The sequence below is a fragment of the Anopheles ziemanni genome, chromosome 3 (assembly GCF_943734765.1).
Source record: "Anopheles ziemanni chromosome 3, idAnoZiCoDA_A2_x.2, whole genome shotgun sequence".
NCBI lineage: Eukaryota > Metazoa > Arthropoda > Insecta > Diptera > Culicidae > Anopheles > Anopheles ziemanni.
Genome location: NC_080706.1, coordinates 91,728,026 through 91,784,869, shown reverse-complemented (window position 1 = coordinate 91,784,869; position 56,844 = coordinate 91,728,026). Strand labels below are relative to the sequence as shown.

At 45.4% G+C, this 56,844-nt stretch overlaps 6 protein-coding genes across 8 annotated transcripts; 3 read left to right on the top strand and 3 right to left on the bottom strand.

Moving 5' to 3' along the window:
* Positions 1-5,590: 5,590 nt before the first annotated feature.
* LOC131285820 (E3 ubiquitin-protein ligase RNF25) lies at positions 5,591-8,209 on the bottom strand. Its single transcript, XM_058314674.1, has 4 exons — positions 8,202-8,209; positions 8,013-8,147; positions 7,097-7,793; positions 5,591-7,036 (listed from the first exon to the last, which is right to left on the bottom strand). The coding sequence occupies exons 1-4, from the start codon at positions 8,207-8,209 to the stop codon at positions 6,524-6,526; spliced, it is 1,353 nt and encodes a 450-aa protein (XP_058170657.1). The 3' UTR covers positions 5,591-6,523.
* Positions 8,210-12,421: 4,212 nt separating this feature from the next.
* LOC131288881 (mobility group protein 1A-like) lies at positions 12,422-22,180 on the bottom strand. Of its 3 annotated transcripts, none has more exons than XM_058318061.1 (3): positions 21,985-22,180; positions 19,859-21,901; positions 12,422-12,913 (listed from the first exon to the last, which is right to left on the bottom strand). In XM_058318061.1, exons 1-3 carry the CDS (start codon positions 22,036-22,038, stop codon positions 12,824-12,826), a joined length of 2,187 nt encoding a protein of 728 aa, XP_058174044.1. In that variant the 5' UTR covers positions 22,039-22,180; the 3' UTR covers positions 12,422-12,823. The 3 variants fall into 3 exon arrangements, with proteins under 3 accessions (XP_058174044.1, XP_058174045.1, XP_058174043.1); XM_058318062.1 differs by lacking the exons at positions 19,859-21,901; positions 21,985-22,180 and adding exons at positions 13,160-13,355; positions 17,682-17,826 and having other exon boundaries at positions 12,442-13,009; XM_058318060.1 differs by lacking the exon at positions 12,422-12,913 and adding an exon at positions 19,461-19,789.
* Positions 22,181-22,821: 641 nt separating this feature from the next.
* Positions 22,822-25,235, top strand: LOC131285819 (uncharacterized). Its single transcript, XM_058314672.1, has 5 exons — positions 22,822-22,869; positions 22,925-23,042; positions 23,120-24,609; positions 24,670-24,936; positions 25,002-25,235. Exons 1-5 carry the CDS (start codon positions 22,822-22,824, stop codon positions 25,233-25,235), a joined length of 2,157 nt encoding a protein of 718 aa, XP_058170655.1.
* Positions 25,236-25,308: 73 nt separating this feature from the next.
* LOC131286417 (facilitated trehalose transporter Tret1-2 homolog) lies at positions 25,309-29,498 on the bottom strand. Its single transcript, XM_058315364.1, has 5 exons — positions 29,113-29,498; positions 28,361-28,673; positions 27,000-27,135; positions 26,723-26,931; positions 25,309-26,654 (listed from the first exon to the last, which is right to left on the bottom strand). Exons 1-5 carry the CDS (start codon positions 29,127-29,129, stop codon positions 25,575-25,577), a joined length of 1,755 nt encoding a protein of 584 aa, XP_058171347.1. The 5' UTR covers positions 29,130-29,498; the 3' UTR covers positions 25,309-25,574.
* Positions 29,499-30,357: 859 nt separating this feature from the next.
* Positions 30,358-33,331, top strand: LOC131289696 (sterol O-acyltransferase 1). The gene is made up of 5 exons (XM_058318995.1): positions 30,358-30,858; positions 31,371-31,438; positions 31,508-31,833; positions 31,933-32,078; positions 32,149-33,331. The coding sequence occupies exons 1-5, from the start codon at positions 30,783-30,785 to the stop codon at positions 33,231-33,233; spliced, it is 1,701 nt and encodes a 566-aa protein (XP_058174978.1). The 5' UTR covers positions 30,358-30,782; the 3' UTR covers positions 33,234-33,331.
* A 4,963-nt stretch (positions 33,332-38,294) lies between these two features.
* Positions 38,295-43,294, top strand: LOC131285818 (serine-rich adhesin for platelets-like). Its single transcript, XM_058314671.1, has 4 exons — positions 38,295-38,317; positions 38,389-38,585; positions 38,656-39,087; positions 39,155-43,294. Exons 1-4 carry the CDS (start codon positions 38,295-38,297, stop codon positions 43,117-43,119), a joined length of 4,617 nt encoding a protein of 1,538 aa, XP_058170654.1. The 3' UTR covers positions 43,120-43,294.
* Positions 43,295-56,844: the final 13,550 nt, after the last annotated feature.

The following is a 56,844-nucleotide window of genomic DNA, read 5'->3' as shown; positions in this document are numbered from 1 at the left end:
TAGACGACAAGCCAGGTCGCCCAAGTATCGAATCACGCGGACCAAGGCGCCCGGCGAATGACATGCACACGCAATACGCAGCCTTCCGATCCCCCCCCCCCTCCCCCCCCTCCCTTCCATCCTTTTCCCGTCCAAAAAATGTGTATGCACCACTGGAGTGGAGGAACTGCATAACGATCGTGATAGTTCGATTGATCATCGAGGAGACTCCGAGGGGAGAGAAGGAGCGGCGGCTGCGAAAAAAAAAATGCACTACAAGCTTCCTCCAAGACAACCCTTCCCCCGTTTCGTGTCTCGACGGACACAAACCTCTCGGGAGGTGCGAAATGAAAATGCATCCTTGAGCGACCGTCCACGGTTTCATTGCCCTCTCTAAGTGATGATCGAACCCCATCGAGACGGCCCAAAGGCGATCGCGATCGGAAACAGCCCTGAACTGTACGCCCCGAGCTTTTGCCACTAATTTGCGCCACAGGAATGTCTTGATGATGCAGCCGCATCCGAAGGAAACGGAACAGAACGAGCAAACGTGAGCTGTTTGATTCAAACGGTTTGATTCCAAGGAGGAACCATCGTCATCCAGTCGACAGAGAAGCGGAAGAAGTATTTCTTATCATCCGTACGTTCTGCAGAAGAGAAAACGATGATAACGCTTTGTTAGCATAGCGATCGCAAAGGCACATGAAGGAATAATATTGGCTTATTTGCCCGACCAGTCATACGCAAAGGCATTCCAAGAGCGAGGAAACAAACAAGCCCACGTGTACCGAGGAAAATTTGATCATAACTGTCGCACGATGGACGAAACCATTTTTTTATGTTCCTCTGGTACTGGAAGGGTACACTAATAGACACCTTTAATTGTGCGGGCGCAATAAAATCAATCATAGCTACAAACGAACTGGGGACGTCCGTTCGGAGAGTTCAAAAACAAGAGACTGATTTGGAACGCAAATAAAACCACGTAACAAACTGGAAGGCGTCGTCGAGTAGACTAAATTCTTCGACAACTCCCATGGGTGGCAAAAGACATTTGCATCGTTTGATAAGAACCTCCACGCAGCGGGCAATCATCACCGGTTTGTCGAGCAGCTGGACGAGATTAAAAAAAAACACACCCATCGACGACACAAGAACCATTCATAATACATCCCACGAAATGTTGTTCGGTTCATTCATTCGGTTCTTATCTTAATTTGATTCATAAGCAAAGTGCAATTTATGCGCACAATTTGCTCGTCGTACACGCGGCCGTGGGTGACACCGTGCGCACGGGCTTTTTTCTGTTCTGGAAGACTCTTGTGTTCCGTTTCGGTCGGTGATCATCGTACAGAACAAACGTTATTTGTAGGGACTACGAATACAACAACAAAAAGCCAACAGAGTTTAAAACAAAGTAAGCAAAATTAGATGATGACTTTAAACGAAATAAAACCGTTTTAATTGCAGTCAAGACCCAAGATGATTTCATTCCAAAACCTCGTAGCTTGTAACCAAGACTTTAAAAAAATCATAATTTCACTTAACCTAATTGTACAAAGAAACCGAAATGAAAAATCGAACTAAAATAAGAACATTGAGGACTAACAGTTCAAACTATTTTTAAAAAGCAATAATTCATCTAATAGAGAGTTAAAATCAAACACAGAACTGTCGACAATCGAATCGAAACTGAATCATAACCTTAAGTGGAAAACATTTAAATTAAATTGATGAATAATACATTTTAAAGTGCGGACAATAATATCTTAAATTTAATACAGCGAAAATACCGTCGTTAGCAAATGGATATGTCTTGTAAATAAACTGAACAGTTCAAGTCCTTCGAATGAGCTGTTTTATCTTAACACTTTCTAGTAAAACCATCTAAATTGGACTATCGCGCACAACTCTGTTAACTGATAGTTGATTGAATTTAGCTTGTTTAAAGCAGCCAGTTGATTAAACAATTTGATAACATCCGCTCGCGATTGAGCACATACACACACACACATCCAGGAGCACACGCTGTTCACCGCACAAATTTATCACGCCGGCCCGCCGCACGTAGTTTTTCCACAATTGATAAGATAAAACATCTCTCTGCCGGTCTCGCGGTGTCACAAAATCAATCATAAATCATGGCTGGCAGCAAGAAGACAAATCGTTTCACCGCAAAATTCCTGTTTTTCCCTTCCACTTTGATCACTTGCAGACTGATTCATGCGTTCGCGAAAATGGTGTGGCGCAAGGCCACCGGAAGAAGAGTCAAGACGTATTTGGTGGGATGCATTTCTTCCATGACGCATACGGTGCATAATTTATTTCACGATCCAAAACTGCCTCAATGTGCGATGGGAAACGAATTCGCCGAACGGAAAATTATCCATCACTGAGTCTCGGTTCCTGAGGTCACTTGAGGCCACGTTATTCACCAACCGCTCAAATCAAACTCAATCGGTTTCTCTGCACTTAATTTGATTAATCGCTAAACGATCGCATCGAAATAGAGCATTGGATGTGATACCGTTCCTAAAGGACACTGTTTGGGGAACAATGATTACATCCGCGATCACATAAGCACCAAATACGAACACTATAAAGATGGGGCCTCTGGCTAGAGGCTTTTTCAACGTACACAAGAACGTGAAACAAACAAACGAACTCAGCAAATTGGTACGTACCAGCAAAAACAATCAATACGCCAGATATGAAACTTCAGCGAAAACGTACAACCATTCCGTTGCGATCTCAGCTCAACACTGACTCGGTTCACGTTCCGTTTCGACGAAATGCGCCCCGCGGAACGACAAACCCGCGTCGCGGCGCTGTATTCGCCCCACCACAAACACAAACATAAGCGACCGAAGTGCGGTGTGGAGGGGACAGGGGGACAAGTTGTGCCTCCGACGCATGATTCATTCCGTATCGCGCACGACCGTCGTTCCGTCAAGTGTATATGCTGCTGGATCTCGATGGTACGATCGACCGTCGATCACACAATTTGTCGTCTGGCGCACGTTCCGAACCGGATGCGTCACCCGGGCCATCGCCGATTAGGGATGGCTTTTCCCATGTCTCCGATTCCCGATGGGATCGACTTATGGGATAATCCTAGTAAGAACTAGCCGGTCCATGAACAGAGAGAAGGTTGAAACCGGGGTTCGGGTGCGAGGGTACTTTAGATAACGGCCCATAACCCGCCAGCGGAAAAGCCACCGAAAGAGGCCGCAAGAAGCCGGTCAAAGCAAGTGCCCGATCCGGTCCGGTGCGATACTCCCACGAACCGAAGAAAACGCGTTCCATTAAACAGGTTCCAGTCGCTGTGGACCGCGGGTTCCGATGCGATTGGCACGTGGGCTTTAAAGGCATAGTGGACACCGACTTGGGTTCGTCGAAACATTTGGGTTGAAAAATTGGATGTACATTCCCCATTGGAAGTGTTTAAAGTGCACCAATTAATCTCACCTGATGACTCATGCATGGTCAATTCTTAATGGTTGACATACGGGGCATAAAGAAGTCGGTAGCGATTCTTAGGTTGGATATAGGCCAGATGAAACTATTCGCCAATCTTTATAAAACAAAACATTGGCATTACTCTTGCTCAAAATCAGGCGTGAAATTTGATTTAAAAATCAAGCTTAAATAGATTGAGAGGTTATAAGCTAATTAGGTTTAACCCAACTTGGTATGGAGTAGTTAATTGTACAAGAAAAGAAAAAGATTCACACTATAAGAAGTTAGAACTAACCTGCCGGTTTGTGGTCCTGTTTTGATCCAACGGACGATGTGTTTTGTTTTGTTCCAGCCTGCGATATCCATCCAGGGTACTTCGAAGATACAGTCGTCGCCACAGTTTCCACTACAATTGATATTGTCAAAAACAAGTTAATATTAAATGTTCCCTTAAATAAGTCAAATAGTACATAGATTGCTAACTTTTGTTAAAACTTCCAGCCAATCCATTCTTTCGCCACCGGAAAGGAAAGCGGACGCACATTTTCATGAACATTGTCTGCTTTATTTTGTTGGGATAAACACACCCTTTTTTACCCTTTTTCGGGGAATCCATGTACTGAGATAACACATACAATATCATATACTATCCAAGTCCAATAATCGACAGAACTGACTTTCGGGTTTCAATTTTCAAAGCAATTTCCCCCTAAACTGACACACTGATACACTGACTTAAAAAACGGCATTTCCGTGACCGTATGAATTATTTGCCAGAACTGCAGTTTTAGTAGCTGTTTGTCGGTGAAACGGGCAATCCAAATTAGTTTAGTTTGTCATGTGTATTAAAGTGTGTGTGTGTGCATTTCATTTGATCCTTTTAATCCTCACTTGTGGACTCTTCTTGATACATGACATTATTTATATTTCAATTTCGACTTGTTTAATATTTCAGTTCCAATCGTCCAATGTTCTATAAGTAGTAAGAAATGTGTTCCGTTAGTTCTGCATAAAAAGGTTTTCGACCTTCAGTCAGCCAATATCTGCCTCTACTCCCCTAGCCACTCTCCTGGGTGATATAGATTAGTTGCTTTTACTGCTTTTATGTTATTTTTGTGTAACTGGTATGCATATGTTTGGTATGTCTTATCGTCCACACATCTGTCGGTCAACGACTAATTATTAGTCTACATCGTACACAGCACCGCACAGTTTGCTTTCCTTCCTGTATTAAGTATGATTTGATTTGATCCTGGATTCGACGTTCCCGACTGGTTAGAGTAGTAAATTGTTTTAGATTATATTTAATTTTCATGTATTCCGTTTTTGGCACGCACAAACCGCGTTCTGGACTTCATTATTTTATCATTTCGTTAAGGATTCACGAATGGCTAGTGGATCGTGCAAAAGAACGCAAAGAATAAAATTATCTCTACTCAATTGAATGGAACCCGCTCCGACACCATCACAACTTGTTGCATTACCTTATTGCACTGCACTACTTCTGCATCGTTCGATTGGGCGCAAGAAAGTATCCTTTTTCTTCCTTATCGTGTGTGTAACTTCGCCAAACAAATATCAAGTGATCAGCTTACTCCGATATATTGCTATGAAAGAATACCACGTAACTAGCTGCTGTAGAGATTAAAAATAAATATCCCAGTTGTCTTTGTCTGCGTCGTGTTCTACCAAACTATATTATAATCATAATATACACAGGGCCATATTCCGTCTACTGACGGAATGGACCAACCGTTTCCTATATTCCCTCCTGCCTACCATCGCTACACTTTCCTTTCACGGATTTTATTGCGCTCCCTCGCAAGGTTTTGTACGTTCCAACTTAGGTTAATGCTTAACTAACGCGTTTTAAAGTAAGTACACTCCACTGGCACACAACTGGGCTCACGTCCCACATGCCCCTTTTCCCCCAACGGAACACGGTTGTCTGTAGGTAAATCGGTTTTAAAATTAAATAAATATAAAGCTATATCTAACTCCCTGACCTGCGTCAAGTGGTTCTGGACCAGCCACCAGTGTGCCGTTCGGAACACTTGACTGACCATTCGTTGTGCCCTTCGACACGGTAAACCTTACACCGAACTAATCGAAGAAACTAAAGTCACGACTTCGAAACAAGGGTTAGCCCAGAAGGTAGTCTCGCTAAAAGGGTCGCAATTTCGCCAAACGACCGAAGAAGAAGGAAAATAAATTGGAGCTGCAAGCATTCGATCGCGTGGAAGAAAGTGCATACCTGTTGTCAGAGTAATGAAAGTAAAGGTGCCACACCGATGCGAGCCCTAACAAGGTGCATGTTATTGGGCAAATATGAGGTGGATTCATGGAATTCGGTTTGTAACTGCAAAAACGACCTTAAAGTAACCACGACCATTCGTGATAGGAAGTGTGGCAGCACATTTTCGAAGCAGTATTTCGTCCTTCCTACCGCCTGAACCCATCGGTAGTTCTGTTCACAGTAGGCACTGTCTAACCTCCACCGCGAGCTTTTCCTGCTTTGCCTTTGCCTACTGTGATGGGTTTGTTTCAGTCGTCGTTTACAAACGACACTCAGTGCGTTCATGACAGGATAATTGACCATGAACGGCCTCCGTTCGTTTCGATGCCTTTGAATACTAGTAGCTGTACTACAACGATGGAAAAACAGAGGAATCCTATCGATCGATCGATCGGCTGTGCACAGGAAACCCAACACTAAGAGAAGGTGACATCGATCGGACTTTCTACGATGGCCGGCAGTTATGCCGACGCGGCTACGATGAGTATGCGTACGGTAGATTATTGTTTTACGAAGAGTTGTTACGAGTTTGACAAGAATCGGCTTACGTTTGCGATGGATTAAATGTTATATCAGTAGCAGTGGCCGCATGGCGTGGCTATCCTGGAGCTGCGTCAGAGGATGCTGATGATGCTGGAGAAGTAGGCCACGGTGCGACTGGTGATGCGGTGGCTGATGTGCGTGGTAATGTCTATCGTCATGCAGACACTCCGGTCCTACTGTTCGGTGGTGGCAGAGGAATATTGGACTGGACTGCATTAGACTGACGTGTTCCGGGGGCATCAATTGTCACCTGGCGTCGGAAGCACAAGGGCCAGTTAAATTTTTTGCTGCTCCTCCCGCCGACGAAGATGCACCACCGCTAGCGCCACTCCCACCACCAGCACCCGCTCCACCGGCCGCACCACCATTCGCACCACGACCCTGGTGGTGATGATGGTGATGATGATGCTGGTGCCGTTGATGGCGATGATTATGATGCTGATTATTGTGACGCCGATTGCGATGTCCACCGCTGCGATGGTGGTCGCTCTGCGCGCCAGTACAAGCCGGATCGGAGCATGCGTCCAGATCTTCCACTGACAGATCAGTTCCGTTAGGTAGAGCATTTTTCGATGCATTCCGATGGCGCCCATTTTGATGCGCCCCCTTCGAACCGGAAGGGCCTTTATTTTGTTGCTGAATTGGAGCGTGCTTTTTACCGTGGTGATTTGATGCGGTTTGTCCTGGCGCATTTCGCATGGGCGGATGCGCCTCTGTCACGGTAGTTGTGCTAGAAATCTCGTTCGTGCTTTTACCCACCTAAAAAGAGCAATTTTCATTATTTGTTGAGCTAATCCTCACGCAATTCAATTTACGTACCTCGCCATTCGGAGGTTCCGTTTCGATCGCAATCACATTGCTCTCCTCGGCATCCAAATCGATAATACCGCCGCGACGCTTCTGATGCATAAAAAGTCGATTCATTTGCGCCTGCAGCGACTTCAGCTCGTCCGTCAGCTGGAACCGGGGGGCATTTTCACGTTCCGCAGGCGGCCGGCAGCGCATCAACGGCTCCACATCCACTTCGATCGGCTCCCGGCACACCGGGCACTGGGCCTGAAATGCTTTCGTTTCCTTCTGCTTCCAGATGGGTAGCTTTGCCAGCTCCTCCTCGTAGTTCCGGCGCGACGCATTGATGTGGCACGCGAGGCAGTGACTGTGCAGGTAGTGATAGCAAACGGTCTTTGTGAACTCGTCCCCCTCGAGGAACCCGTACAGGCAGATCACGCACTGGCCGGACGGGAGATTACTCTCCGTCAGATGCTCCCGGATGATGTCGATCAGATCGAACACGACCGGTTGGCCGACGGCTTCCGAAAGCTTCTGCTGCACGGCGCGTTCTATCAGCCCGATGATGCGATCGTCCAGTCCCCGTGGGTTTTTCAGCTTAATGTTGGGCCGCACGTCCGGGTAACCGACCGGGGGTAGCACCTGCAGCGTAATGCAGACATACTGCGAGTCCAGCTCTTCCCCGACCGTCGGGAATACAGTCGTTTCGATCAGCTCCGGAAATCCACTGCACAAAACGATGGAAAGTTGTGTCCAGATGGTGATATCAGGAGCGTGAAAACAAAAAGAACGACAGAAGGATTCCATTGAAACGTCCTCGGGATTGTGCAACAATCACGCGCACGCACACACAACAGTGCACCACCCTTCGCCAGCATTCGCCGGAAGAGACGAACACAAATCGATAATTCTAGGGGTATCGCCGTTGTATGCAGTGCATCCTTACCTGGCGTTTTTTGTTATCTGCACATCGTCCATCAAAATCGCTTCCAGCGATTCCACCTCATCCAGTAGCCTGTGTAGGAAAAATGAAAATGCAATGAGGATCCCGATTACAATCTCTTCGAGAGACTTTGATTTCCTCACACCGAACCGGAAAACAATCCAATCTTTTGCCTTGTGAATCGGTACTTACACGTCCATACTTTGCTCAGTATTTGCTATCCTGTAACGAGTTTCTCAACTATTTATTCGTCACAGAGCCAATCCGATATCGCGACGGAGGTTTCACACAAAACAGCCGTGGAAAATCTTCCCAAACTGCACTCTTCTATGCACTTCGCATACACAAACACACCCAATGAAGGTGGAAAAAAAATGCAAGGATCGTAACAGTTTTCCCCGACCTTAGGTAGGCTCGAGGAGCAGAGCACTATGCACACGAACGACGGGACATGGACTAAACTTTTCAACTTCCCAAATGCCTGCTCGTGGTGTCCTGTTGCCGAATATTCCGATTCTTTGCCCAGAGAGAGCAACTAATACCTAGCCCGAGAGCGAAAAAATCAATTTTTATCCCTTCGTTCTTCCACGCGCCCGTTTTCTAACAGCCACCCGCACTCGAGGAGTATCCTTGCCTAGAAAATGTATAGTAGCAGACAAGTTGCGCTAATTTAGCTGCAGCAAGTTTACGCGAAGGAAAAGATGGAACTGTTTGTGAAGCACTGGCCTGTAGTGTTGGCAGAATCGGGACTAGATCTTTTGACGGATTCTAAAGGATTGAGTCACATTTGACAGATTCGGATCAGGTTTGATTAGTTAGAATTTAAATCATTCGAAATCATAGATTGAGTGTTTTGCGCGATTTAACACTTTTTAACGAGGCCGTTTATTACGCACCCATAGGGCTCAAGGCAGGAAGAATTGATTTTGGTCAATTTCGCGAGTCGATTTTGCTCTGGCAGTGAAAGTCAAGGACCAATTCAACATTTGATCGTCTAATTATTACTTTAACAAATTATATGAAAAATCGGCAAGTTAGGTGAACACGCAGGATATGACGGATTGGGATTCGGGTTCAAAGATTCAAGTCCTTACAGGGATATAATTTACCCACCACCAGAACGAACCATTTCTAAAATAAATCGTCAACATGACGTACCGACAGGGCTGCCTATCGCAACCGCCTATACACCAATCACTTTAAAATGACCGTTTCGGATGTGAACTCTCTGATATTCACTCTTACTTACTTACAAAAGATTTGGAAAATTCCTTTCCTCTCTTCTTAAGTTTTGAATGTGCCATAAAGATCCAGGGTATAAGAGAAAAACAGGAAGCAGGGAACAGACGATTAAGTTAGAATATAATTAAACAAGTATCAAACAACTTCTATCTAAGGAAAGGTCGCTATAAACAAGTGAAACAGATTTGCATATCCCCAATATAAACATAAGGATAAAGCACGATTGATCATAAGGACGCTATGATCAAAGAATAATTTCTTTCGATTTACATGCATAAGTTCTTCCAGAAAACAGGATTCATCCCATCGCTGTAGCAAGGCATCCAACAATACGCGGAGGGATACTCTGACCCACCCAAATAAGTGATCAACCCACCCTAGTAGAGGGACATTGTTTACCGACCAAGGACTTCACATCCACATTTTGTTTCCACGAATCCTTTTTATTAAAATCGAACTCTGAATTTTCCTTATTTTCGCTGGCCTTTCATTCGTTCCAAAGGGTTCCTCTCTTGTGCTGTTGTTCAACTTTTCACGAACTTGTGTTTTTATGTTATCTTGGGAGGACGACAGGAGTCGTATGGTTGGTTTTTGTCGGTCTAAAACGTGTCCTGTGCTGCTGTGTACTGTGACGGATATGAGATTTGACTGTTAGAAAGTGCACTACGAGTGCTTCTCGCTCACATGAATTGAGTATATGGTTCGTGCGTATGTACAAAAAACTCTACTCTCCATCGTCCCGAACTAGCCTGTGTCCACGTGTACCCCAAGGATCTATAAACTTGAACTAAAGGTATTAAAACTAGAAATCTTTTCCTATATGCTCTTCCTATCCGCACACCGTTCGCCTCGTTGTTCGATTTCCCACGCTTGTGTCATAGCATGTTTAAAGAAAACTCCTTTTGCGACAATGGCTTATTATTTTGTATTTCTTGTTCCTTACTAGTAAAGAATTTATTGTTTTATTACTCTCGGTTTTTTACTGATGTTCAGATTTGTCAAAACACGCGGCGTGCAATCACACACACACGATTTATCATGGCATTTGGGGTGTGTTCGATCGAGTTCAAACATTGAACGAACAACTATGTTGATGGCTGACACACACACGTTCTGGTTTTTTTGTTGTTGCTGCTGCTGCTGCTGCTGCTTCCACTGGTGCTTCGTCGCGCTGCCGTTGTTTTACTGATGTTGCTGCTGCTGCTGTTGTTGCTCGTGCCTTACTCTTTTTTTATACCATTCCCGTTTTGTCACATAACTGGGCGGTATGAGTCGCAAAGTCAACGCTGCCGCCGCCACGTGTTGCCACCAGCGATGTTACGCGCGTTCGCATAAAAATACGAGCGAATCGCCAATTTTTTACAATGTAACATAAACCCATAATGAAAAGTAGTATCCGTTTCTCCGACTCCTATCATCCCACTAGCTTTTCGTCTGCTCTGGTTTTGCCCACCTCCCACTGATCACTGCCTATTTCCTTTTTTCCTGGATCCTACCAACAACTCGCGTATCCTAGCAGCATCATCGTCACCTACTTCAATCAAAAAGGGGGCTACTTCTAGCGCAATTGTGAGATACATGGGATGACTTGATGGATTTGAGATTGAATGTATTTGTGTGTGTGTGTTTGTGGGTGTGGCTTAGGTGTGAGTGTGTGTGTGTGTATGTGTAAATGTTGTACTTATTGTGTGTATAAAAATAGTGTACCAACGCAATTGTGGTACACTTTTTCCCGCCCCTTTCCTAAACCTGCCGCGCTCTTAATACCACTAAGAATAATTTTATCTCATTAGTAAATTTTACGAGTTCATTTGTGTAAGATTTGTGTGTCAGGTTGTCTTAAACGAGTTAAAGAAAAAAGCACGATCATGTCAATTCACGATTTCTCTCATACATCTTGCCGACCGAAATTATCTTGTTCCCCTCCTCCTCCTTCTCCTCTCTCAGCTTCTTCTCCTTCGGCTTCCACTCCACTCCTCATCATTTGCTCTTGTCTCTTCATCATCATGCTCTTTTCATCTCTTTTATCAAAGATCATTAATTAATCACGACCTGCCTTGAAGAAGAAACAAAAAAACACGTAAATTAAAGAGATCAATTGGCAAAAGTTTAGTAAAAGATGCAAATATGTTTGCGGTATTCAAACAAATCTAATCGAAATATAAAAGGAGGAAAACGTCAGGAGAGATGCCTGGGCTCTGGAAGGTGAGGCGTTGTTTTTTGTACTGATTTGAATCGTTTTAACGTCTGGCAAGTAGTTCTAGAGGCTCGGAAAAAATTACTGTCGGTTAGTGGGCTGCTTTCTACTACAATTTGGATCGGTAGGAATGGTGTTTCTACATTACTGTATAAATGCTCACACGCTCGTTTGCGCTTTTTCCTACTTTGCTTCTGTACTTTACGTTAGTGGCATATGCGTGTGGAAACATAAGAACGAAACCAGAAGCATCATGTCGATGGACCACATGAGACAAGAGCCTATATGCCAATGAAATGCACATCATTCTTTCACAGTGAAAAACCGCTTTATCGGTACATTCTCTGATAAATGCTTTTTCAGTACGATAGGCTCGCTTAGCAAACATACATCCACCAACGTAGGTACCACCCCAGAACCCGAAATGCCTTCCAAGTAATATTCTGAACAATAAGCTTGTTTAGATTACTTTGCGTAACAACGCGGGACAACACGCAAAAGTGGGAAGAACTTTCCCACTTTCGAAATAGTTCGAAACATAAACAAAAGACCACAAAGTGGGAAAAAGACACGCGCAAATAACAGTCAAGGAAAGGACAGTAGGACACAAACAAGCAACCTCACACATCATGGTGTTGCCAACATCATCATACAAGGAGCTGGCAGGTTAGGGGTTGAAAATTTTCACTTAACACACACGCCCACATACATTCATGTTTGTACTTGAAAACGATTTAGCGGTAAAAGCGCGATGACACTTTTTCCCTCCAAACCGACAGTTCTGCATCTTCCTGGGAACTAATGCGATCCGCGCACGGATGCAGAGACGTCCCCGGGTTACCTCCCACACCCTAGAATTCGAAAAGAAATCACACACAAGGCTTTTGGACCATGGACCATCTTGTGTTTCTCCCCCCACTAGCGAAATTGTCGTTGTGATGAGACATGGGCTAGGCTACTGGTGGTATATTCGATATCCCAAAAAATATGCTACTAGCCTGGTTTTGTTGGTTTTTTTCAATAGGTAAAACTCTATTTTTCACATGTCATTTTACGTTTAGTTTGTTTTTTCTTCTCCATTTTGTGTAAATTGGCGTGGCCGTGTTACGAGTAGTGCGGATTTAGGTGAAGGGGGGGGAGAGAGAGAGTATGTTAATGCTGACAAAGCTTGTTTTCATCTGTTTGTTATTGAACTGACGGGGCGCAGGATAGTAGACCGCGGGGGAGACGACAATGATACATTTTGTCTGAAGTGTGTAGAGAGGTGATGGTAGTTTTGGTGTGTGAAAGATGCCGTAGTGATTTGTTGCTGAAGTAAGGCCCCGAACATTTACACAATAAATTAAAAGTAATTATTTTAAGGTTAGTGATTAGTTCAGTCGCTCTCATCTCCAGACTCGTCATCTTCATCCTCCGAATCCTTCTTTTTGCTCTTTTTGGCAACTTTCTTAGCACCTTTCTTTTTCTTGGTGACGGTTTCCTTGCTGCCGCCGTTTCGCTCGTAGTCTTGCATCTGCTTGTTGTACTCATCCTTCATTTTGGCGGCTTTGTATTCCCACTCCTATAGCAGAAAAGGAACACACAATTGACAGAGACGGAGAAAGTGCGTTAATGCAATGGAAGATCCTCTAAATTTTCCACTAGATTATTTCCAGGGCGGGCAAAGATATAGTAATACTATTTGAAAACGTTTTCTTACAGCGATACTTACGCTCTTGTCCTTCATTCCACGCCACAGCTCTCCACCCTTCTTGGCAATTTCGGTGACTTTGATGCCGGGGTTCTCCTTCTTGATCTGCTCGCGGGCTGAGTTAAGCCACAGCATGTACGCCGACAGCGGGCGTTTTGGTTTCTCTGCCATTTTCTTTGTTTAACAGTTAATGGGACGAATGTCACAAACAAATATCCTGGGGAAAATGAAGAAAATATCCAAATTAGATTTGATGTCATTTGACTGTGCCCGTTAAGGGATTACGAGACTTATTTCCCTGTTGTACGTGGATAGTCAGTTCTCTCGTACAGGGGAGGGTCCGGTCTCGGTTGGGATTCGAACCCACGCCGTCGAGGTGGTCAGCCCCGGCGCTCATGGGCCGATTTAGGGTCCTCCTTTAGGGTGCTTAATTTTCCATACAATTTTCCATCCCTACATACAATTTAGTCGTTCTTTTATCTGGCGTTCGTTACGCCTTCCAAATGGAACGAATGGTTGCGTCATTATTAAACCACATTCCCGCGTAAGTACGCAGCCATGAAAACGAAGGAACAATCGATTTTGAACGGATTGCACCCCCGATTTTATTGTTATCAACTTATAACCAATTAACACTTATAAACATAAGTATTATTGGTGCAAGAAAAAATCATTTAAAACATACTACAAATGAGACAGTGGGTTCGACAAGAGTTAAATTTCACTGTTCTCCCTCTTCAAAAAAAAAAAACAAGGCGAATGATCGCAGAGAAAATATTATAAGATGATGACGTCGATGGTGGTGTGGTATTCAATGCTGATGTGTCCGTCGCCATCGAAGTTGGCCGTCGAGAAATTCGTTTTCTTCCAAGCAAAATACGTGTGTGTGTCCACGAAAACAGAAAAGAGCAAGCCGAACCAAACCCATCGATGAAAGCTGAAAGGCGAACACTTAACCCCCCCAAAACCACACAACACCACAGAGTCAGAAGCGCTCGGGCACCGTGAAGAGAAGGCAAACAGAGGCAAGAAATATGGACAGGAATAAGAAAAACACTCATCGGAATATGCTGCGTCTTTTCTCGTGTGCGCTCCTCTACCTTTTCTTGACGGGCTCTCTGTATGTATATCGGCGCTTAGGTCGCTGATAATACTACTACTTTATGCTTTCAAGTTGGCAGGGAGGTAGGAATGGGACGACGCGCGTTAAAAATGATGCGATGGATGATGCTATGGGACGCGACGCGCACACGCAGCTGCTGCTGCCGGGTCTCCGCAGCCGTCCTCCCTGGTGGTACTTCTGTATAAACGCTCTCATTTTCCTCTCTCCTTGTCCCCCCCTACCCACCACTAACACATGGACCAGGAATATCCTGTGCGCGGTGTGCTGTGGTCGTCGTTGATTCGACACATCGAGCTACTGCTGCCACCTTCCGATGATGAAATTGGAGAACGGCAGAGACTGAGCTCTGGGCACAGAGTTTGAGCGTCGTGTCCATTTCCGTTTAGTGCTTCGCACTCAAACGCCACCAACCAATCTGGTTAATTTTACACGACACGTGTACGTATGGAAAAAATTATCGCTCATCCTCCATATTGTCCAAAAATGAGCACAAAGATTGTCGTTTATTATGAGAAACTAACTGATGAAAATTATTGCTTCACAAACGTTCGTTAAATCTCATACAGTTCGGGCATTCACAAATTGAAATGCAGTATAGAACTAAAGGAACTGGCGGGAAAATGCGCGCGCTTTTTCAAATCAAGACGCGCTGCTAACAACAGCTTTCATCTGATTGCAGATGGGATGGCGCATTTAATGTAATTGAACGTCGGCATCACTAGCTAACATAATTAAACACCATCAAAGAATCTTATGAGAATAGATTTTATTTTGAATCTGTTGAAAAATAACGCCAAAAAGCGAGGTTACGGCACTTCGAAGAAGATGCCTTTCCAATAGCGTATACATGTGTACACCAACAAAATGGACGACACGCATTGAAGCGTTATTTATATTTACAGCACGCCTGTTTGACGCGTGATTTATTAATTTTAGCTAGCTAGTAAAAAGAAACATTGCTCTACTTAATGTTCAAAATAAATTGAATTTTCATGAAACCATCAGAAGCGTTACACAAGGCGTTTCATGGCGTTACCGTTAGCATCGGTTAGAAATTATCACACACCCGTAACCAAGCGTGCGCGCGCGTTTGTGTTAGAGAAGCCGCGCCACAGGTCTCGCACACATTTACCCAGCATCATCAAGCCGCGACCAACGGTCGCACTACTTGGAAGAACGTCAACTCGCGCTCTTTTTTCCTAGCATCTTACGGAAGTATGTCAAAAATCGATGAAAATTCGCCGGAAATTCGAATCTGTGTAAAAATCGCTTCCAGCAAGGAAGAGCATTTCCACGAACTCGAAAATATCTTTTTCTCGGAACGATGAGGCGATTTGAAAATGCGCCTTTACGACGCTACCCAAGCCGCCGTTGATGAAGATGCCGCTTTGCGGGTACGCAGTATTGAGTAACTTTCGCTGGCCTATTTCCATCTTTTGAGGCGTTTTCTTCCGTTCTTGGACTTTTTGTTTATACCACTGGCTGCTAAATGTGCTTTGAAGTGTATTGTGCGACTTTCAGGCGTTTAATTCGCAGAAGTAAAAATAATTCAAAATCGAGCCAACACTGCGTGCGCGTCATACATTTCACAAGAGACCGTTGGGCACACACGCACACAGAGACGCACACGCTACTCGAAGTTGAAAACTCAGCAACGCACACACAAGGAAACACAATCGAAGCCGGTCATATGCAGCACAGTTCAAAATTCAACGTGAATTTACAAAATATTTACAAAAGATTAAAGCATGTATCCAATTATTCCTTCTAGGACACCGAGTTGGTTCAAGAATGGACACTTACTTTTTCACCTCAAAGACACCGTTCACTTTGGAAAAAACACAACCGTTCCGAGCAACGTTCTGAGCTGCAACTGACTTGTTCGAACTGGTCTGGACGGTTGGTAGCCTTCGTTGCTTCCAAGGAACTCAGTACGCACAGTACGCACGCACACCATCGAGATCTCTCATCCCCATAGCAAGCACGCAAGATGATGTTAGAGATGCTCTTCAAAGCGCTATGAATTAACCTGTGTCCCGTTCGTTGAACGGCGTTGGTAGCCATTTGCTTGGCCGTACAAAAGACCACAGGCAACGCATGCTCGACTGACAAGAGCCATTAAAGAGCGGGAAAATGGCATCCAACGAGCGCTGGTACCGGGTGTATTTTGGGTAATAATCTAAATTTCCTGTAACAATTACAACGGAGCGAATCGTATGGAAAAATAGATTCATCAAAATAATCTACGATCTGGTCAAATAAAGCCAACTATCCCTACTTTCTGTTGAATTACAATTCTACATCACCCGTACGATGGATGCGTACAATTGTTTTAAAAATATTTTTGTTATGATTCCAGTGTTGCGTTGATGTTAAACAAATGAAGGTAATAATGTTCCCACTATTTAATGTATAAGTAGTTTTACCAACTGCTTGGCAGCCTTGAAAAAATCATTCATGTTGCGACACATAAACAACGCACCGCCATTGATAACCGATTTTGGACGGCCAAATTCAAAATCCTACCGACGCCATTTAGTGCTCGATACCCAGCCAACTCTTCTCTGCACAGTAACGCTAGCCAGCAGCAGCAAAGCGAAAGCGCACTCATACACACGCAAACTCGATGGGCCCTGGGACACGGCGGCCTTCCGTGGTTCGTACGAACGCGCAGCTCGCAATTGCTACGTGACCTAACACGAGCATAAAAAATTCCCGGAGTTACCTTACCAAAGAGCACTCTAGCGCCTCTTATCGTTGGGACGGTGAGTGACGGTCTTCAATGAAAAAACCTGAGCGAATCTGCCTTTTTGCCTCGTCCATAGAAAGATGGACGAATGTTCGCCTATGGAAGCCAATATATGGGAAAAATATTTTGGCGCGAAAAGGGCCAATTTCACTAATTTTGCACCGTACCCCGTGGGGTACCGATGCCAATCGATGCGCGAGGCAAAAGTAGGACGATTATGGAAGACACTTCGCCGCTCCGACGCGATCGGTAGAGGAAAATTATTTTTCAAAATCCCACCCATATTTACTGCGACCGTACCAGTGGAAGCCATAGTTCGGGCGACCCAGCCATTTTGACTTTCGGTAATTTTTTCTGTTCCACCGACGGTAGCGAAACGACGCAAAAAGCGACGTGTTGGGTGCGAAAAACATTTCACCAAACGAATTCAATCGCCACCGTTCGACGGCGGGCGAGAAACGCACGTAATCGGACCATTTTCTCGGCCACCGCAGCCGCCATACATTTTCAATATGCCGCCATAGAAGATTTTCTGAGCGAACCCACGCCAGCGAAGCGTTCGGAAATTGGCGATTTTTTACCCCTTAACCACCATGGATTTTTGTGGTCAGCGCGAAAAATACTCTTTGAATAGTGTCACCATAAGTCGTGGAAGGCGATTTTAGACTTACCGGAGCAAGTTCCTGGAGAAATTGGGCGCAGAAAATGCACTAATTTATGACCACTTTTTTCCTATGGACAGGAGAACACTTACTTCGAACCGAACTGAACTGCTAGAGCACTTCGAATACCCCGAGCTAAAGGGACTTCAGCTTTGTCTGCTTCACCGATGTGGCCGTGTGTGGCACCAGACGCACACAGGCGCACCACCGTTTGAGGGGTGTGTGTGCGTGCCGCTGTGTGCGTCGCTGACACCTCATTCGAACGAAACGGTAAAATGTGTTCTGGTTTCACGGGATTTATTCGCCGTCGGTTGGCGAACCGGTAATTCAAGGGCATCCGAACCGGCGAACCGGCGAATGTCAGTTTGATCGCATCGCGTGTGCTGTTGTCAAACACACAACTGACGCCGTCTTTCGCATATGTTTGGCGTTGTTGAACGCACAGCATATGCAATGCACGCTGCCGCTAGCAATGCGGAATGTTGTGAAGGTATCGATGCGCTGCACCCCACAAGGGAGAATGCATTCGGTACATGCAATTGAGGGCATACAAAATTTAATTTGCAGAAACAAAGCGAACTGAAGATGCAAATTCAAATTTTACCAACAAACTGGAAACGGTCATCGAATTCCAAATTTGTAATAAAAGCAAAATTATTCAGTTATATGTTAAAAATCATGCATTTCATAAATATTTTCTAAAGATGGTCTTTGGCACGTATGTTTGTCTAGAAAAGATGTTGTTCATGACGAATTCAAAACCATTAGAATTTACAAAATAAGCTCGATTCGCATATTTATAAGAGCAAAGTTCTATTTTTAACCAATTTTCATCATTTTTAAGGAAACAACTCTTCAGCTAACAGTCCGTTGGAAAGTTTACTTTGGTGGACCTCCTGTAACGCTGAACAAATGCTATCCGTTTACGTTCTGGTTTTGGGTATATTTTGCAGTGTTTTTATTAACCGTACTTTGACGAACATTAGTTATTAGTCTTATGGACGAAAATTTAAGAAATTAGATTATTATCACGCTCGAGCTGACGATGCTTCTTTGCGCCAAAATAAGAGAAAACGGTTACGTATCGGTGGTATGGGAAAATCTCTAACAAGGACCCTTCCTTGTACCGAACCAAGCCAAGCAAAAAAGCGCAAACTAGAAACATATGAAATTACAAAGCGGCACTGCTTTTCGGCGTAAAGGGTCTACAATGGGTCGTTTACGATGAGCCCTCTGCAACGAGCTCCGAGGGAAGAAAGCGGGTCCTTTTTTCTCGAACGCAGCCGATGCAACGGAGGGTTGGTGCATACCGTGTACCTCAGAAAATCTCGGAGGTAGAAAGGAAGTTTCGAAAACTAAGGCCAGCTGTGGTGGTTACTGTTATTTTGTTCGTCCGTTCCAATGCGCCCTTATCGTTTGCCCTTCTTCCTAGGGGCCGGCATTCGTTGGTAAACACTTTTTGTCAAGCCAGTTGTGTAGGGGATGTGAGAACTTGGTTCGGCAGTTGGCTTACTTATGCTTGTGTTTGTGTAGAAAGGATATTTTTACGCCGTGTGATCGCGCTTGAGGCTCATGGCGCGCGTAATAGCGCGTCAGACGCCGGTTGATGCAGCCGTTACATCGTTTTTTTGTTATTTGTCCCATAGAGGGTACAGATGAAAATCTTTAGCAATTTTTTTAACTTAACTTGATATTCATATATAAATCAAACTTCCTATACCCCAGAACACATAAGTAGTCTTATTCGGAAAAAAATCGTTTACAAGAAAAATTAGAACATGACGTATGTACTGTGAGTAGAAGGTAATTTATTCTCCATTTAAACGATTAATCATTTGCGACTTAATTTCACAGTCACATGTATGTATCATCTCGGATGGGCAACAGATCATGAAAGGTACTGCAGGTAATACAAATGATGGAATTCAAACACGCCACCCACCAGCGTTGTGAGGGCCGAACTGATGCTTCATGTAATATTTTCCATTCGCTCCCGGCGATAGATCCTAGGGATGTTCGTAACACGTGTCTCGTTTTTAATCACTTCCTTCGCTCAACTCTTCATCATCCTCTTCCGATTCAGACATTTCAGATTCCGATTCTGATTTTTTTGATTTCTGAAAAAATAAAAAAAAAGTGAAAGTGAAGCTGAATCGATTCATACTCTGTGGCCCTTGTCAGCTTACCTTTTTGTCCGAAGATGGTTGCTTCGCCTTCTTTGTGCTCTTATTCTTATCCTCCTCGCTACTGGACGAATCGTCGCCGGAGATAAACTCTTTGCTCTTGAAATCGTCACTCTTCGGCGCCCCGGCGGACACCTTCTTTGGGCTTGGCTTCTTTTTCCGCTTCTTGCCCTTATCGTCACCATCCGAATCATCCGCTCCTTTGCCGCCCCCGCCGGACGCTTTGTAGGCGGCCATAGCTTCCGCGTAGTCCTCCTTCGCCTTCGCCGCCTTTGCCTCCCACTCCTTCTTATCCTTCAGCTCCTTCCAGAGTTCGCCTCCCTTCTTGCTGATATCAGTGATCGAGAGTCCAGGGTTGTCCTTTCGAATCTGGTCCCGGGTTGCGTTCATCCACAGCATAAACGCCGTGGACGGTCGCTTCGGTGCACCCGAGTCTTTCGTTTTAGTTTTACGCGGTTTGGTCTCCTTCTTCTCCTTGGGCTTCTTCTTTACGGGAGATTTTTCCTTCTTCTCCTTCTTTTTATCGACCTTCTTCGATCGCCCATCGTCGGAGCCGCTGGCATCACTGTCCCCGCCACCGCCACTGCCATCCTCATCCGAATCGTCCGACGACGATTCCACGTTACTGTCGAACTCCTCGGCCACGTCCGATTCCTGCTGGTTCGGGTTGAAGTCCTCATCGGTCGACTCCTCCGAATCGCTACCATCGTCGTCCTCGTCACGCTCCTTCGCTTCCGCCTTCACCCGCGCAAGGTACGCGTCCGGTTCGCCCTCGTTGTCCGAGTCGGCAAAGTCGTCCTTGTAGCTCGCCTTGCCGCCCGTGTTCTTGACGTGCAGCTTTTTCGACGTGATAAAGTCGAACATCTTCGAGTACTCTTCTTTCTCGATGCTGCTGAATGTGTGCACCGTGCCTGTTTTCAGCTCGATTTCAAAATCGAAGCTCCTCGTGGATCCACCGCTACGTGCGAAGTTTACCGACGCTATCTCCTCGAAGCGTATGTGTACCGGTGGTTTGTGAACGTAAATGAAGCCACGCTCCAGCGGGTAGAGATAGCCAGCGGCCGCTTTGAACGAGCAGCCGATCGCAGGGGTACCGGAATGGCCGATAAACGTGCCGGGACCGGTCAGCTTACGATTGATGATGACTTTCATTATCTTCCCCAGAACCTCGTACACTGGCCCGGATAATTCTTTCGTCAGCTTGTCCTCATACTTCTCCTTTAGCTCCTCCTCGGTAAACGGTAGTTCTATATTGGTCTCCTCGTCCATCTGGAACAGTGTTACCAAAAAGTGGTACCTGGTCTGACCCTGCTTGATTGGGGGATCGAGCGAAATTACGAAAAACATCTGCCTATTGTCCTTGTGGGGAAGCAGGAACAGCCGCAGTACGGAGGAGGTTGGGATTTTAAAATCGTACGTTTTACCGTGCAGCTGGAAAAAGCTTTGAAACACCTTGATGTCATAGCGACCACGCGGCGTAAGGCAGTGGATCTCACGGAAGATTGCAATCGCATCGCCGGACACCGATATAACGGATGCCTGTTTCATTACGTTCTCTTGGAACGCCTCCACCGGGTCGGTGTCCGCCGATTCGGACGTTGGAATGTGGAACCGCATCTCCATCAGGCTGACCGGCGCATCATCGTTCCGATGGAACTCGACCGTCACTTCATTCTTCCCGACGTTACACTGCGATACGTGATTCAGCGGGATCTCGAAGCTGGTCTTGTTTTCCACATCAAAGCTGAGCACCGCCCCCTTGAATTGTACCGATCCCCAGTTCCAGCCGCGCATTGATAGTTCTTTTTCCAGCATGTCCAGTTTGTAGTTTTTCTTTACGAACTCCGCAATCTTGCCCTCGTCGCCGGTAAACCCGAGAAAGCGATGCAATGAACCGTTCTTCAAGAACACACGCAAACCGAAACTTCCCACGAAGCGCTGGTAGTTCAGTAGGTCGATGTCGCTTGAGTTGATTTGTTCGACTTTGCCGGTTTTGTCATTTTTAAATACGATCGCTGTGTCGGTCATTTTCAGCTTTCCTGGGCACTGTAACCGTAGAAAGTAAGCACATTTATAGTAGATGTAAAAGAAATTCCTTACGCCATTTAACGAAGGAAAGGGTACCATACCATTGCGCCGCGAACTTCGGAGCTGATCGAGGAATATTCAAGAAAGTCTGCCATGGTTTCTGCTGCTTTTGAGCAACTAGCTCGTCCAATACAGAACGGGTTACTACCTTTTTCCTTTAAATAGCTTTTTCGTGTGCCACTGCACTTAAAAACCTTTGAAAATGCGATTTAATCGCTACTGGCGGCAGATTGTTTGATTTTCTGAGGAATACACAAAAGGGACCAGGTAGGTTATGTCTTGGCGCGGAAAGGAGAGATAGTTTAGCAGGTGAGCCTCCACTACGCTGTCATTCTATTTGACAATCGTAGAGTTGGAGTGCAAATAATTTGCAACTGTACACAAAATAAGAGACTTTTTATTACGTTGAGTATATTATAAAGGAGTAGCAGTACGCTGCGCTTCAATATTATTGATGAAATCAATAGTAATAGATCATAAATTGTATTTTCAATATGCAAGTTTGAAGTTGAAAAGAAAAGAGCCAATTTCACGCACAATAACCGGTTGGCACAATGTCACGCACATACCAGCGAAATTTCAAACAATTCAAATTATTTATATTTTAAGCGGTTAAACACCGGTTATCTTTGAAACAAATTACCAAAAAACTTAATCACGAATACAGCAGGAAAACTGTCGCTAATATGTATGAAAAACATGACCATCATATTCACAACCATTTTAAAAATGCTAGACTAAAGGAATACAGATGGCCTTGATTTTTAAAATCATTCGGCTTCTAAGAACAACATTCCTTCTACAGTACAAATTCCATCATTTGGTTATTTTATTTGGTTAACTAGTCGTTGGTCTTTTTATTTGCGTAAAGAACCAATATGTTTCAGGATTGTTCCAAGCAAACAAAGAGAGCCAGTTTCTCACAGGTGAGTCATTGGGTTGATGGATTGAATCGCTATACTGAAATAAAATATGTTTTAGACAAAGAAACACAAATTATCGCTAGGCAAGGATGACTCGTTCGATAGGAAGTATGAATCAGCTGTTAAATCATACCATAATTACATGGAAGGTTTACATTTGGTACTGAAAGAAAAAGGTACTTGGTCGTTGTATTGAACGACAATGATACACATGATAACAAGTCTGTAATGGTTCCGTGTATCCATGTTTCAGAAAGGAGCATGTTAAAAATTCTCCGTAAGCGAAGCAGTCCTATGTGGTTTCAAGAGCTGACCGATGAGCAATGTTCGATTTGCGACCAGATGTTGGATGCTATCGGGGATGATTTGGACGAATCTACGTTTCATCGTTCGAAGAATCTTCTTCGAAAGCTAGGCGTCTTTCCTGTTTGTCAAGACAGAATCATTCGAACCGCGTTGATACTTTGCAATCGTAATGATATATCCTTCTTGTGGCTCCTTCTCGAACTATGGTACATACGGCGTCCTCGTAAGTCGGAAGCCCCCTACGAGACAGGATATTCCATCAACGAACGGTTACTCATCTCTTCCATTGCCCACTTGGATATGGTTACTACATTACGTGGTTTGGATATGGTCTTGCCTCCTCCAAGGAAAGTTGAAAATATCAATCCACAAGAAAAGAGAAGCGGCACAAAAAGTCCTGCATCGAAAACGTCTGCACGTAGGTCGCCATATGAAAAACCATTAATGATAAAATTAACCGGATACACAGTTCCTCTTGACATACAACTACACCGAGATGAATTCCTTGGACGCTACTCACATTACCGGGATCCGGAGTTTATCGTCCGCAATGAAGAATCCCGATGGTTTGCGAGATGCAGTGGATCTGGGAGAAACAAGTTTTCCTACCAGGGATATATTTCCGCAACGGACGATACGATGGAATCGGAAATCAAAAGCGAGTCATTTCAAAGTGCAAATGCAATCGTAAAGACACTGCTAGATGAGCATGTACGAAACATGGTGGACCGTGTGGAATGTTGCCAAATTCTGTGCCCCAAACACCACCAACTGGGCGAAGGATGTTCGAATATTTTGCAACACTTGCAGGGTAACGCCACCGTCCGCGAGGCCTTGATGGCATCAGTGCGTTCTCAGTGTGCACAGTGGAAAGAAGAAGAGCTCCTTACGGCAGGAAAACAACAGGTGAACAATTTGCTGGGACGGCTAGTCGATGAAGCTGTGGCGTTGGCGATACTCGAACCTGTTGGAAGTTGCCCCAAATGTTGGCAACGATTCGACATGCAACAGAAGCTTCGTAGCGGGCAAAAGTGTGTTTGTGCGATTTCAGAGGACTTGGCCACGATTCCGACCCCACCGGAAGCTCACCCAACGCAGCAGTATTTCAAAATGTGCATTGATAAAGCTCAGCCATATGAATTTGATCATGCTAAAATATTCGACGATGATGAACGACGAAAGGAAAATCTCGCGTGTCCCATAAAACGTGCCATCCAACGTGCGCTACGCGGGAAGGACGACGTCGGCAACGTTGACATCGACCGTTTGATCGTAAACTTTGTGCGCAACACGTGGCAAGAGGAGCTGAAGCAACAAAACGAACGGCTGATGAATGAAAAAATGGCGAAAAGCCAGCAGCAACCTGTAGAAAAAGATCCGCTCGATATGGAATATGTTACCACCAAAGACGTAGCCGTTTTGCAGAAACTGTTGAAAGTGAGTAACATAACTTAAAAATCGAAAATTCTCTTCTTCCATATTGCTCTTCCTTCGTAGCGTGCCCTTCGCAAGCTTGCCGATCATCCGATGTACATACTGGCCACTTTTCCCGAGGTTGATAAGTTACCCATTTTGATAGCATGGACACGCGATCGGTACGGGGTTCCAGTAAGCCATCGGGAACGTGCAACCGCCCTGGAGGAGAGTAAAATCTTTTGGGACACACTCGTCCCACGTGTCACTGGAGTCCGGTGGCCCACAAGGAGAGATACTGGATTGAAAACTACAGTAAACTGGAACTACAAAATTCAGCTTGAAGAAATGGTAAGTTTTCCGAGGAGAAGATTTTATACACGCCTGCCTTCAACATGTTTATGTAATTTCCTCAGGCTAGCAAGTTGATGCAAAAATTCTACCGAAGATTCAACAACGTTCAGGTGCAGGAGAATCGCCTCTGGTGGACCACCATGGTTCCGTATCATGCCGGAGTGGAACGCTTTCGTCGCACGTTTTCTGCATATTTTCCGAACTGTGAACCATTCATGGTACCAGTGTCGCGCCCCTGGCGCTCACATGACTACAGACCAATGTCCAGGGCTACAGGTAGTAGAAGCGGGGTTTGAAACATCCTCCATCGTTATTTCATTTTCGGATAGACAGAAAGAACTCAACGAGTTTCTAAAATGATGTCCTTTGCCTGAAAGGTCTTGGTTATTTTCAGTTCTAATGTTCTAATTTAGCATTACAAACATTGACCGATATGCTCGAGGATGGTCGACAATAGAACGACTGCTTACCCCTACATCGAACCATCAGATGACCTATCTTTAGGAATATGTAGTGTTCATCTTTAAGATCCCGCTTATGCAGCTAAAATATCACATTTAAAATATGTCCGTTCCGCTACGACCTGATGCTAAGTGATAATTCCAGTCCCCTTTTTTGGAACACTGAGAAAATCGCTACTTTTTAGATAATCGCCGACCTTCTTCGGTAGGTTCTTGATCGTGCACAGTAGCCACCCGTTTTCGACTCATCCACAACCAATTACGCTGCTGGAAGTAATCTTCAATGTCGTGCAATGTGCGCCCCTTCGTTTCTGGCAAAAGGAGAAAGAGAAGCAGCGATGCACCGAACGATGCACAACCAAACACCAGGAACAGGCCTTGCGTCTTGAGGGCGGCCTTCGCGTACGGGAATCCTTTCGCCACCCCGAACAGTAGCAGGTTGAAGATAGTGAACAGGTAGCCAGCAATTTGGCCACGGATTTTGGCAGGCAGTAGCTCCCCGATCAGAATTCCCGGCATCGTGAGGAAACCGGTGTTTGCTCCGATGTACACCAGTATCAGTGCGGCCGCGATGTACATGTCGAGCGTCGTTTTCTGTTCTCCGGCTCGAATGTACATAAAGGCTGCTATCGCAATACAGCTGATACCCGAACCGAGTCCACTCAGGGTAACCATGGTACGTCGTGGCATCGCTAGCAGCAGGAAGCAGTAGAGGAAGGTGAAAGCAAGGCGCACGATCGCGGTCAATACCGCCGCCTGAATGGAATTGATGTCACTGCCTCCGAGATCCGAGATGATGTCGACGGCATAGAAAACCACCAGGTAGGTACCGGAAAGGATCTGCAGCGCGTGGAACCCGTTTATAATGACGAGCGGCTTGATAATGGAGATCTCGCTAAGTGAACGCCAAAAGCTCTGCGGACTGCCATTGTTTTGTTGCTGTTCCTCCTCGAAACGCTCGATTAGCTTGTGCAGTTCTTGCTTCGCTTGCGCTGGACAACCGCGCAGCCACGTTAGGGCATCCGAAGCTCGTTTGGGCTGACCGTTGCGGGCCAGCCAGACTGGGGATTCCGGGGCAAAGAACAGGGCCAAAAAGGAGAGTAATGGTAGCACGGTTCCACCCCAGGCGACCGCACGCCAGTGCAACTGACTTCCCAGTGCGTACACCAGTAGGATTCCCATCGAGTATGAAACGAACGGTGCTCCGACCAGAAGTCCACGTAACCGAGGTTCGGCGATTTCTGCCAGGAGGACCTACAATGAAAGCAACGAAAGCCAATGTACAACCTTTGCCGAGTTTGTCATTTGCGGATGAAACTAACCTGTGCGGGGGCCGCAATCAGCCCCACCGAAATTCCAGCTACAACACGCCCGAGAAGGAGCAGAAAGTGGGAAGAAGCAGTCGCTAGCACAATCCATCCTGTGAACAGCGGTACGATAGCCATCAGGAGTGCTGGACGGCGACCCCAACGGTCCATAATCGGTCCCGAGGCGAACGAACCGATTGGAGTCGCGAGACTGTGGACACTGGCTGCAGGAAGGGTCATAGAGTAATGATAAAATACATTCATTTTAGCCAATATAGATCCGTTTACATACCGATCCAAGAGCCCATCTCGATATCGATGGTCAGTGTTTCGTTCACGTCGTACAGCTGCGGCAACAGCACCGCCGAGTATCCTATTGGCATACCACAACCCGCCGCCAGTAAAAGCACGGCGGAAGTGAGAAGTAACTAGAATGTTATAAAAATCATGTGTTAAGTATGCATGGAACTGATATTTTAGGCAAAGGGATAACTAATGTTCTTCGTTTCGTATTTAAGACATAGTCCCGCATTGTATCAGTAGAAGTGAGATTTGGGAATTTAAATAATTCAGTTGGACCTTCGCGCAAAAAATCGTGGCACTATCTCTTAACACACCATTCAATCTAAAGCAATCAACCGTTGTCATACATTTTGCTTGTGGTTTTTCGATTCTGCTGTTGATTCTTGTTTGATTGCTGCAATTAAGGCAAATCAGCTCTGCCTTTGATAAACGATCGTTCCTCTGACCGTACGAAGCCATTCGCCCCCGGGGGCGAATATGTTTTTTTTTTTTTGTAAAGTAAGTGTGCGTGCTTGACCTAAAGGGGGACAGTCTATAAAAGTTTCTACGTCATCACAGTGATGATGCCGTTTGCGAAGCCTCCACTCTTGAGAAAAGAGTGCCTGAAATTGATAGAAATGCGCACGTGTTTGATAGCGAACGCTTGTTTGCATGCGCCAGATGATTGTGAAATAGCATTGATAATACTTTAACGATAACGAACAGCTGATTGAGCATTAAAAGGTAAAAATCAATACATAACAACAAAAGCGGCACTGTTATGACTAGGAAAGATGGCCTATACTACAATGTTGTTTTTCTTTGTGCGGAACTAAACCCCAGACTGCACCGGAACTGGCAAGTAGTTTGTTTGCTTCCTATACGTGATTTTGCGGATTACCTTTCTCTTTCCAGACAATGCTCCGCCCTGTGCGATAGGAACCTTTTCTCATGAAACGATGTGGAAGCATTTCTTATGATCTTTCTGATTGTTGGCAAATAAGCTTTTATCTTTACGGCTCGATGCCGCCCTGGTCTAGTATAAATGCAATAAATTTGTTTACCCTTTGCGTTCGTGTGCGGTCCTAAGGTAATTGAACTGCTGTAGGCTTTTTAATTATAGTGCAAATTTGATATTTTAATACCTTATATCCTACAAATAAAATTATTAGAGCGAAGATTAAGTAGCTGAGAGACATTTCGTTTTAGTGATAGTGTTGTTTTTTTTGTCAGATCAGGTGGGTTGAATCATTTGTTGATATGAAACCAAAGAATTGAAGGTTTATCTTCCCAGAGAACCCTCCGATAGCCCTCAAATGTCTCAAACTATCTCTCAATGGCAAATTGCCCAATCTTGTTCAGTGTACCAACCTGATGAAATACACCCCTCGTGGTCGATACGGCAACCACCTCCTCTAGCTGCCGCTTCTCACTTCCCTCCCTGCGGCATCGCTCGTCTTTTAGTGCCTCCATTTGTTTATCATAGCGCAACGGTTCCTTCTCCTCGGGGGTTGATCCTTTCCCGCTGAATCTATCGCCATACGGAGCCAACGAAGAACCGGTTTGGAATGCCTGTTGCTGATTCCCGGATGTCATCGAGTCACCATCACCGGGCATGATTTCGTTTTCTTGCAGATACGTGGTCCCCTCCGCCCTCCATCGGTCCTCCGGTGTGGTGTAGTGGCTAGAAAAGAGGTACAGAGGAAGGATACGTTCAGTCTTCTAATCGCAGCGAACATTACCGTCACATTTTCTAGCCCACGTTTCAATCGATGCTTCAATAAACCAATGTGCTCTGATAAGATATCAACCAATAACCTTGGCCAATTAACAGATGGGTTCGGTTGTCGTCATCAAATCGCTTGATGAAGGTGCTTTCTATCGTAAAACCAGCCTTGTCATTGCTTGCATTAGCGCTCGATGCGTGAACGCTTCGAAATGAAAACGAGTTTTGCGGAAGGCAAACGTTTTTTTGCAAAGACAACTGTTGAGATTCAAATACTATTTTGGGGAAGTTGTACAAAGTTTTAACAGCACAACAATCGATGACGTCATTTGTTGATTTCTCCGTTTTTTACCATCTAAATGTCAAACTACTGTTTTTGTTTACTACAAGTTTTTACCTTTCTGGTATAGTCATTTTCACACAACTTCTAAACAAAACGCTGATAAAATCACTGGAGCATTGATTTCACTTCGGCCAACCCTATTTGCTGGGTTTTCCTCGAGAAGGAACGACTTCCGCAGGCGCTAATAGATTCACTCAACAAGCAAACACTAGCATTATTCGCCTAAACATAGCCCACTAGATGCCTGTGCAAACTTCCGTCCAGCAAAAACTACGATCGTTTCATGTCGACCAGGTCACCGTGAACCAGTCGCTAAACATGCGAGCCCATCGAAAGTAAACGAACGACTGAAGCTTTCTTGCCGGCGCTAGTCTGCTATGGCCCTTAAAAAAATGCGCACGGAAAGCAAACGGCACCCTCCATCCACTCGCCATGCTTTCCAGTTGCCAACTGCAACACCTGCGCGGAACGCCGTTGTCGGTGCCGGCTTCCGTTTGTATTGATTTTATTTCCCACGGAACGCCATTGCGGTTAGGGGTTTCGCGCAACGGCACGAGTATCGGACTGATGGTAAAGTAGATATGAAACTCATCCACAGATAAGGCTAGACGATTCATAGGCATAAAAATTCAACCGAAATCGTAGACCGTTAAGAAAGTTCATTTGTAAGAACACTTGTGCGAGCCACTGTATGATGTTGTGTGTTTGCTATTTCTTTTTCCTTTACAAAACTCTTGTAAACTCTCTCGTCGCTCTCGCAGGTTATGCTCGCTGATTTACGATCAATCTTTCTCTCTCGATTCATAGTACGCAAGAAAACAGCTGATTTTACGCGCCACAGGAATCCCACGCGTGCATAATTCTTCGCGTGCATTTTTGTTTGCTATCGGTTCTTGAATTGTTTAATTGATTTGGATTTGTTTGATTTAATATAACATGACTCTCAAGGTCGTAAGGCTCTGAGCACTGAAGTACTAACGGTGCACTAAACGTCCTCCAGGTAGTTGTCAAGTTCCCACGGTGATTATTTTGGGAACATAGGTGTTATGTACTTAACCCGAAAGGCAAAGTCCAATCTGGCGCAATACCGGCATGACGAGGCTATAGCGGGTGATCAGCTTTGATACCTTAGTTTTATCAATGTCCGCGTTATCCGATGACTAAACCAACCCATCTGTATGTTTAGATTCCATCCTTTCCAGTGCAAGGTTACTCCAACAGCAAGTGCTTATGTCGCTTAGTGCCCGCACACAAGAGCTTCGTCATGGAAACAACTCGAGTACATCTGCACTCGGTGCTAGTGGGACGTCTAATCTCATTGTCCCGGCCCTTTTGCCGACCACCACCAATATCCCCTTGTCCTCATTCTCCACAAGCTGTCGCCCGCATCGATCGTAACTTCCAGCGAATAGCAAGACGGCGGATGAGTGGAGAACTGATGGGGACGTGTATGTAAGTCGATTACGGCCTATCAGTCATCGGCCAGGAAACGTTACTCCACCGGGAAGGCGTCGAAGCAGATTTAGTTGTAGATTGGCCGTCGACGGGTCGAGAATCATCCGCCAGCTAACGACGCTGTAGTTTCGTTCTTATAGGAGATCGAGAATTGAGGATCGAGGATAATCTTTTGTCGGACATTTTTTTCATTTTCGTCTCCTCGTTGTGATTTTGTTCTGTGTCTGTTGAAGCCACTTTTTTGTCGTATCTCGTTTGTACTGGGAACCATGAGCGATACCGGCAGTGGAAGTGAAAGTTCTGGCTCTTCTGGAGCTGGTGTACAAAATGCTATCGATAATCGTGGTAAGAAGACACTTTATGTATAAAGAAGAAACCATCTAGTTATAAGGCTTCGTAATGTGTTTTTGGTCAACGTTCTTATGCAATCAAGTTGCTTAGTTATCAAGTTGGTAAAATATATTAGATTATTGCATTACTATTCTGTCCGTGAAATCGGCTTAATTTCTTCGTATTTAAATCATTACCAACTTCATACAATGTGCTATACAATATGACACAAAATTGAGCTGATGTCGTTTCACAAAATCACAAGTTTTCGAAAAAGGCGGGCAAACAATTGGAACAGTATTGTGAACTTTTAACATTTGTTTTGCAGCTTAAGAGAAAGATATCTTTTCATAAGTAAAAGAAGGAAACCTTTTTCCAACCAAATCTCGATTTTGTGACTGACAAAAAAGAACGAAAGACAAACTATTGTTTCATAGACATAGATTTTGTAGATCAGATTTTACATTGAAGACATTCTATGCTCCACTTTTACAATGTTTCATTAAAGCTACTTTTTTTTATTTCAGCTCAACGCGAATACAAGGAGGAGATAGTTAAGGACATGGCAATAGAGAAAATGAAACAGAAGATGGATGTAAGTCCCTTTGTCGGGTCCACTGAAGACGAAACATTACCCCATTACTCTTTTTTGTATTGGACGCAGGAAATTGTGGCCAGAGTCGGCAAGGACGTCGAGAAAAAGTTGGACATTGCGGTAGACGATTTGTTTGCAGAGGTGAAACAGTTTAATTTGAAAAACTACGAATTAAAGCAATTGTTCAACGAGAAATCGTCCATCAAAAGCGCAACGATCCATCGGAAGGGTCGAACGAATGGAAAGCTGCCGGAAAAGGAGTTTGTGGCGCGAAACTCCTTGTTGACGGATCTTTTCGAGGTGAAGCACATCAAGACGATCTACCACATCTTTATTGTTATCCTGATCATCCTCTTTCTCAACACGGTCGTGCACGATTTTGTTGATACTGGCAGGTGTGTGTCATATGTGTGGGAGAAAATATTGCCGTGATCAAATACCAGAAGTAGCATTTTGAATAACCAATGTTTGGTCTTATTTCTATTTATTTACAGTATCAACCTTGGCTTCCGTCCGATAGTGGCCGGATTTGGAAAATTTCACTTGGCACTTATGCTGTGGGCCTGCATGCAACTGTCCACGTTCCTCCTCTACCCATGCTTCCGGCTGTGGGCGTCCGCTCGTCAACGTTTCTCGACAGGTACGAGAGCACCTAAGAATCATCTCCATCGATTCATCATGAAATAATATAACTTTACTTTACGTTTTAGGTTCGGGCGTGCAAAAACTGTGGGATTTGGCTGCGCTGGTCACTTTTCTCATGTACCAGTGTGCTTTCATGACTGTCGCGATCAAGGCACTGCTGCTGTACGATCTTCCACCGGCATCTTCGGTGGCTTTTCTAATGGAAATGACACGCTTCCTGATGAAGGCACACGCGTTCGTTCGCAGTAACGCTCCGAGGGCCCTCGGAATGGGAGGGCAGAAAACGGCCGACTCAAAACCGGCCAGTGCGGATGCGTACGGGCGACAGTTGCCCTCGTTCGGGAAGTATGCATACTTTTTGTTCGCACCCACGCTGGTCTATCGGGATGAGTATCCTCGGACCAAGCAGATCCGCTGGCGCATCGTAGCCAGACACGCGCTCGAGGTCGTCGGCGTTATCTTCTACATCAGCTTCATCCTGGAGCGCTTCCTGGCACCGTTGTTCGAGAAGTTTGGCCACGCAAAGATCAGCTCGGGCAGCTTCGTGCTCTCACTGTTCGGTAGCATCATGCCCGGGTCGTTGTGTTTCCTGTGCGCGTTCTACTCGCTGCTGCACGCGTGGATGAACGGGGCGGCAGAACTGTTGCGCTTTGCCGATCGGATGTTCTACCGGGATTGGTGGAACGAGTCCACCTTCGCCGGGTATATCCGCTCCTGGAATGTGGTCGTGCACGACTGGTTGTACACGTACGTGTACAAGGACTGTGTTGAGCACGTGTTCCGCAACTGTCGCCCGCTGGCCACCGTGGCTGTGTTTACCGTTTCGTCGGTCTTCCACGAACTAATACTAGCGTTCTGCTTCCGCTTCTTCTACCCGGTCATGTTTGTGCAGTTCGAGTTCATGGGCCTGCTGCTGATGGTGGTCACCCGGGGTCTGAACAAGGACGTCGGTAACGTACTGCTGTGGTTAATGCTTTGTATCGGCAACGGGCTCCACCTGAGCCTGTACAACATGGAATACTACGCGCGCCGCAATTGTCCCGACATTGGCGACTCGATCGTGGACTATCTGGTGCCGGTGTCCTGGTCGTGCAATGGAATATCGCACAATCCGAACTGGACCATAACGGCACCATGGAGCATGCCGTAATAACGCGACTTAGAATGACTACTAATGGGACGAATTATGGACGAGACTGATTAGCTGTAGTGCCCGATGCAAGGATGATCTTTTTTTCTCGAAAGAACTTAAAACTTTATAAAGAAAATTTAAAAATGTTCACAAAAAAACTGCATATAAATAAACATGATGATGCACATAACCAATTATGCAACATACAAGCCAGTCTTTCGTAAAAACAACTAAATTGAATAAAAACCGAATAACTTTGTAATAAGTTTTCGTGAGACGTATTGCAACTATTTACCGTGAAGTTGTTCCAACACGGCGTATATTGCATCCTGGCGAACGGTCACATTTGATTTCATCTCTTTTGGCGGATTCGAGAGTGGTGGTTCCGTCACCAGGTTCATTGGTGCATTCTCCTGTTGTTTGTCTGCCACGTTGGCTTTCGCCGTTGCCGTTGGCACCTTGCTGGTTGCTTTTTTGGTGGCGCGTACTTTTTCACTTTTCAATGATGCTGCCAGGGGCACAGTAGCTGTCCGCTTTCCCGGATGGTAGGTTTTGACCGATAGTTTCGGTGCGGTTCTCTGGTTAGCCTTCTGTGGGGTCGGTTGAATAAAGCTGTTTTCTGAATCGAGCTTCGTAGGGATGAGTTGCTGTTTGCGAGGAGTTTTAGTGCGTTGCGGTGTCGTTACGATCATTCCTTTTTCGACAGAAGACTGTTCAACCTGAGACGAGTTAGAAGGTGAGGAGGGGGGATGAGCTAGAGTTTGTGGCCTTATATCCTTTACGATCGCATCGGGCTGGTCCTTCGGTTGTTGCTGTTGTCGCTTGAGTTCGACGAGTTTCACATGTTTCTGTACACGGCTATTTTTATTGCTGATGACTTTTACGTCGTGTGCCTTATTCGGCGAGTGCTTGCTTTTGCGGGCTTCTACAGCGTTCTGTTCCGACGCGATCTTTGCCTGTTTCTCTGGTTGCCTACGTTTGCCCCCGTTGATACGGATTATGTTTTTATCCTTGCCCGGAGACTTTGGTGGCAAGTTGCGAGCCGCAGGAGGTTGCCCAGAGCGGTGGGTCTTTCGGTATCGCTTGCTATTAAGGTACATTGCTCGGATGTTTTCATCCTCCTCCATTGTCGTCGAGGAAACTGTACTGCACTCCGAGTCGGACGAAGAAGAGTACGAGCACGACGATTCGGAACCGACCGACGCAGAGAGCGCATGTTTCTCGGCCTTTGGCGTCGCGTGCAGGCTAGGAGGAACTTTCACGCTAGAGCCCAATATACTGGTGACGGCCAGGGATATCTCATCTTCCGTTTGAGATACACCACGATTTGTCTTAGGCTGAGATTCTTTCCTTTCAACCTGCAGGACAGGAGGTGCTGGGGAAAATTTTACAGGTGTCTCAATCGATTTTCTTATGTCCAGCGAAAGATTCATGGGAGCATCTTGGACGCACGGGATTTCCGTCGTTGGTTTGACGTTGGTTTTGTTTTCCTTTTGTGCTAAGGAAACTTTCGAAGTTTTATGTTTCGAAACCTTCTGTGTCGCATCATACTCAATTGGTGGTATTGGTTCTTTCTGTTTCGTTCGGGGAGCTGTTTGATTGGACGCCGTTTTCGTTTTTCTATCCGAAGCACAGGATATCGTTTCTGTTGGCATTTGTTTCGCTGGTGTTATAGTCAGTGAGATCGGTTGCGTAGCAAACCCCACAGAATTGGTTTCTTCCCGTTTCTTCCTATTCGACATAGGATCATCCACCATATGTTGCTGTTGCTGATAATCTTTCTTTTGCTGTTGCAGTTGCTGAGGTTGCTGCTGTTGCTGGTGCTCTTGCTGTTGCTGTTGTAGTTGCTGTTGCTGTTGTTGGTGCTCTTGCTGTTGCTGTTGCTGTTGCTGTTGCAGTTGCTGTTGCTGTTTTTGGTGCTGTTGCTGTTGCTGTTGCTGGTGTTCTTGTTGTTGTTGACCTTGCTGTTGCTGGTGTTCTTGTTGTTGTTGATCTTGTTGTTGCTGGTCCTCTTGTTGTTGCTGTATTTGTTGTAGTTGCAGCTCTTGCTGCTGAAGGTTTTGCTGTTTTTGTTGTTGCAGTTGTTGTTGCGGGTGCTCTTGCTGTTGTTGTTGTTGCTGGTGCTGTTGTTGTTGCTGTTGTTGTTGTTGTTGTTGTTGTTGTTGTTGTTGCAGTTGTTGTTGTTTTTGTTTTTGTTGTTGTTGCAGCTCTTTTTGCTGCTGCTGCTGCTGTTGCTGTTGTTGCTGCTGCTGCTGCTGCTGTTGCTGTTGTTGCTGTTGCTGTTGCTGTTGCTGTTGCTGTTGCTGTTGCTGTTGCTGTTGCTGTTGCTGTTGCTGTTGCTGTTGCTGTTGCTGTTCCTTTAGTTGTTTTTGTTCCACCTGATCAACGGCCGGCTTCATCGGAGTGTAGAGAGCAGCCTCCAACAGTGCCGCTTGCTGTTCAAGTGAATCGTTGGGATTACTGACACTGGAACGTTTCGTGCGTTTGGCCGGGCTTGTTGCCGTACGGGTAACTGCTGGTTTCCTCTTTCGGGTCGTTGGTTTCGATTTATCTTGCTGCTTCGCAGACTTATCCGGTAGAGGAGTTGGTTGACAATTTGTATCCGTCTGCGCCTCGGCGGGTGCTTTGCTGGCCATTTTCTTTCTAAGCCTCGACATTTGGACGGCTGTTTGTCTTTTTCTGCGCATTTCAATGTGTTTTTCCTGCTGCAGTTGGTCCATGTCTTTGCTGATCTCATGCCGGACGATGTTATCGAAGTTATTCCGATTAACTGAACGGATTCGCTTCCACTCCTCTATGGCAGACACCGTCGGGTCGATGGGGGTCGGATTTACTCCGGTTGCCCCTTGACTGGTCTCGGTAGTTGGAGTCGGTTGGTTTTCGAAGGTCGGCATATCTTTTGCCGGTTTTTTAATCGTTGCTTGCTTCATCACTTTGCCCTTTTTCACGGTACTTTGTGGAGAGCCAACAGTTGCCATTTTTCTTGGAGTTTTTTTGGTTATACTCGACTTACAGGTGGAAGCGGGTGCTGTATATTTTGCATTTTCATTAGTTTCGACTTCATTATGTTTTAACACTTGTCGACCTGAGATATCTATACTACGTCGAAAGTCCTTAAGTTCGGTGATCACTGTCTTATGATTCATAGTAGTAGAGACCATTACGACTGGCTCGGAAAGATTTGTTTGTAAGTGCTTAAATTTTTTATGTCCTTCTTTTTGCTCTTGCTGTGTAGAGGGCAAGGCATTCGAACCAGCCGAATCATCTGTATTCGTGTATAACATATCAGCTTCATTGTTTGTGCTCTGCGTAATTAAGTTGCCAGGATCACAGTCAGGCGTAACGACCTCTTCGATTACCATGGCCTCCTGTTGCGACGATACCATCGTCAGTAGAGTATTTTCTTCTGAAGGAGCATGGTATTGTATTTCATTCGCAAGCGTGTCCGAGCCGGTGTTCACAGCTAATGGGACGTCAACTGAACATTCCTGCTGCGTTGGTGGCATTTCATGCTCGGTTTGCGCCAATGGAACAGGATAACTGCTTGGAGGATATTCAGAGGTAATACTTGTAGGATTCATGGGAGGAACGAGTTCGTTTGTCTGTGGTTCCACCTCCGGGATACTTTCTGGAAGTATTTGAATCATGATTGGTTGCTCATTGCCATTGTCGTCAACCAAAACATATTGCGTAGCTGCTTGCCCATCATTTCCGTCGTCCATAGCACCCTCTGCCGCTGATATAGTGTAATTGTCCATTGTTGAACACACTTGTGGTGTGGTACCACTTTCCTGTTCGGCGATTCCGGGTCCGGTTCCGCTTACATCGTTGCTCGCTACCATCATAAATGACATGGTTGGAGTGTCCATGTATGTTTTCTCATTAGAAAACTGTGCGAACATTTCCTGGTCCATCGATGCCGTTTGTCCAGTAGTGGAGGCGATTGGTGTGCCTGTTCCATCAAAGCCGGACGCCTGGCCAATGCTATCCTGCGGACACGTTGGCTCACTTGAGGGATGATCCAATAAATACTCGATCTTTTCCAGATCGCTCATCGACCGCGGAAAAGATAACTTACTCCCATATCGTTGAACGAGTTGATGCACTAAATATATAGAAAAAAAACACCGATTTCATAAGAGCCGCATTTGAATACGAAAGAACTACCGTCTAGAAGAGTTCTTACGCGTTCGTGTCATCTGGTTGTAGTCATGTAGAATTTCCGATATCGGTTGATATGCGAAGTTGAACGGTGCATAACCTTCCTCAATAGCATTTCGTTCAAATTCTAGACAGGGATTCGTTTTGATGAATAGTTCGGCCACCTCGTGTAGTTTCTCTCGCCACATGAAAGCTGAAAGATGGTAATAGTAATTACAACGCGATCTTGTTGGTTTTGGCGCGTAGATTCGGTTCCCGATGCTGATTGCTTACCCAATATCATACGGGCGGTTTCATGCTTTATGTGTAGCATATACCTCTCTTTGGTACCTGCATTCATGGTGAAGACAGCATTAAATAAATATGCTTAAAAAATAACTTTTTCTTGTTACAAGACGATCGGATATCAATGTTTTGCTAGGAAAGTAAACAGTACGAACTTTTGTGTGGTACACAATAATGACAGTTAGCCTGGTGTCATTTCAAAGTAATCTACTGACAGCATTCCGCGGCTATGTTGACAACCGCCGGCGGCTGATTATGAAAAAAACATATGTTCAATCAAATATCACAAGAAACAAGAATTGTTTATAACTCTAAAACCGGGAAACATGCGCAGGCAGTTATTGTGTATTTTGTATTTTGTGAAAATTGAATATAGCATTCGAGAAATGGACGGTGTTGCTTAGTTTTGAATAATCGTTTGTGAAGCTCTGACCAAGAAGATAAACAAACGAACTGTCATAACAAACGGGCTTACGTCGAAGCAACTTAGTTGCAGAAAATCGTCTAACTTTTCCTACGCAGAGGAACTACGAGGAATATTCGTTTAATAATATTTAAGTATGACCCGGTGATAAGTACCAACGACAATGAAGTATTGTGCGTACTGCTGCCTACGCTAGACCTCCTACCAGGATGACAAAAAAGAAACCTTCCCCGTAAGTTTTTGGAGAAATGGTGTGGAAATTGTTTTACAAGTCTAACCTTGCGTTTTCTTTCCACTGCATAGCCAAAATCGTATCTGGGAAAAGGAGCGACGTGAACGACTGAACAAAACATTCGAGGATCTTCATCGCCTGCTGCCTGACCATGAGCCGTCGTCCACGCTTACTAAAGTTGAAATCCTTCAGCGGGCCATCGAGCTCATTGGTAAACTACAAAAAAAGATTAAGGATCTGATGCAGGAGTGTAACGACCCATTGAAAGGTAAAAAATCTGTTAAGGATGAAGCTATCACCTGGAGGAATGCGATAATAATATCCACTTTTCGGTCCAGAGCAACTGTGCGAGCAGGAGAAGCGCCTCAAGCGACTGTTGGGGAGAAATGAGGAGCTCACCGAGTTGTTGCGGAAGTCAAAAATTACCGTTCCACCATGCAAGTATACGATAGCGGAGGAGGAGAGGCAGCAACGGAGCGAGGAGAAAGAAAATGGAAACCTCGGAAAGAAATCGGGTGTGAAACGAGCTCGCTCTGGTGTTGCCGCTGCCAAAAAACAACCTGTGATAAATGCAAAGCATCAAGTTTCCCTGTCGAACAATACAGTGGGATCGGATGCGGTAGGTTTAGATGCCGTGAAGAGTGTAGCGATTACTTCCAATGTGGAAACTACTACATCGAGCATTCCCGGTTCTGGTGGCATACAGCCTGCGCCTAGTGCATCTGCATTACGGCATATAAATGGAATCAACATTGTACCTGGTCATGGTGGTAAGTGTCGACCGGTCGATAGAAAAGCATGTCAGAGTAAGGTTAACAGAAATTTTGACTCTTCCAGTGAATGTCACACCGGCCCTCCTTTCGACGCCTATCATGACGACGAGCGTGTTGATCTCGAACAACGGGAATCTGATGCAGATGCCGCTAGTTGCCCCACCATCCTCGCTGCTTATTGTAGGGAATGACGATGTGAGAGCGAAAATTAATTTAAAAAATCGACCCCCAGGCGGAAAGGGCAGAACGAAACGGGGAAAGTTCATGATCAAGTCGATTGATGTCATCCCGGGACGGATAGTGAACGGGAAAATACCGATCCCACCGCTAAAACGAAGCACAACGTCTAGTGAATCAACAAGCCTGAAAGGTTCCAAAATAAAACCCAAACTAAAGCGCAAAAAGTCGATCGATAAGGGGAAAAAGCCGCGCAAGCAGCCGGTAGTTGTGATGGAGTCTGCTGTGGAGAAAGTGCCGGACGAAAGTGGCCCTAACGAATGCAAACGGTTACGAAAGGAAGATGCTCAAATGGGTAGTGTTGTTGAAGAGTTGCATGTAGAAGACAGTAAAAAACCACAAGAAGAGGGAAAAGAACCGTTGGTTGCCATAGTCACGGAACATTCGGGTTCTTCGATACCTATCGTTGGTAAAACCATTCGCAAGGAGCACGAAACAGTTGACCAAACTGTGAATGTTTGCAGCGGTGAACCTCAAGGAGCACATTTGGATCACATAAATATCGGCCACAGTGACCTGTCGGATGACATTTTTGCCAATCTACAAGTGCCGGGCGATTCGCACAGCCATGGAAACCACGATGATGGTTCGCTCTCGCCGACAGCGGCATATCTGATGAATTTCCCATTAGTCGCTGGCGGTGGCAAGGCCGCTGGAAATCACATCGAGGCAGCCGATGGCGAAGAATGTGACGAAGGAGCGACAACAGTTACCGAGTTGCAGGCGGTGAAAAAAGATAACTCAGCGGAAACTGTACTCGCGACTGGCGGCACGGAACCGGGTGGAAGTTTAATGTTGGATAATTTTTCATCATTTTTCAATTACGGCCAAATGGAAACGATCTGTGGAAGCGGGCCTCCTGCTGTGCAAGACATACCGATCTTGCAGTCGTCGCTGCCGGTTTCGTCGACTTCCAACGTAGCAACGGTTACCACGGTAGCAGCACCTTCGACGAGGGAAAGTGGCTTTTCGAGCTACACTACAATTTATCAGTCCATCGATAATATGCTGGACCATCGACCGAGTCGAACGTCTATGGGCGTACCGACGAAGGTTCAGAGCACCTCCGAATCGGATTACGGCGCCAGTGTTGCCTTTACCTTCACTCTCACTTCGGGTACATCGACTGCTCCGAGCACGTCGACTACGATGGCGTCAAACAATTTCTTCGGTTCCACCTGTGGCGTCCTTCCCAGTAACCCGGTCAAACCGGTGATCGATGATTTTAGCTCCCCGCTGAAGCCATCGATCGAATTTACCTTCTCGCTCACTAGCAGCACCAGTTCGCAACCGCGCACCGTCCAGTCGCAGTACACCAATAGCACAATCCTGGCAGCCACAATGACCACGCCATCCTACGATACGTATGGGTCGTACTATCACAAAACTGTGCCGCAAACGGTTAACTATTGTCCGTCTTTTGGTGTGCTCGATCCACTGCTGACCACCGAGAAACCGGCCACCAGTTTCACCTTCAGTCTGACATCGTCTACCAAAACGGAACCATCGTACACGCAGTCGTCGTTCGCCACGATTCCGCTGCACACTTCCCAGACATACGAAACGGGACCAAAGGTTTCCACCAAGCATCCCGCTGGTCCGGCGGAGGCGGAATGTTTTTCTTTGAAAAATACAAAAATGGACAGAAGTTCTCAACGATTGCCTTCCGTTGCTGGAACTGCTCCACCGCCCCACAACACAAATGGAGTGCAGCAACAGCAAACTCCAGCCACATCACATTCCCAACAGCAAACCACTTCCTCCACCGTTGCCATAACTTCACAGCAAAGCTCACAGTCCCGCTATGATGTCTCCTGGATGGCAGCGGGAACACACAACGATTCGGTAGCGAGCACCACCATTTCCGCCACCACCACCACCACCACTACCACCATCCATCATCATTCCCAGCAACAGCAACAACAACCGTATGAGTTGGCTCCGGCACAAATTATTTCCTCGCTCGATTTTCCACCAACCGGCGGCTACTCGGCCAACTACAAGTCGGACATCTTCTTCGCCCATCCTCCGGGTGAGGAGAACAACCTGACCTGGTCCTCACCGAGCAAACTGTCGAACATACTGAACGATTCCTCCTCACCGTATTTCCCGCCTGTGACGCTTCCCAGTTTGAATGGAGATTTGGCGCTAAACACTTCGATCGGTACCGGCACAGGGTCCGGTGTCGGACCCGGAGTCTCCACCGGGCAGAGCTTCAGGAAGAAAGGACACACGCACACAAGCGCTGGAGGAAACTCTGGTCAGGGTAGCGATGCCACACAGGGCTCCACATTCCTTTCGGTGAGTCAACTCGTTAACCAACCTTCCAAACCTTCGTACAACGCCACCAGCTGTGGGCAGGCGAACAAACCGCTGAACAATAACTACTCCGCCGAGGCGTTGATAGGCAGTAACAACTCGTACAATTCAAACGCGGTATCTCTGGTGTCCGCCGGACACGAAACGATGCGCAAGGATAAACTGTTCGATTACGGATGTAACATTATGGAGGGCGGTTTCGGTTCTTCGTCCGTGTCCACGTCCGGTGCGTTAACGTTCAACTTTGACTCGTATGGATCCTCGTCCGTCGCGGCGGACTACAACAAGGGATATAACTTTGCTAGCCAGCAAAATGCCTACGTACCACCGACGTTTGGTACGGACGGTGTGGGATACGGTGCGGTTCCGGGAAGCGCAGGTTGCTCCGGATCGGCCAGTACTAGTAGCCAGGCCCCTGCACTACCTTACTTTGGGAAAAGCACTTCACAAGGCTACTACCAACAAGCGGCGGGTGGTTCCAATTCCAATGCCCCAAACTATCCTCATGCGTCAGTTCCGCAATCGGCATCGAGTGTCGGGCAAGACTTTACGCCCTACTATTTGCCTGCGTTCGGGGAGAAACCTACAGCTACCAATAAACACTACCACACGATTACGCACTGCACCTCCGGTAACGTTAGTTCTAATGCGGGCAAGGCGAAGAAATCCCACAAGGCAGCGGGATTTGCTTCTTCGACCGTAGATTATGCATTCCCGGCCATCGTAACCTCTACGGCGGGCTACAGCTATCATTCGCTGGCAAGCTCAACAACGTCGGCCACGGTTCCATCGAGTGCGACCGTCGTTTCGGGAGGTTCGACGCAACAAGCCGAACCTCATATGTATCCCCATTACAATCATCACCAGCAACAAGAGCAACGATCGCAGAATCATCATCAGTATGGTGGTGCAACGTCGGAAGGATCCAGCACCGAAGCGTCCAATGGGATACTGCATAAAAGTTCCTCTGCAGGTTCCTTCAACTACCGTCAGTATTCTTCCTCCTCGGCCGTTCCGTTTGGTTCGGCTAAATCGAACAAAACCGCTCACCACGAGAGGAGTCATCATTCGGGATATCCATCGGTAGCTGGTGCTAACCATCAAGCACACTCTCATTTGGATGTTTCCTGTCCGCCAGCAACACCTGCCGGCTACGGCACCACCACGAACTATGGTACCTCAGTGTCCTCCAATCACGGTCGGCAACCATACTCAGCACTTTCGAACCAAAATACTTCCCAACATCATCATCATCATCACCAGCACCAACAGCTTCACGAGCAGCCAAATACAGTTGGAACCACGGCACACATTGGCGCCGTAAGTGCAACAACCGCGGGGAGTTGTGGGACGATAACCAACTTTAATCTGAGCACGATCTGCCCGGAGATAAATGACAAAACCGGACGCTCGAGGGATGAATCCAGGGGTTCGGGTGCGCCAACTGTTGCGTCGATCATGACGCACTGGTGAGCTGGAGGTTCGAATTACTTCGAAGTTGTAAAAAGAATGTGTATATAAAAATGTTACTGTCTACTGTGTAAATTATTGCAACGATCAGTTTCCCCACCTTGATCGTTAGATGTATAGGCCGTTAGATAATTTAAATAATCGGCAAAGGAACGAAAAAACAAACAGTCGGTAGCTTGGAAAATACTCTATTTGTAATCTACAATATGCTGAATTTAATAAATAAAATCTACCGCCATAATGTGATGGTAACATGAATATGGATATGTTTTTATCGCTTAAACTAAAACAAATGATCATTTCTGGGTCTTGGTCTGTAGTTTCTACATCTTCATACAATCTACAAGTGTTTCAATTCACGGATTCTAGCACAGAGTTTTTAATACAAGTTTACATGCGCCCACAGTTCTCGCGATTTAAGTTATAACGCCATTCAGCCTGTCTAACAAAACTGTTGTTTCCAAACGAATAGCCGTTTGTTTAATACACTACAGCAATACAATAATTATTTATATGCTCAATCCTCTTAATAGTTGTTCAAACAAGGAGAAATTAATTCAATCGACCAACACAGCTGATGCTGTAGAACGATATAAAATGATACAGTAATATGAAAGGTGGAGAGTGAAACAGTATTTTCTAATCGCATTTCATTTTTCGCCGATTGAGAATATCAATACCTGGTCGATATCAATTTGCAGAATGAATCCTACAAAAAAAAGCACGTGCTCACACGCGCAGCAAAGGATAGCGATGTGAAGCCCGCGAAACCGGAAGTGGAATTGCCGACGCAACCGAACGGTGCCGAGCGTGAACCCCACACCATCTGTTTACATCCCTGCATCGGAGTTTACTCCACGGCAGCGGGCAATTATCGCCCTGTCGGGGTACAATTGCGGAAAACGTGCGCCGCGGCCCCTTACCTAACGCGACTCAGCACCGGTCGGGACAAGGACAAGGACAGGACAGGACGTGACGGCATTTGGCTGGGCTGGTGTGCTTTTCCAACCGTCCGATTGACCGGTTCCGTTTCGCTCGATTGGACTCATTCAAGTGCGTTGCGTTTGCTGGCCTGGCTTTCGCTGGGGACAGGATAACGGTCGGACTTTCCGCACTTCCACCCGGGGTTCTATCACACACACACACACACACGAGTCCTGTTACTCCACGAAGCAAAGGCACCCATGTTCATCCAGGGTTCGCCAACCATCGCTCATCAACAATGGACCCTCGGTCGTAGACAGGATAAAGTTTGATAAACGCTTGACTGCATTGCCGAATGTGTCACTCATACACACAGATTTCGCCCCGTTTCAACGCTCCTTCAAGTTTCCATCGGAGACGACGTCCCGCGTCACGGTACTGCAGTTCAATTTGTTGACGTTTCCTTCTGACGGTGGACCGGCTGCCATTGACCATTGCTCCCGTGCCTTCCCCGCTGGGAGAACGATTCAATTAGTTATCGTCAACCGCATATGCATAAATCTCCACCGTCCGTGTAAACCGTCGGCCGAAGAAGCGGTCGGCACCACTGCAGCAGCGACATCGAAGGGCAGTCCAGCTTACCGGCGGAAAAACTCGCCCATTTCCCCCTTCCTCGTTGGTGAGGGTGAGGGTAAACCAGCGCCTATCGTAGTTTAACACGCGACACGTTCTCTCTCGGAGGGCTCCACTTGAAGGGCCACTCCAGCCCCGCGGGCACCGTGGACCCGGCGGGGGTTCCCCAGGCACAGGGAATGGCCGGGCAGTTTATAATTTGGAAGAGCGTCAATTAATGTAATTAACTTTCGCTGCTCGTTCGAAGGCATTACCATACGGAGCCGCACGCCGGAACTGGAGCCGGAGCTGGAATGTGAAGCACATCCTTTTCCTATGCGCTGCAACAGCGACCACGCCACATGTGTTTGTGTGTGTGTGAAGTTGGCCTGTATGACTTGCCTCCTTCATTGGCGAATAAATTGATTCCCCGTTCCCCCTTTCGAGGATATCGCTGTGTAAATCATGGCGCTTAGGTGTTGGGTGCAGAACAAACAAGCACCGATGGCATGAGCACGAGATCCGGCCGTTTCGGTGCGATTACTTCACGTAATTAGCTGTGAAGGTAGATTTTGGGACGGGCCACCGTCGACGGTATCGAAAAACACTCCCCACCTCACCTTGGGGTGTTCCGATGAAAAGTGTTGACACATATTGCTACCTCTTTGAGTTTAAAGTTTACATCATACGAGGGGTTAATTGATTTGATTTGTAAGCTTTTATTGGAATTATTGGATGGTTTGTCAGTTTTTCTTTTAATTTTCACTTTTATTTTCGATGATTCTGAAAAGGTTAGTCAAGGGTGTGTTTTACAGTTTTTCGGAAATGCTGCTGATATTAAACTACTTTTTCTGGTAGCTTTGAAGGATCATCTAGCCATTTCAGCTTTCTTCCTTTGTCTTTAATTATTAAATCATATTTATTTCCTTATTGTACTTAAAAAAATATTTAAAAAAAAACAATCAAAGTTGTGAAAACTTCACCCTCAAAGCTATAAAAGAATAATGGCAATATTTCGCACAGAAACGTCACAATATACAATTTTACTTTTTACCAACGAAGTTTAAAGTCTTCTGCCTTTAGTTTGTTTGAGTTCTCTGCGTTGCCTTTGAAAGAATTCTGCCTTTAATCATAAATTGTATTTCTTGTCGATGATTTTGAAAAATAATTCTTAAACTTTGTGCTAGAGTGCTTCAAGCTCACGAAACCGTTACCGACTCGTAGAAATTTTCCAAAACAACTATATTGCAGCATTTCCTCAGCTGAGTGTAACCATTTTTCCAACTCTGAAGAAACCGAAAGACAGCCTTATGGGTGTCGGGGTACCGGTGGAGTGTGTTTACCTACCGCTTTGGCAAACAAATAACAATAGCATGGCAATTTATTTCCTTCCGGATTCCCGTTGCACGCCGTGACGCTCCCCCCTTTTCCACCGTTCCGCCGACGCAGAAGGGAGCGTTGGTCCGGCCGGTTTTTGCATTCGTCCTCGGACGACGTTTGGCCGTTTGTCGCCGACGTTAATGCTGGTGTTCCTTCATGACCCTCTACCGCTCGGGCGACATTAAAGGAATGCAGAGTGTTTGTTGGATATCCCCCTTGGTGTGTTCGGCATGCCGTTAGTATGGTACCCCATGGGTCAGACAGAATGTCTGCAGGAGTAGATTTAGCGGTTCAGCGGTGGGAACGAACGGGAAAACAATCTTTTACAAACACATAAAACAACTCTTTTTGGCAAAAATACCTGCGCCAGAGGTTGAGTTTCGCACTGACAGATAGGTCCTCGTGCTCCACAAACCGTCGTCAGTTTTTGTTCTCTTGCGAGGAGTTGTGGCACGAAACCATGCCTAGTGCGGAGCAGAATGAAAAATATTGCTTCTCGAACGAATGCAGTTCCAGAGGGAAACTTATGGTTGATAGGATTAGACGCTAAAGTCAAGAACTAGAATACAAAGTCAGATATGCCAAAACTCTGGAACGTTTAAACTAAATGGAAATCCTTTTATGTTCTACCGTAGATGTACCATATTTGGCGCAGTTAAGGAAATTCTGCATAAAAAGTTGAATAACTAAATCAATGTTCGGTCAAATCATACTACGTTTTGCACAGTGCTAGCCTAACTACCATAGAATACAAGTAAAATAAGTGAGAAACTCTTAGATTAATATTTCTTCAAGTTTCAGAAGCCCTTTGTGTGGCACATTATGTTCCTAACTTGGCGCATTGTTTTTGCAATGTTCCTTATTTGGCGCGATGTGTTCCTTATTTGGCGCACTTGAAACAAAATGGCTGTAGTTCATTGAATTCAACAGCTTTACTCAAAATTCAACTTAAAACAATAGAAACACTTTTCAACAGCAATTTAAAAAATAATTTAGCTTTTTTTTGCAGCGGACTTTGGCTTCTCTCGTGAAAATAAAACTATCTCATCGCTAACTTTTATAATCTCATTCATCAAAGCCTTCTATGATTCAAAAATATCTAGCGGTGCGAACAGTCATATTCTCCACGGTAAATAATTAGGAACACTGTGAGCCAAACTTGGCGCAACATATTTTCGCTTCAAAATTAGTATAAAAATCTCAAAAAGCGCCGAATCTAACCACGATTCATTGGAAATACTTACGTTTTAACAATTTCTGATAAGAAAAATCCCTAATATTTTTTCCTTTGCGGATAAATGATTGGAAACAATTTCACCATCTCCTTAGCAGCGTTGCTAACGCGGGTAAAAAATGGCGCACTTGTGGGATGTAATTTTTCATTTAATTAAATTTACATTCAATAACAAAAAATCAATAACATGTTTTGATGCGGATGTATTGTACAAACATAAACAAATATATGACTACATATTTTAGGCTGAAATGTTTTGGAAATAGTCTAATATCGAAGAAAATATTAGAAAGTGCGCCAAGTTTGGACCCGCGCCAAGTATGGTGCTTCTACGGTACTCCTAAAGACCTTCGTTTGATATATCATTGATTTTGAGGTTATGTACTGCAAATCACAAGTCAAATGAATTGGACAACAAGTAGCCTACTATGAATGCAATTTAAATTTTTCAGTTAAAACTTGTATCAAATATCCTTTGGTATCCGGAAGAAATCTAACTGCTTGTAAATTACAACTCGCATTGTTTTAATATGGCACTTACCCTACGCGCGTCCATTACTCGGACGTTCCGTGACGCACTGTTTAACGCTCTCCGCGTCTGTGGCCGTTGCGACGGAAAGGTTATCAAACCTCAATGGCGTTGCCGTTCAATCCCGAGCATGCCGTGTCACACGGAAACTTTTAATGCAGTCACTGTGACCCCAAGGCGAGACCGCAACCGGTCACGATGACCCAGTCAGTGTGTCGCCACCGGCCGCCCGGGGAACCGGCCGCACATGCGAAGTAATGCGATAAGTATTCGTCCTGTTACCCGAATCCTGGACACGCGCTCCTTTTTCCGCAAATTTTTTAGTCCGCGGCATGACTCTAAAACTGGGACGCTGACTGGCGTGCCGAAGTGGCCGCTTCCGGAGTTCCGACCCAGCGGGGGAAGGACACTAGAGGTACTGCTCTGGATGTCTGGAATCAGATTAGTAGACGGCGACTTTCGGTGACTTTTTGGCCAAAATATTGCGCGGGGAGTAGGAGTAGCGTCCTGAGGCGTAAGATTTATTGGACCAAGCTCGAAGTCCCGGTGGTTCCTGGTAGCTAGATCTCAGTCGCATGTCACAGCCCGAGCCCCCGGAACCATTTACTGCACACTCGCCTGGGGCGTTGGAGAGGAATTTATTGTAACGGAAATGAAATAACTTTCGTCACCACGTTTTTTGCCGCGTTCCGGGAACCTTCCATGGGCCACGCGTTGGTTGCATATTTGTAGCTTTCTAGTAACGAGAAGTTGCCCCACAGTGGCTCTCTACGGCCGTCAGCGTGTGGCAGAAGCCTTCCGCACTAACTACCATTTCCCTTTCCGGAAGTCGCATTCTTGCAAACACACCGGCGTGACGGATATGGACCGGAGTGGGGTTTCTGTTTGTGTTTCGGGAGTCCGTACGAGACATGAAGAAAATTTGGCAAACAGAAACACTCGCCACTCGCAAGACTGAGGTGAACTGAGGTGGGTATCAATAAATTTTCCAACTTTCTTCCACTCCTTATCTATGTGCATGTAATTTCCAAAAAAAAAGTACCGGTGAGTCAGTCACTTCGTCTGGGGATGTTTGTGGAAAGTCGTCGATGCATTTCGGTGCAAATGGATTCTTGCACTCATGTGCATCGATAAGGGAGGAGTCGGTGGGGTGGATCATATTTCAATCAAATGCAATCGGGATAGACTTTGTATTATAGAAGCGTTGGAGACATCCAATCAAATGGGAACAGGAATGCACGTAATTTACGTGTTGATAATGTGATTTATGAGTCGCTTTAGGGTCTGGAACAAAATGCAATCGAACCTGGATAAGGTGAACTCAGACAAGAGCGATGTTTATTGACATTGTTGAACCTTTACCCACAAAAAAACAAATGCTTTAGAGAAGAAAAAAAATTAAATACGATGTCCTGACTATTGCTTTAGGATAGAAATTTTTTAAATATAGTTGATAGTCGATCAAAACTTATTTTCTTTTTGTAGAATTTTTATTCATTGCTATATTCTAAGCAACATTGTCACATTTAGATGTGGTTGAAGCAAAGGTCCAACTTTATTTATTGCTATTGTTACTCCAAATAAATATTTTTCTCTCTTTGAATGCATTACCACCAAGAGGAAATGTTTTTTTCCTGTTTTATTTCGCTAAGCAATGATTTGTTCTACTGCTGCATACAACGTATCGTACAGCTGGTGCCATTTCACGGATTCCTTTCCTGCAACTCAACTGCTGCCAGAGAGAAATAAACGACGAGGCCGTGTCGGCCGCTTTTCGACATCTTGTACCACGTCCTCGTACGAAACGAAAATGTCCACGGCTACGGCTTTAGACGGCTTCCTTTGCCCGTCCAGTGGAACAGCAAAAAGAAAACCAAAACTATCCCGTTTCCGACTGTCCTCCTCGTGTCGAAGAATTCTCAATTTCTTTTCCTCACCCCCTATGCTCTCTCCTTCATTCCCGGGTTGCGTTCTAAATTTCAAGAAAATCAGTCTCCAGCCCCAAACTGTCCTTTTTCTGGGCGCTCCTGCCGAATGTCGAAAGAGGATGACGGTAGGGCTCGCGGCGGTGGACCGATTAACCCGGGTGCTCCGTTTTGTGGCAGCCCCCGGGGGCAAAAAGCGGGTACTCCAAAAACGGGACCAAGGAAACGGAAGTGACAGCCGTCTTTTTTCGCACTTTCCCGAAAGGTGCACTCCGGAACCGGTGGCCGTAGCGGAATTGATTACGGCCAGCATTTTGTGACTCCTTCATGCTCGCGCCGTTGCGATTTTGGACCCGAAATCGGTTATCGTTCCGGGGGTTTATAGGTTTGGTATTTTTTTCTGTCATCGTCTGAACATTGTTCGCGAACATAATTTGGAAATTTTGCCAATCGAGAACGCGCCGCGCGGAAATCGAAGGCATCTCCACCGGTTCCATTTCCTTCCAGACTTTGAACTGTCAGCGCGTTCATCCACGCTGTTGCGAGCGATTATTCATTTCTTTTCGACAACCCGAGCCATTTGGGAGCAATGATAAGGGGTTGTGGTGGAGAGGGAGGAAGGGGCACGAAGGTGGGAGGGGGGGGGGGGGGGGTGTGCTAGATGACAAGATGACGTTTAATTACTGTAAAGGAAAAAAAACAAATAACGGTAGAGAAGAACATAGGGGGATGCGTCGGAGGTGGTTGGGAAAATGGAGGTGGAAAATACGTGGGGGTTATTCTATTTTTCCCACTGCATGCGAAGAAAACTGGTACCGGCCATCGTCGCCTGTCAATCGGTTGCCTTTAAAATGAAATAAATCGTAGCTCTGTTAATGAGTGAAGTATTAAACGAAAAAATGAACTCGGTATAAATCTCTCTAAGAAATAGTTTTTTGAGGATTTGAGTAATTTTAGTCTGATGAGGAAATTTTTCATTCATCTGCTTGTTATTGTATTAGATCAATGTAGAAAGAACTTAGTTTTAACTCGATTTAAATATAATCTGGCAGTGACTCCATAATTTTATAGGAATAAACTCGAGGTAGACAGAATATTTGTTACATACAAATGTGGATGTCTATATAGGCAAAGGCAAATTAGTAAAGGCACATATTATCATTCTTATAGGTATATTATCATTCATTTAATATATGCAACAAATATGAGGGACTAAGCACTTGACGATGATAGGAAAGTGGACAGAAAAGCAAAATAAACGAGAAACAGCGGGTCACGACAGCGATTACAGCTATTTCTGATTCTTCCCCTATAGCATCATTCAGCTTCATTCCCCGATAAGACTTAGCCTGAGACAGATGATCCCACGGGGAAAAGGTTATCATTGCTCCGGCTCGGTTTGATATGTGTGTACACTTTTTTTTTTAAATTAAATTATTATTAGAACGATAGCCCGCTCCGGTTTGCGCCTAATGAGAAATGGCGATAAGACCGGCCGAACGAATGCCGTGCTGGATTGGCCCGATCGATCCGAGGAGCACACGTGCTTATCGGTAAGTAAGATCATGCCAACGGGGTAACAAAACCACAACAACGAGTAACTAAACCGAGCTGGGAGAATAAATAGGAGCACACTTGCATTTTGCGTTGCTGGGTAGCAGCACGAGGGCCGATGCAGTTGTGAAATGAGGTTATACTTCGGGGCCACCCGACGCCAAGATGGCGCGCCAAGTGGCAAACAATCGCGCCACCAGGATCAGGATGTTTAGAAGTGGCGAGCGAGCGAGCTGTGGCATGCTGCAAATAACAACTCCCTTTGTATCTACCTCGTGCAGATGATTAGAGTGGCGCATGGCAACGGGGCGAAGGTTACTACGGAACGGTCCATATTCCACCACGTGGTCGGGTGGAAAGAGACGATCGAAAGGAGGACAGAGAGATTTCTAGGGCATCCACGGCGGATTCTGGTTGGTGGGAAGATTGCAAAACGAGGATTTGTCTTGATTCGTAGATGCCAGATAGTGGGAGATTTTGTGCGCAGCATCCAAAATGGCGAACATTACACTCTCAAAAGGAAGGATTTTCGACCGGAGCCTGGTTGGAACTGCGCAGAAGCTATACTGGAATTATCATGTTTCCGTCTTTGCCTTCAATTTTTTCGATACAATGTTGTGTCGCCTTTTTCCAAGAAAACTTTAAATACTTCGGCAAAATTCTATGGTTGATTTACTTTCCTATTGGAGAACCTCTAAATTTAGCGAACGTTTTGTCACCGAAGAATCACCTTTGGTTCCGGCCTGCCTACCGACACATCGGGTCGGAGGTCGTGCACCGGCGCGGGGTTAAGTTATTTCGGTTTCGGTTCACGGGAATTGAAAATTCGAGCTACATTCGTGAGGTATGTCACCCCCTAACCTTACCACTTCCGGCCACGCAGCACACGAGGGCCCTGCCCGTCTGCATTAGGACCGGCTCCTGATTGCATATTAAAACCCGATGGACACGTCTTGCTCTTCGACTACGATGCGTACCATTGTACGGGTTTTGTGTGCAGGGGCGCCACCCGTCAGCGGAACGAAGTTTCAAATTTCTATCGCCTTGCGTCCCGCACCCCCGGACCGCCTGAGAAGGCCAAGCTCATTCAACTGTGTGACGAACTTCTTTCGGGGGACGCTGGACTTCAGGTTCCGGGAAGCGATGGAACACAGCGGGGGTTTCCAATCGAACCGTACAAGAAGCAGCGAGTCGCACAGTGGTAAAATCAATTGCACAAATCCTAAAAAAAAACATATAAAGAGAAAATTATGTTATAAAGTTTTTAACAATGACAACATTTTAGTCCTTACTAACCTTCCAGAGGTTCGTGATGTAATTCGTGTTCGTCGGAAAACTTCCACATGCGGCCCATAGTGCAGGTTTGGAGCACTTCATGGATCCCCCGAGCGTTTGGTGCGAGAACCGGAAACCCATGGGGAAAACGATGGCAAATGTAAAGATATGCGGCACCGTTGTCTCACCTATGCTGGCCGCACCAAGATTCTCCTTAGAGGCATCTTCTTCAGGTCATGGTAGCCAGCCGATTCCGGTTGTAGGACTTCTGTAGATAACCCCGGGAAGAGTGGAGGTGGACGACGGAGGATGTGACCTTATAAATAAATTCATTTCTCCCCACACTCGAACATCGCTCCCACCCGAGCCACCATCGCTAGAAGATTTCCCAAGGTAGCGGATGTTCGTAGTAGATTCCTTCGTAGAGTCTGGATCTCTTTCCCGCTGAGGTCCTGGGAATTGTGACTCCGAATTGGGTGATGGTGGCAAACAATATGATATCCTGTTAGAGGGGATTGATAAGAGGGCTGATTATATACACTGTATTTCGAATGTAATATAGTCACAGTAGGAATGTTTACTATCAAACTTTAATTTGTAGTTGATCAGGCAAAACACATTTATTTTTATTTCTTTGGCAAACATTGTTTGGAAATTGAATTAGCACATTGAAAACCCATAAAGGCTGCCGAACGACAGGCGATGTCGGTTTGTGTCATGCCAAGGTTGGATTTTTCCTCGGTTGTCGGAAGGAAATTGTTCGCATGCATACAAATCTTTACTCGAAAAACGAGAGTGCCTAGCGCAGTACATCGCCTTTTCGAAGCCCTATAAAGCCTGTACGTTCGACAGCGCTACGGAGACGCGGCCTCATAGGCGAGAATCCATACGTGGACGTTGTCGTCCCGGGGACGACAATCTGTCGCCAATGGCCGTGGATTTGGAGAAAGCTGTACACACGGAGGAGCGGTTATATGATTCAAACACAGGATTTGAGAAATTTGAAAGATATTTAAACAGTGTTTTTGGTTGAAATGGTTATTTTTAATTAAGTCGAGTAATTAAGCGTAAATTTTACAAGACGATCTCTAATTTGAAAAACCAATTAATAGGCTATGTACCTGGTTTTGCTAAAATGCTGATAGTGGGAAATTTTCATAAAACTAAATGAGGAAATTTGTACTGCAATAAAATATTTACATAAATTTACAGCGTTTTATATCTCACCTAGCAACCCCGGCAGTATACGTAGAACATCAAAAATGCTAGCCTACTGTAAAGTATTTGATGTTGAATCATCAAACCTCCAAATGGCAACACAAACGGGTAAGCAGACAATTCGTCGCATTCTAAGATCTACCAAACGATAGGCATGACCAGTTGAAAGGTACAGGATAAGGTAGGCTATGATCGCTTTTTCGCATCAGAAAACGAGCGTGAATTCGACCGGAAAGTGATTTTCCTCTGGTAATTGCCCAATTATGTATCTAGCAAGAAGTGTTGAGAAGATGGATAACGAAAAAGTGTGTGGTCACGTGCAAAATGTCCAATTTGCGACTGTTCGAAGAATAAAAGCAATAATCGGCTTTGAAAAGTTTTGCTGCTTGTGTGCACTGGATGGATCTTCCCAAAGTGAATCGTTTTGGCTTTGTCTAATTTGTGGATCACAACTATGCGAACAGGACATGAAGTGGCACGCAATGCATAACTGGGGTAATCTGGCAGAGATACACGGGTTGGCGATGGACAATAGCACCCATACCGTACGGTGCTTCAGCTGTAACGTAGAAGTCGAACATCAGAAGATTAAAACACTGAATGAAATTGTGGAATTTTTCAAACACCAAGCGGGCGAAGCAAGCGTTACCAATTGTCCACCGAAAGCTGATGAACAGGAGTCGACGATGGCCGCAACGTGGTCCCATATGCGAGGAATATCAAATCCAGACCGTAAATACCCTTTAAACGCGTTTTTACAATGCATGGCACGCTCGTCGTTCTTCATGATAATGGTAAAGCAGACTCTTGCCCCAGGTGTCATGGAAATACCTGGCGGAGAAGTAAAGCTTGCTGATGAGGTCAAAATCCAGCTTCCTACAATCAAAATCATAACCCCCCGGATTGTTGACAAAACGTTAGAAAACTTGATCGATATTTTAAACGAGCTAACTTGTGGTGATACAAGCATCGTTTCCCTGGTAAAGTTGGATGAATTCCCGGAAAATCATATGTATCCGTACGAATATTTCATGGGAAAACTAAAAGCAGTATTTGAATATCCCAAACAATCCATACTGAAAGTGATACAAACGAGGCTACCAGATCAGCTCATCAATAGGCAAGATAATTTGGAGGCTGTAATTTTCAAGTACCAACAGCAAAAAGTAAACTGCATGTCTCGAAAAATGTACAAGTTTCAAATATACTCGGAATTATCGACTTACAGAAATCTGAAAATGCTCTCAAAAATAATTTATCATTCTTACACCGCAACGTTAATCGAACATGAAGAACGTGAAGGAAAAGTCACGATATATTCATATTTGAAAGCCCACCTTAGAGAACAGTGGACTACACCGTTTGATGGTGTTATACACAATAGAAAGATTCGCTTCCTGGTTCCACCGCTGATACTTGCACTGAAGTTTGCAAAGCTCCGCTTGGATGATTTCAAAACGTTATCATTTCCGTTCATACTAAACCTTACACCGTTCTGCTGTCCTAGTATTAAGACTAGACTTGAGAAAAAGCCAATCTTGTATGAGCTTTTCGGAATAATTGAGCATAAGGGTGCCAACCGGTACGCTGCTTATGTGAAAGTCCGTAAAGCGCCTTCAACGCAGGACACAGTGAAGATAGAAATGATGGTCAAGAATCTTCAATTGTACTACAATAAAGTCTATAAATCACTGGACCAAAAGGATCTACCGGAACCGGATACAATTGACGAACCCGAACAAATGGATGTACAACCATCACCCGGCAAATGGTATTACGCACAGGACACCTACGTACGAGAGGTAACGGAAGAAGAAGTGCTCAGTGTGCGGCCATCAACTCTATTCTACGAACGTATTATTGATCTTAATTACTAAAACAAACATTACTTCGTAACACTCTAATGCTGTAACTATGAACTGATTCTAATGCTACAGACACTACATTTGTAAGCTCTTCTCTATGTATTACAAGCAATAAATAAAATAATACATTAAACCCTTAGATATGCACAAACGGTTTCTTGTCTGCCTTTACTCTTCCACAGCGGATTGCTACGAGGTGGGCAACCTACGATGGTCAAAAGCGAATGGAGCCACCCAGTCCATGAGTGAGGGATAAGATAAGAGTTGCTAGCACCGAGCCGAACGAGGCGTACCGAAAGTCAAGTTAATCCAACTCATGACGGGTGCTACTGCTCCGTCCAGATAAACTCGGGGAAATAATCTCATCATAAGTGTAGCCGGTGGTCCGGCAACAGCTAGGAACGATAAGAATTGAATTTCCCATGGCGTTGGAGTCGTGCACCCGTAGGGAATCATTTTCCCATCGACTAGATAAAGCTCGACACGGTGAACCACTTGTTGGTTAAAATTAGCTAATTAGTCATTGATTTGGTATAATCTTGTTGCTTCACCCAAAACGGTTGACTTCACAGGCAATCTTGATAACATGAGTTAGATAGTGTTTCTTTACATTGTCATTTTATGTATTGATTTTCTTTCTGTATTCCCAATGAATACTTCTAATATTTTCGTCTATTTGTCTTACGTGCTGGGTTGGATAAGATTTGAATTATCTTTACTGTGCACTAGAAATCGGAAAGTATAGGAATGTCTTCGGTATTCGTGAGTCCGGTTCTCAGCTGTCGGTAAGACCTACCCTCTCTCGTCGTGGCAGTGGTCGACCTCACTTTAATTATAGCTGCTTTTCGCTGTGTCCTCTAGAGCTCTGCCTGACACACGACCCACGCGCCTATGCCCCTGTCACTCTGCCGTGTGTGTGCCGAATTTCGACTGAGATGTTTTTAAAATTTATGACCCCAAACGGCCCCGTGCACTTCCCTACTCGGTGTGGGATGGGTGAGGTGATGTTAGGGTTGATGTATGCTCTTCGCATAGGTCACCTTTTTTTCCTAAAACCGTTGTTTTACCGATCTATTCCACTGGGTCGGTATGCTGCAGAAGAGTTTTCTTTCTGTTATATGATATTTCGGTACACTCTTCACCGTGAAAGGTCCGTTCAGCGTGGTTCAACGCAAATGCCAACATAAATTCAAGCACACTTTAAACGAAAAT

Excerpts from the sequence above, each read along its gene's own strand:
- LOC131285819 (XM_058314672.1), top strand. The coding sequence starts at position 22,822 with ATGTTTCAGGATTGTTCCAAGCAAACAAAGAGAGCCAGTTTCTCACAG. Across the intron at positions 22,870-22,924 it reads AGAGAGCCAGTTTCTCACAG|ACAAAGAAACACAAATTATC; the intron begins GTGAGTCATTGG and ends AATATGTTTTAG. Across the intron at positions 23,043-23,119 it reads TTTGGTACTGAAAGAAAAAG|AAAGGAGCATGTTAAAAATT; the intron begins GTACTTGGTCGT and ends TCCATGTTTCAG.
- LOC131286417 (XM_058315364.1), bottom strand. Across the intron at positions 26,932-26,999 it reads CGAGATGGGCTCTTGGATCG|CCAGTGTCCACAGTCTCGCG; the intron begins GTATGTAAACGG and ends CCCTTCCTGCAG. Across the intron at positions 26,655-26,722 it reads TGATTGCGGCCCCCGCACAG|GTCCTCCTGGCAGAAATCGC; the intron begins GTTAGTTTCATC and ends CTTTCATTGTAG.
- LOC131285820 (XM_058314674.1), bottom strand. Across the intron at positions 7,794-8,012 it reads CAGATAACAAAAAACGCCAG|TGGATTTCCGGAGCTGATCG; the intron begins GTAAGGATGCAC and ends CGTTTTGTGCAG. Across the intron at positions 7,037-7,096 it reads CGGAACCTCCGAATGGCGAG|GTGGGTAAAAGCACGAACGA; the intron begins GTACGTAAATTG and ends TGCTCTTTTTAG.
- LOC131288881 (XM_058318061.1), bottom strand. The coding sequence starts at position 22,038 with ATGGCAGACTTTCTTGAATATTCCTCGATCAGCTCCGAAGTTCGCGGC. Across the intron at positions 21,902-21,984 it reads CCGAAGTTCGCGGCGCAATG|TGCCCAGGAAAGCTGAAAAT; the intron begins GTATGGTACCCT and ends CTACGGTTACAG. Across the intron at positions 12,914-19,858 it reads AACCATCTTCGGACAAAAAG|AAAAAGAAAGGTGCTAAGAA; the intron begins GTAAGCTGACAA and ends ACCGTCACCAAG.
- LOC131285818 (XM_058314671.1), top strand. The coding sequence starts at position 38,295 with ATGACAAAAAAGAAACCTTCCCC. Across the intron at positions 38,318-38,388 it reads ACAAAAAAGAAACCTTCCCC|CCAAAATCGTATCTGGGAAA; the intron begins GTAAGTTTTTGG and ends TCCACTGCATAG. Across the intron at positions 38,586-38,655 it reads GTGTAACGACCCATTGAAAG|AGCAACTGTGCGAGCAGGAG; the intron begins GTAAAAAATCTG and ends TTTTCGGTCCAG.
- LOC131289696 (XM_058318995.1), top strand. The coding sequence starts at position 30,783 with ATGAGCGATACCGGCAGTGGAAGTGAAAGTTCTGGCTCTTCTGGAGCT. Across the intron at positions 31,439-31,507 it reads AAATGAAACAGAAGATGGAT|GAAATTGTGGCCAGAGTCGG; the intron begins GTAAGTCCCTTT and ends TATTGGACGCAG. Across the intron at positions 32,079-32,148 it reads TCGTCAACGTTTCTCGACAG|GTTCGGGCGTGCAAAAACTG; the intron begins GTACGAGAGCAC and ends TTTACGTTTTAG.